General features: G+C 51.2%; 3 protein-coding genes across 7 annotated transcripts; 1 reads left to right on the plus strand and 2 right to left on the minus strand.

Moving 5' to 3' along the window:
• Positions 1-18,736: 18,736 nt before the first annotated feature.
• Positions 18,737-25,733, minus strand: Ubxn10 (UBX domain protein 10). 2 transcript variants are annotated; one of them, XM_015999332.3, is made up of 2 exons: positions 25,594-25,733; positions 18,737-21,603 (listed from the first exon to the last, which is right to left on the minus strand). In XM_015999332.3, exon 2 carries the CDS (start codon positions 21,586-21,588, stop codon positions 20,746-20,748), a length of 843 nt encoding a protein of 280 aa, XP_015854818.1. In that variant the 5' UTR covers positions 21,589-21,603; positions 25,594-25,733; the 3' UTR covers positions 18,737-20,745. The 2 variants fall into 2 exon arrangements, with proteins under 2 accessions (XP_015854818.1, XP_042128098.1); XM_042272164.2 differs by having other exon boundaries at positions 25,580-25,659.
• On the plus strand, positions 25,700-45,540 carry Pla2g2c (phospholipase A2 group IIC). 4 transcript variants are annotated; one of them, XM_076565519.1, is made up of 7 exons: positions 25,700-25,810; positions 26,239-26,323; positions 29,609-29,709; positions 32,147-32,291; positions 33,938-34,041; positions 44,604-44,974; positions 45,305-45,540. In XM_076565519.1, exons 3-6 carry the CDS (start codon positions 29,670-29,672, stop codon positions 44,765-44,767), a joined length of 453 nt encoding a protein of 150 aa, XP_076421634.1. In that variant the 5' UTR covers positions 25,700-25,810; positions 26,239-26,323; positions 29,609-29,669; the 3' UTR covers positions 44,768-44,974; positions 45,305-45,540. The 4 variants fall into 4 exon arrangements, with proteins under 4 accessions (XP_076421634.1, XP_076421633.1, XP_076421635.1 ...); XM_076565518.1 differs by having other exon boundaries at positions 25,772-25,911; XM_076565520.1 differs by having other exon boundaries at positions 25,772-25,911; positions 45,332-45,540.
• A 5,427-nt stretch (positions 45,541-50,967) lies between these two features.
• Positions 50,968-58,655, minus strand: Pla2g2f (phospholipase A2 group IIF). Its single transcript, XM_006980897.3, has 5 exons — positions 58,388-58,655; positions 57,757-57,809; positions 54,583-54,727; positions 53,647-53,756; positions 50,968-52,876 (listed from the first exon to the last, which is right to left on the minus strand). The coding sequence occupies exons 1-5, from the start codon at positions 58,501-58,503 to the stop codon at positions 52,665-52,667; spliced, it is 636 nt and encodes a 211-aa protein (XP_006980959.1). The 5' UTR covers positions 58,504-58,655; the 3' UTR covers positions 50,968-52,664.
• Positions 58,656-69,836: the final 11,181 nt, after the last annotated feature.

The raw sequence follows: 69,836 nt of genomic DNA on the forward strand, positions 1-69,836 counted from the left end.
GTGCAATGGTTCAGAGCACTGGCTACTCTTCCAGGGGACCCGGGTTCAATTCCACACGGCAGCTCACAACTGTCTGTGACTCCAGTTCCAGGGAATTCCACATACTCACACAGACATGCATGCAGGCAAAACACCAATGCACATAAAATAAATCAATCATTTAAAAAAAATAGCTCAGTAAAGTATCTTGGCTTGGGCAATGGGTGCAGGGTCTGGGCTAGTTCAGTTATCTGTATATTTCTGCCAGTTCCACTTGGCCTGAGACTCAGCCACTTGAGGGACATACGAGGAGCTAGAAGGTGATCAAATGCCACGGTGGGCTCCTTGTGCCTGAGGGCAAGAAAGGAGTCCAGCATCCCTCTTGTGCCTACAGGTTACCTCCAGCCTCTGCTCTCCCATTTAGAATCTCTTGCAGCTGTGGGGTCCTGGTTCCCAAGTGCACAGATGTTGAGGTCCCCGGCAAGGGGTAGAGACAGCACCTTTTCTTTCTGCTCTCTGAGAACCTGCAGAGCACTGGGGCTTTTCAGCCAGTCTCTGACCATAAGGCATGCCCACTGAGCAGAGTATCACCTCAGGCGGCGGGGTGGGGGGGGTGGGGGGGCATGGAGGAAGGCTGATGTTGAGCTTTATTCCTCTGAAGGAAAATTCCAAAATGTTGATTGAAATATAGGTCATGCTTTGGGATAGCATAGCCTAGTGTCCAGATTCTTTGCCTCCTGAAGGCAGCAAATGCTTTCTTGTCTGTATTCTCCTAAAGTGGCTGAGTTTCCCGGGACATTTGGACCATCATCCCAACAAGGATGGGTGACTCCGTCTTGCCTGAAGCTGATGGTTCACAGACTGTGCAGGCCAGATTGTGAGTACAACGGGAGCCATGAGCCATTCATTTTTCCTTCCTTCCTTCCTTCCTTCCTTCCTTCCTTCCTTCCTTCCTTCCTTCCTTCCTTCCTTCCTTCCTTCCCTCCCTCCCTCCCTCCCCCCTCCCTCCCTCCCTCCCTCCCTCCTTCCCTTCCTCCCTCCCTCCCTCCCTCCCTCCTTCCCTCCTTTCCTCCCTCCCTCCCTCCCTCCCTCCCTCCCTCCTTCCTTCCTTGTTCCAAGCTAATTTGAGTTTAGGGAACTTTTCATGCTCTTTGATTTTTTTTTCTATCTCAAAGAATCTGACTCTGAGACCTTTGCTGCCTGGAATGTCCTGAACTGGCCAAGACTAGACAAAACTTTTAATGCCAAGAGCCCCGGCTGAGTCACTGTGTGGCATCTCACAGCCTGGCTTGCCCTGAGTAGAACATTCTCTAAGTTCTCCAGATAGCTGAACCTGCTGCCAGGTGACCCCCAAATGAAAGCCTTCCCCAGCTGGGCTCTGTCCCACCTACTTCTACACCTACCCGTGTGCCATCTTCCTACCCAACGAACATGTCCTGGCAAAGCAGTTACAAAGAGAGCCTAGTCACATTGCAGATCATACCTCCCCGTGGGAACGCTGTTATAATTGGGATGTGCATCCAGCCAGAAGCTGGATACCAAATGTGTCACGGCCATCTCCAGTGGCGAGTCATAAAAGCCAACATGTTCCCAAATCCTTGTGACTGCGCGTCGGAAGAACTCCCTGCCTCCCTCTGCTCCTGGTTCCAGCAAGGCCTTGGGCTCATTATTCAGTGTGCTGAGTTGAGCTGCTCCTCACCGGCCACCTCCACCAGAGCCCCTCCTGCCGTCTCCTGGCCTTCATCTTGGACCTCTTAGCCTTGTAATGGCCTTTCTCCTGCCCACACCAAATGTGTTACAATCCCGTTTCCTACGCTCCCCTGCAAACCCCGTGTCCCTGTGTTGACATAATCCACATTATCATGAATGGGCTCCCCTTCCCCCCAGCATTATACAGTATCCTTTCCTACCCTGGAAAACCCTGTTTGGTGAGCACACAAAGAGAACCCTACAGAACACTCACAGGCCAGAACCCTAAAACCATCCCACTCTACCCCAACTCCACATAAGCGGAAAGGGGAGTTTAAACCGGGCAGTATCATTTCTTGATGAGTTAGTTATGGAGATCTTGCCCACTCTGGAGGAAGCCATTAGTGGTCCTAAGCAATGAGTAGAGCCGCCATGGGCAGGGAGGGGGCTCAGACGTCTGAGGAGCCTGTTAGATCCTTTCGCTAACCATCCAGTTACTGCTACCTCTCTGATCCAGTCTGCCCATCTGGAGAATGAAATAAAGAAAACAAAATGGACTTGGTCACAGGGAAGGACTCTCAGCTGCCAAGTGCTCACACTCTACACTCTGGCTTCTTGGCCCCAAGCACAGAACCCCTGCCTCGCCTTGAGTGAAAACTCAAAGCCGGCTTCCCTTTCTGCCCTCAACATTCTCTGCTGCTTTGATTGCTTTGGATCTTGAGGGAGAAGGAAGAGATTCTCCATCAAGCAGCGTGCCTGCCTCCCCTCTCATTCCCTTCGTTGGCCACCCTTCTCTGTTTCCCGGTGTTCGCAACCGTTCTTCCAGAACAAACGGCTCTTTTTCTTCAGGTGGTTTCGTGAAGGCAATACCTCCTTGGGGTCGCTCTGAGGTCCTTGAGGGTCATCTGTTCTCTTGAGCGTGCTCAGGGAAGCAGTGGCAGGTCACGGGGAGGGCTTCGGCACAGTTGGGGCAACAGAACCACTGGAAACCAATTAACAGGCTGAAACACCAGAAAAAGGATGCTGGCCAGAGAGCAGGCGCCCCGTGGTAGACAATTACCAGTGTGGGCAGGGACGGCAATGTAGGTCAGCTCTCAGCCAGGAAATAGTTTTACAAGTGCAAAATGTGACTCCCTTCTGGAAGCAAAATCTGGGGAAAGGTTTTCTTTCTATATTTGGGCTCTTGACCACCACCAGGTCACTCTGCCACCCCCCCCCACCCCCCACCCTCACCCCTGTTTTCTGAGGCATCTGGTCTTGGCCTCTTCTGTTGTTCCAAAAGAAAATAGCCCAGGGCCCTTCTAACTCTGACCTTCTGGTTGATGGCCATGAGAGAAGGCCAGTTCCCGCTGCAGGGGCTTGAGCTGGAGTCTGGGGAGTGTGCGGTATTGCACTCTCACATTTTGAGGACGTTTTGATAATTTTTGGCACAAGTATACAACGTCCTTTTTTTTTTTAAAAAAAAAAAGTTTGACTGGGTTCTCTTATTTTTAAAAGATGTTGTTTTTCTTGTTAATTATGGGGCCAGGGGTGCATGTGAGTGCAGTACCTACAGAGGCCAAATGCCCTGGAGCTGGAGTTGCAGGTGGTTGTAAGCTGCCCGATATAGGTGCTGGGAACTGAACTGGAGTCCTCTGGAAGAACAGCTAGCTCTTTTAAATGCCAAGTCATCTCTGTAGCCTGTTTGGCTGGTTTTTGACAGCACATCTGTCAGCATCTATAAGACATGTGAAGATTTTTTACCTATTTTAGACAGGTATCTGGGACCATGAAATTAAGGTACACTTCTAGGCTTTCGGGACTATTCTGGCAGGGTGTTGGTCCAGAAGAATCAGGAGACCTTCAAGTTCAGATCTGGGTGGTTTTGAAATGCATCCCATAAGCCTCTTAACGCTCATGTTGAGGACGCAGGTCAGCTAGAGTCATGGTGACCTTGAGACTCCATTTGGCACAGGGCAGGTATGCGATTCCTCGTGTATTCTCTCTCAGTGCTTCTTGGAACAGTTCGGGCAGCTGGGCAGGCGGGTGCTGATCTTTGCTTTGAGCATAGGAAAGTTGAGGCTAAGAGTCTGTAATCTCCGAGTTTGTACATACCAGTGAAGAATGAAGTGAAGGTTTCCGGCATTGGGGCTGGAGGTCCTCACCTCTGCCATGGTGGATCTGCACTGCTTTCTCTCAGAGCCTTGGCCAGACAGGGCAGTATCCTTATGAAAGCATGTTTCTGGTGTCTAATTTAACCTCATTCTGGAGCATGATAGTAACTCCCAGGAGTCCCAGTGCCCTACCAGGCAGATGCATTGTCCTTCTGGGTGCCACCTCCCCCTGAAAGGATGGAGCACAGGACCATGATGTGAATTTTTCTATGTAGTTCTTATCTAACCACCTATGACTCCCCAGGAAAGCCTTCCCAGGGCCTCTGCTCACTGGTCCCCACTTGGGTGCCCAGACCAAAGATGGTTTTCGTTGTTCCACACTTTGGCCACTGGATTTTACTGGCATGTGGGCTGAGCCTCGAGAGCATTATCCCAAGCACATGGCCCTAAGAGCCATGACAACTTTCTGCTGGACTTTTTGTAAAGGAACAAAGATCTGTCATCTTCAACTTAGCAAGATGGACCTCCGTCCATAAGAAACACCTGCTCCTGGCTAATCAGTGTTTCTTAAAACAGTCCATGAGGACATTTGCCGGTGTGATTTTTAGGGTTCTTCTGGTCTAGACTGACTTTGTGGCTGCTGAGCCTTCCTAGGTGAAGAGCAGAGAACCCAGCTCTGACTCACATTTTTATTGTTCGAACAAGCTGTAGCACCCCTCAACACTCCCCCTCCGAAACGCTGTTCTATGTTCGTCAAGAAACAGCTTCCAAGGCATTCTCTCAGCCTCATTACAGAAGGGTAAATGCTAGGGGTGAAGGGACTCATTGTGTGCCCGTGGGAGTCTAACGGCTTTTTTAAACCAGGGACTGAGAAGTGTGACTAATGAGCACCCTGTAAAAGCCACAGACCACCTCATTAAATATGAGAGCCATTCCCAAGGCTAGGTAGAAATGAAAACCCTCCAAGAAAGGCCACCTCATCGATTAATGAGGAACTTTAAAAAACACCAACTACCTGGCTTTTTTATGCACTTGGGTGGGACGGGCGAAGTAACGGGGAAAGGGTTTTGTACACAGTGTACCCTGGGAGTGGAGAGCAGCTGGCTAGTGATGCCAGGGCCCCGGTAGTTCTCAGCTGCCTTTTCCGTTGCCTGCAAGGACCTCTGTCCTGACGTGTTTTTCTTATTCTTCTAGCACCCGTTAGGAGCTCACAGGCGGGTTTAGGGGATTCATTGTCCTGTGTGCTATACAGCACCACTGCTGGGACTGAGGCCTCTTATTTATAAGTAGGGATGTAGACGCAGGGGCCAGGGAGGGCTGCTGCCCTTGGCCACTGTAGAAGGCCTCATTTACTCTAGAGCTTCACTGGCCACTTCACTGGCCAACCTGACTTGAATGACGATGTTGGAGGAAACCCAAGCTGCGTGAGGGTGGCCCATGGGTCAAAGACTGAGAAGCCTGTCCCTGACAGATACAGCCATACCTTCCCATATGCGCTGGTGATCTGGGCCGTGCTAAGTCACCAGGGTTCAGAATACAGAAGCTCAGGTTGTCCTAAGAATTTTAGGATCGCCTGTAGACTCTGACCAGGCTATATTGGTAGCCCAGCAGCCTTATCATCCGCGTTTGTATGGTTATTTCCTCCAGGCTGGATATGGCCATTCCCGTCGTAAGTCAGGGAAGCTGTGGTCACCCACACAAGAGCTTCATGAGACTGGGGCCTGGTGATGCTCTCTCATGGAAGCTGGTAGGTGCTGATATCCCCTCGTGGACGTGATGATACTCTGACACGCATTCCCTCAGTGGTGCAACCTCTCCTGAGTCACCCCTGCTCTGGGTGGGCCTCCGAAGTGAAACCGCTGAGAGGAAGCTTCCCAAAGGGATTCCTAGTGCTCTAGCGGCTTCGCGTCACTCATGCTCCTGGAAGTAATTCCAGTAACCTCTGTGCTTCACCAAGATGGATTGGGACAGAATCCTCCTTTGGTTGTCGGTGTCTTTTCTATCTTGGGTGAACACATGTGTCTTTACACCCCCCCCCCCCAGGAAAGGTTATGTAATAGCCCTCCAAATCTGTCTTCCTGTCAAGACTGTCTCACCCTCATTGACCCTCCACAGAGCTCTGGGAGATGCCTTTCTCAGAGCAGCTTCTGGTTTGGACTGTGATGCATCGGTCTTCAAAACCCACGCTGGCTCCCCTCTCCTCCAGGGTCAAGTTCACATACCTTAATGTGGCGTTCAGGGTCCTGTGCCATCACACCTACCTCAACAGGAAGGGCGTGCTCCTGCTACTCTGAACTCATTGGTCCCTGGAGGGGCAGGCCAGACCTCTCCTGCCTCAAGCTCATCTCATGCTCCTCCCTCCCTTGAAGGTCCCTTCTCAGCCTTCATCGGCAGGAGTCAGCTTACGACAGCCTACTGTGTTGAAACCTGTTAGAGCGCCCTTCACACACTCAAGCAAGCTCTCCCTCTCCTGGCGAGGTCCCCAGAATCAAGCACATAGAGCTAGCTGAGTGTATCTCCATATGTAAGCCTATCCTTCGCAACTTTGTTGGTTTGCTTGTTTTGAGACAGGGTCTCACTGTGTAGCTCTGGCTGTCCTGGAACTTACTATCTACACCAGGCTCGCCTTGAACTCACAGAGATCCACCTGCCTCTGCCTTCCAAGTGCTGGGATTAAAGACGTGCGCCACTACACCCAGGTTACCACATTTCTAAAGGTCACACTTGATGGTGAACATGAAGGCTGGAGTTGGGTTTTGTTTTATTATTTTTTTTTTCTATTTTGCCTATAGCATGAGAAATAAAACCTAGTCTGGTGAGTGAGAAGTAGGCCAGAGGTCTCTTTTCCCCATCATATGTGGTCTCTGTAGCCACAACACGCCCAGCCCTGAGGGGACCCAGAGCCTGTCACCTTTAAGCTTTTGTCTCTGCCTCCATCTTCACAGACTCCTGATAGTGGCTGGTGAAAGGTTGTCCTGGCCCTGTCAGTCAGGAGCTAGCCCCTACTCCCTGGGCCACCACTTAAGTCAGGTGCCACTGAGACCCATAGCTTGGCTAGCTCGGTGGCAGAAAACATGTCTTGAGGTTTGTCCTCTACTGTCTGCTCCAGCCCATCCTCCAAGACTCGGTGTGAATACTCACACCAGAAATCGTCCTTGACATGAAAATTGCATAATTGATGATTAGGAGGCGGTAAACACCATTAAATTGTCTCATTATTTCTGTAATAACCAAATGGATGCACATTAGGACTTAGAATTGAAGTGTCCAATGATCTCTTTAGCACGGCTCCCAGCTCGAGGTGGGAGCCAGGGATTTCTGAGCCACCTGCAGGAGCTTCCTCACACAGACTGGTGGCTGTTACTGCTGGCTCTCTTGCCCTTTGCCACCTCAGGAATACTGGGCCACTGATCAGGACTTGGCACTAGGCATTGGGTGCACACCCCAGCTCGCTGCTACTGGCCACGTGACCTTGGATAACCACTTCTCCCCTCTGAACCTCCATTTCCTCATCTGTAAAAGGGAAATGAGATGATTGCCTCCGGGGACTGCCCTGAAAATTAAATAAGATTCTCTTTACAGAATTCCTGTTAGATGTCCAAACTCATCAGTTTTATTCATCCTGGCCCTTCACCAATCCAGCGAGGGATCTACCCCAGGTTCTGAGCCATTCCCAAGCCTGGCCACTAGGTCTGTGAGGATCTTGTTACAATGCAGGGTCAGGGCAGTAGCCTTAAGCCAAACAGCCTCCCTCTCTCCTGCTTCCACTCTTTGTCCAAAGCCTGAGCCACAGACGACATACGGTGAGGGGTTCGAAGGCTGCACTTCCTGTCTGAGGGTCAGTGGCTGTTTACAGAGGTGGGGCCTTTGGGGCACCGTGTCCAGCTGTTTAACACACACTTCTACCATTTAATCCTGGTGTGTAGATGGGCCAGTGAGTGGTGGCATAGCGCATCCAGAGACAACACCAGGTGGCGCTCTAGAGGAAGGAAGGAGGGACCAAGAAGGGTACCAAAAGCAGACGGGGCTATGCTGGTCCTTCCTCGGTGGCTCACCCGGCCCAGGAGTGCCCTCTTATGCCAAGATTGCCTTTCCTCACCTCTTAAGCACACATTTATTTTTTTTTAATGAGACTAAAAGCCTCCCTTGCAGAACTGTTGAGAAGTCAAGTGACCATGATGCTCAGTAGGTATCCCTGACTTTCTGTAGCTCCATGTATTTATCCACTTAGCTCCCACAGCCCTGGGAGGAGGTAGCATCCTCATTTTAAACACTGAGAGACAAAAGGGTGAAGTAACTTGTCTCAAAAGGCTCAGGCAATAGATAGGGAACCTGGGACGGAGCCTTGGGGGTCTGGACCCAGAGCATTGCACACCCCACCTTCATACCACACAAAGAACAAGTTGGTGAATGACTGCGGCTCAGGCTATCATCCTGCAGGTCAAGTCTACAGCACTAACTCGAAAGAGGGCACTTCCGGGACCCGGGGGCTCTCACCTGCTCTTCAGAAGTGCGTCTTTTAGGTTACCTTTTCCCAGTATCAAAAACCAGAGTTGGGCTGGGGAGTTGGCTCGGGGGGTAAAGCACTTGCAGCACAGGTTTGAGGACCTGAGTTTGAATCCCCAGAGCCCATGTAAAGCTGGAGGCCGTACTGTCCATGTGTGTAATCCTGGCACTCCAGGGCAAAATGGAAGATGAAGACAGGAGAATCCCTGGAAGATCTCAGGTCAACTACCAGGGCCTACACAGTGGTGAACAACAAGAGAACTTGGGTCAAACAAGGTGGAAGTCAAGGACTGACAGCCAAGGCTGTCCTCCAGCCTCCATGTGCACAGCAGCATGTATGCACCTGTATCCATACACACGTGCATGTACATACAGAGAGAGAGAGAGAGAGAGAGAGAGAGAGAGAGAGAGAGAGAGAGAGAGAGAGAGAGAGAGAGAGAAGGAAAAAACCACAATGCATTTGGGGTGTGCTTGAGTCCCTGGAGTTGACACGTGTAAATAGGATCTCTTAAGGTGATAATCAAATAATAATCTAAGTCGGGGGCTGGAGAGATGGCTCAGTGGTTAAGAGCACTGACTGCTCTTCCAGAGGACCACAGGGTCAATTCCCAGCACCTACATGGCAGCTCACAACTGTCTGTATCTCCAAGATCTGACAGCCTCACACAGGCACACATGCAGGCAAAACACCAATGCAAATAAAATAAAGGTAAATTATTTTTAAAAAAAGAAACCCAAGTCAAGGTTAGTGGGATAACGATGGAAGTACTAGTCAAGGTTAGTGGGATAACGATGGACGTACTAGTCAAGGTTAGTGGGACAGGGATGGAAGCAGTAGAGATGTGGGGACAGGGTGGGGTTGAGATGGGGGTTGGAGGGTGGGGTGGGGTGGGATGGGGGTGGAGGGTGGGGTGGGGTTGGGATGGGGGTACAGAGTGGAAGGTGGGGTGGGGTGGGATGGGGTGGAGGGTGGAGGGTGGGGTGGGGTTGGGATGGGGGTGGAGAGTGGAGGGTGGGGTGGGGTTGGGATGGGGGTGGAGAGTGGAGGATGGACGGTGGAGGTTGGGGGTGGAGAGTGGGGCTGGAGGGTGGGGGTTGGGGGGAAGCCACCGCAGGAATCAGATCACTTGGTATGAATTTTCAGCTAAACAGTTCCGGAATCTGTGCTCTCCTCCAGGCAGAGAAAATGTCACTTGACTTGCACCCTTCCTCCCCATCCTGACAAGCCATCATTTTGAGTGTAGGCAAAGCGTTCAGTGAGGGGAGACATGTTCTCCAAATGCCAGCAGCGCTCCTGAAGCTTGATTAGGCTGGCCACAAGCCTTGCTGGCATCCCAGTACAGATCCCTAGATCTAGGCAGACTGAGAAGCGGGCCATGTCGCAGGACTCTACCACGATGGTGGAAGGTCAGAGCTGGGCTTTGCACAGTGAAACCCATTCATGCTCACAGCTTCGCAGAGGCACCTACCTTTGCCAAAATCTCCAGCTGCAGGCAATGAAGACTCAGTCCCTGGTGGGCTATGACATCACAGGATGGAAAGGGTACCACAAGGTTGACAGACTCTGTCTTCATCCCAGCCACAAGGCTCTATTTCTCTTCTTGGGTAGATTCATGGACAGGGCCTCCAGAAGGACCCCCACCCTACACTCACTCATGTCTGCTGGGTAGATTCATGGACAGGGCCTCCAGGACCTCCACCCCGCACTCATTAGTGTCTGCTGGGTTAACACTCTGCCCCAGTCCTAGTCCCTGAACCCGGATCTCAGTGTTTTCATTCAGAGATGTGGTCCTTGAAAGGACCCCAACCAAGGGCCATTGACTCCTTGTGTATTACTGACCCCGTCTCACCTGTGTGCTGGGTTCTGTTCTTATTCAATATGGCTATCTGGAGGAGAAGCGCCTGCCGGCCCGGCTTCTTCCTGCAAAGGCCCTGTTGTCTTTATTAGGGTAATGAGAGGCCTGTTCTGAAACACGCAGATGAGGATCACGGCAGATGGTCTGAGTTACGTGTGTGTGCCAGCTCTCCACAGGAAGCTCTGCAATCGTGCCAAGCTCTTTGGGGATGGCAGGCAGCATCGTGAATCGCGTCACTGCGCACTGGCTGAAGACCTTGGCTGACCCAAATAACCCGTCAGCTTGATGCCAGTGATTCTGAGCTGGTTTTTCATATAAAGTTCTGGGCTCTTTTGATGGTTTCCTTTGGGGGAGGTGGGCATCAGCCATGTGCAGAGACAGGACAAGGCACCAGAAAGATGTAATAATGCCGTGTCACAAGCTGGCGTTCAAAGGTCTTGCAGCCTTGGGGAAGAGGCCAGCTGGTCACTGATTCTCAGACTTCACTGTTTCCCTGGCTGGTTCGCTCCATGCCCTCTAAAGCTCAGCTCCCATGTTATACTGCAAACCTCCCCTACCCCCATCCTTGAGCCTATGAGTTCATGTACCCTTCAATGCATTCACTCATCCCACGGATACCACTGGGCACCTGCTGTGTGCCTGGCACTGTTTGCTATTGGACATGCATCAGTAAGGAAATGAGATGGTTGATCTATTCCATGGTGGAGATGGCAGCTTCTGCTCCGCTCTACCCTCCCCGAGTGGGCAGGGTGGTCCTAGAGGCCCATGAGCCCGGCTTCATTTCTGGGCCAGTTCTTGGCTCATTTAGTGCGTGGGAAACAGGTGAGGAAGAAATGACAGCAATGTAAGACGGTTACTAAAATAAAAATTAGCATTTGTACGTGTTTTTTACAGGTGTCAAAACATCCTCCATATAAATGACTTCATGAGATTCCTCACAAAGCCCCGTGTGAAGCAGTGGCTTCCATTTGAGGAGGAAAATGCTGAGGCCAAGGGAAATGTTGACCCACCCACATGTAGAGCATTCGACTTTGGGGTCTCAACTCCACATACATTCTGCACCACACAAGGGTGTTTCCTCAAAAAAAAAAAAAAGACAAAGAATATTTTATGGGGCTGGGCGGTGGTGGCGCACGCCTTTAATCCCAGCACTTGGGAGGCAGAGGCAGGCGGATCTCTGTGAGTTCGAGGCCAGCCTGGGCTACCAAGTGAGTTCCAGGAAAGGCGCAAAGCTACATAGAGAAACCCTGTCTCGAAAAACCAAAAAAAAAAAAAAAAAAAAAAAAAGAATATTTTATGCACATGAGTGTTTTGACTGCTTGTATACAAGTGGACCGTGTGCACGCAGTATTCACAGAAGCCATAGAAGGTGTTAGGTTCCCTGGAATTGGAGTTACAGATGGTTTTTATCGGCTGTGTGGGTGCTGGGGATCAAACTCAGGTCTTCTACAAGAACAGCGTGTATTTTTTTTTTAAAGAGTAAACATGTGCATTGTTTTTTTGTTTTTGTTTTTGTTTTTTTGGTTTTTTTTTTTTTTTTTTTTTTGGTTTTTCGAGACAGGGTTTCTCTGTGTAGCTTTGCGCCTTTCCTGGAACTCACTTGGTAGCCCAGGCTGGCCTCGAACTCACAGAGATCCGCCTGCCTCTGCCTCCTGAGTGCTGGAATTAAAGGCGTGCACCACCACCGCCCAGCTCAGCATGTATTTTTAACTATTGATCCATCTCTCCAGCACCAGGAGTAGGGTTTTGGGTTTGTTTTGTTTTGTTTTGTTTTGTTTTGTTTTGTTTTGTTTTGTTTTGTTTTTTAATCCAAGAGCTAATGAACTAGGGGCAACAGGAAAGGGAGAGGGCACCGGGGAGGCTGAACCACCCGATGGCCTCCTTACTTTCTCTCTGCAGTGATAGAATGTGCTGACAAAAGCATAAGTAAAGAAAACATTTGGACTTTCAGAGAGAAGCCGCGTATCACGGCTGGGAAGGGCAGCACAAGGGAGGAATGAATGTGGGTGGAGCCGGAGGCTGGGTGGTCACATCACATCCGCATTCAGGAAGCAGAAAGTGAACCAGAAGAGGGTGGCCTATAAAGCCTCAGCACTCACCCCTGGTGACCCACTTCCCCCATAAAGTTCTTCCACAACCTTCCCAAAAGGTGGAGGACCAAGTGTTCAAACATGCAAACCTAGGAAGGAGATTTCACAGCCAAACCACAGCAGTGACCTCCTGACAGGAGAATGCCACAGATGACCTGAGAGAGGAAGCCCTGGGTGCGTCTGGAGGCAGGCCACCATCTGACCTGGTGAGTTGGAGTCATAGGTCATGACACAGACTTGAAATGGTTCAGACTGGCCCAGGTGTTCTTGACCTGGCTTTGACCTTTGTCCTTGCTGCGTCTTACCTCAGAGACTTAGTTGGCATTTTTAGAAAGGCCCAGGACATCTCCTTGGTAGCTCCCTTGCTGTGTAAGTAGCATTGAAAAGCAAACACTCTCTCTAGGAAGGGCTGACTTCCAGGATCCCATGTTGGCCTTTGCCTCAATCTGCTTCTCCCCTTCCCTCTCCGCATTTGAAAAATGTGGAGTGAAAGGCATTGGACGCCAATGGATTGGTAGCCTGCCTCTCAGCCCGGGTGTTGATGGAGTTGTCCTGTCCTCTGTGAAGGAGAGCATTTGGACTCCTTCTGGAGCTGTGACGGATGCACAGGAATATTTTCTGCCACTCTGTGCTTAGTTGGTTCCTGACTCTCACCAAATGAGTCGGAGGATGCTCGGCATGGGTGCCAGTATCTCTTTCACACGGGTTTTCCCACTCGATTGGGAATTCCTGGAGAACAGAGGCAGTCTGATTCATCGCCGTGTTCTGTGCCTGGTGTGGTGTGTACTTGTTCATCTTGTTGGCGCAGTGAAAACACAACATTTGACTCATTAGAGTCAAAGCCCAAAGCCCAGCGTGGTGGCACACGCCAGCAATCCCAGTGCTGGAGAGGTTAACTTGGGAGTGGAGTTCAGGAATTCAAGACCAAGCAACATGGCCCTGTCTTAACAATTATTAATCAGTTAAACAAGATCCACTGTTCGTATAGTTCATATCATATATATTTCACAAAGTATAATGTATTACACAAATATGAATAAAAAGAACACAACAATTCCTTTCTCAACAAATGTTCCTATTTTCCTTATAAAATCCATTTCAGCTTTTTGTTATTGTTGTTGTTGTTGTTGTTTGTTGGTTTGTTTTGGCAGGGAATCTCACTATGTAGCCCTGGCTGTCTTGGAACTCACTATGTAGACCAGGCTGGCTTTGAACTCATAGATCCATTTGCCTCTGCCTCCCAAGTGCTGGGATAAAAGGTGTGCATCACACACCGAGCAAAATTCGAGTTTTATTTTATGTGTACGGGTGTTTGGCTTGCAGGTATGTAGGTGTATATGTGTGTGAACACCATTACAGGCCAGAGGAGGCTTTGAATTCCCTGGAACTGGGTATGGACAGTTAGGAGCAGCCACATAGGTTCTGGGCACGAAACCCAGGTCCTCCATAAACAACAAGTACTCTTTTTTTTTTAGTTAAATTTTATTTATATTTGTGTTTGTGGTGCTTTGCCTGTATGTGTGTCTGGGCACCACATACATGCCTGGTGCTTGCAGGGGCCAAAGATCCCCTGGAACTGGAGTTACAGACAGTCCCGTGTATTCTGGGAATCAAACCCCGCCTCTAGAATAGCAGCAAGTGCTCCTGACCAGTAAGCCATCCCTCCAGCCCCCAGAGCTGCAGTGCTCTTAACTGCCTGACTGTCTCTTGCACCCTCCTTTTAGTTTTAAAAAGTGCATTGTGGGAGACGGCCTTGCAGGGAGAAGTGTTTGCTGCATCAGGAGCATGACTTGTAGCACAGGATGATTTGGGTTCAGTCTTGGGACTAACCCTGGAAGGACAGAATCCACTCCCCAAAGTTGCTCTCTGACCTCCACATGCTGTTCACGATGGTACACACACACACACACACACACACACACACACACACACACACACACACACCAAATAATTTTAGAAGTGTCTTGAAAGACACACAAAAAATGTTAATAATTAGTAGTAAGAATGCTATCCAAAATTAAGAAAATATTTAGTTTCTATTTTCAACTTAAAAATGATGGGAAATTATAAAAAGCAATAGCCTAAGCTCCTGTTTGCTTTGCTGTGTAGCCATTTAAAAAGCAAAGCAAAGTCACTGGGCATGGAGCCTGGGCTCTTTAACCCTAACTTCTCCCAGTCTGAGGCAGGAAGCTGACAAGCTCAAAGCCTTTTGGGGCCATGGGGTTACAGAGAGAAACCAAAATAAAACCCTTGACTGTCTTTCTGGTTATTTGTCCTAAAGAAATAATGTAAGAGACTAAAAACAAAAGCTACATAAATAAAGACTTTTAACTTTGACTTCGTGGTTACAAACAAAACAAAACAAAAAACTGGGAGCATGCATAAAAAGGAGAAAGCTAAACCAGGCAGTGGTAACACACACTTTTGATCCCAGCACTTGGCAGGTAGATCTCTGAGTTCAAGGTCAGCCTGGTCTACAGAGTGAGTTCCAGGACAGCCAAGGACATTCAGAGAGACCCTGTCTCAAAAAAAAAAAAAACATGTTGATGGAGGTTTCTGTCCTGTCAACAGCTCTCAAATAACTGACACAGAAACTCAATATTAATTACAAATGATTGGTCAATAGCTCAGGCTTATTAACCCATATTTCTTACCTATGTTTTGCCATGTGGCTCATTTACCTCATCTATGAACTTCATGTTGCTTCTTCTGCATCTGCTCTCAAGACCTATGACTCTACCCTTCTTCTTCCCAGAATTCTCCTAGTCTGGTTCTTCCGCCCAATCTCTTCCTGCCCAACTATAGGCCAGTCAGCTCTTTTTATTAACCAATGAGAGTAACACACATCTACAGTGCACAAAGATTGTTCCACAGCAAAACAAAAACCAACCAAACAGCAACAACAAAAGGAGACAGTTCAATGATGATAACTCATCAACACATTGAGGTATTACTCAATCTTAAAATAATCATGAGCCCATAGAAACTTGGAATGAGAACACGCAAGCTTTTGCTAAGAACATAAACGTTAAAAATATGCATTTGTGTCTATTGGCAAGAAAGCAATGTGCAACATAAACTTAATCTCTAAGGATAAAAAAATCCATGCTGAGATATTAACAATGGCAATTTTTGACTGGAAAGGTTGTAGATGGCTTTCTTTCCCCTGCCAATCTTCTCTCTACTTCCCAGTTTTCACATCACCAAAACAACTTACGTTTTATTTGAGGGGCAGACTAAAACTGACTCCATTGAATGAATCCTTAACTCTTTTTTTTCCTGGGGAAATAATGTATGATAAAGATGATGCATACTATAGGTCAGCACTGACTTTAATAATATTATTATAATAAAACTATTATTTTCGGGGCTACTGGAAATAACATGACGTCCTGCAAAAAAAATAAGGGGGGGTGGGGGCTGGGAGAAGAAAGAACAGAAGTAAGGAAGATAAATTGACTGGAGTCCCAGAAGCTGGCTACTTCCTCTGAGTTGTGTAGCCACCCACCTGGTCCTTGGTTTGGATGCTACTGGTAGCCATTTCTCGTCTTCTGTTTTTTCCTTCTACCATTCTGTATCTTCCTGCATTATGGCTTTCTCTTACTTCCTCTACCACATGTAACTTCCTTAAAGATCGAGATTAGGGCCTGCTCTGTTCCCTGATGGGTCTTATAGGCTTGGCATGTAGGTGCCTAATATATATTTGTGGAGTTAATGTGCTATAGATTGAATACAGTGGAGGCCTTCTGGGAACTCTGTCAAGAGGAAAAGAGCAAGCAGAGGCCGAGGCCTGGATGCAGGAAATCCCTAGAGAGCATCGAAATCCAGGACCAGGGTCTGGGGGTCATGGTATGTTTGAGTCTGGTCAGAGTGGACATCACAGCACCCCATGATTGGATTTAGGGGTGGGGTGAGAGTAGCAGTTTCCAGACCTTACTTTTCTGTTGGGAGGTGGGAGTTGCCGCCATTTCCATGGGTTTCTCCTCAGATGTTAGATCATTCTTAACAGGAGGCTAGAGTTCAAACAGACCCAAACTATCTGCTGGAGGTACTCATGAGCCAACGCAGACACATCTCTTGTCACAAGGGACAGATATCAGAAAGGGGAGTTTTCAGCTGATCACCTAAGGACCAAGACTCAAAGCCCTGGAACCCTCAGTGTCAAGAGGCAGGCACGGAAAATGTAAGGTTCATTAAGTGGGTCAGTAGACCCTCTTGAGAAGACATGTGTTCCACACCAGTTTCAGGATTTAGATAAATGGGAGGAGAGGAAGCAAGAAAGGGAGGAACGGAAGAACCAGGGAGCCTATATGGTACTTCCTTGGAACAGGTGTCTTCCGAAGCAACCTCGGTCAGGGATCACAATCCTGGATGGAGGTGGCAATCGATGGTAACTTAGACTGAACGTTGAAGGAGTCAGGGACCTTTGAGGGTTCGTCTCTCTTCAGTGATTGCAGTTAATAGCCTTGCTTCTTTCCACACATTTCATCCATAAACTTTTGTGTCTCCCCTTCATACGAACACCACTGCTGCTCAGGGTGACTGCCCTGCTGTGGGTTTTAGTGCTTTCAAGTTTGTCTTTTCAAGAACCTCACACTGAAGATATTGATTGGGCCTGCTCAAGGAAATCTCAACCTGTCAACTACACTCCTTTTTCTTCACAGATGAAGAGATCGTCTATCCTGAATCTAACCACTTCCAAGGAGACTAGGCTATACCTCTCCCACCTCTTGCCTAGTTATTATCTGCCTCTAGAAATTGATCTTCCATCTTCTGCCCTGACCCCTCCAGTCTACTCAGCCAGGAGTCAGCCTCTCCAGCCAGCACAGGCTGAATAAGCCTGGCTGAATTTCACCCACCAGTGTTTGTCACGACGGCTGTTCATCCCTTTAGGAAAGAATTTAACTGTCCAGAAATACCTTGGTTTGTTCATCTGTGTTGACTATTCGGGAGAGCAAATGCTTCCTGAATGTCTGAACATACAGGAAGACAGAGGGATGTCAGAGTGGGCTGAGAGGAACATCCTTAACCAGGAAAGGAGGTGGCACGTCACTAGTGTGGACGAAAAGGAAGACATCTGACTTAATTTTATAATGGGCACTACTGACTTGCATGTTGGTAACTGACTCACCAGAAGTCTATTCTGCTTCCATTGCCCTGGCCTCCGGAATGGGTCTAACCCACCACAGTGTGGCTTGTGGCTTGGCTCTTTCTCATGTAGTGATTAAGTAGGGCTCTAGGCTTAACTGCCACCACACCATTGCCATGGGTGGTTGTGGATGGAGAACAGACAGCCCTATTTGATAAAAGACTTCCAAGCTGATGTCGAACCAGAAGCCTGTCCAGGGAGTCCACTTAGAAGGCAGAGAAATGAAGCTCACCACATGAAAGGTTCATCCAAATGATACGTGGAACACCAAGAAACCGAGCGCTCTTTCATCCCAGCTTACAGTGAAGAGGAGAACAAAAGTCAAGAGAGACTTCTTGGGACAGAGTGGTTTTGACATGGAAACCCACGTAAGATGGCGTTAAGACATGCAAGGTTAGTTTCCCTGTGTCTGTTTGTATGAGGCTAGGGTCTGCCCTCCTTCAGGTCACTGGGAACGGCCCACAGTCCTGTTCCCAGGCTGTCTCTCTGACAGGACCGCCCTGGTGTGGCTGTTGGCTGCATCCTAGGGACAGCCAGGCTAAGGGCTGTGTCAGGGCCCCCTGGCAGCTGTTAATGCAAATTGTTTAGGATTCTGGGTGATGACTCACTTACCTCTGCTGTTCTTGCTGCTGTCGAGACTAATGTACCTATTGAGCTTTTCTGGAAAATACGCTGGAATCGCTTGCCATGCAGCTCTGTCCTCTGCAAAGCCCATGTCCATGATAAGACACCTTCCCAGTACCCCTGGAGAGGGGGGAGATGATGTGTTTGGAAGTGGTGGGAGGAAGACATGGTGGGGCAGAGTGTGGCCCCTTCCCCAACGCTGGGCCTGCCACAGATACAGCTGAGCCACTGACCGACCTCAGTAGGGTTGTGTTCTCTTGTTAACAGTCTCTTGGGGGTTACTCATGCCAAACACTAAACTGTCCCAGGGAAGATCCCTCAGTTGGCGGTTGACTAAACAAACGACTAAGGTCTGTGACTGCACACCAGGTGAGGATGGCCTATCAAGGGCCACCAAGATGAGTGTGCTGACCAGCAGGACCCCTTAGACCACAGAATCCCTGATGCCACAGGAGCAGTTAGAAGTCAGGAGAGATGGAGGGGACTCTCTACCCAAGCTACATGCTAGGTCAGAAGCTGAGGCAGTGTGGCGGGGCTTCCATGGTGAGCGTGTGTGTGTGTGTGTGTGTGTGTGTGTGTGTGTGTGTGTGTGTGTGTGTGTGTGTGTTGGGGGGTGGGGATTGGTTATGACGGCAGGATAGGTGATTTCACAGACAGACACCTGACGCTGAGAGTCACACCACTCTGCACACTACTGTCTGGCAGCTCAATTCTTAGGCTAAAACATAAGATGTGTTTCTCTACACAGTGTTTCACACAAATCAGCTTTTATTGTTCGTATCATTATCTTTTGTCCAAAGAGAGAAAAAGAGAGTTTATTATGATGGCTCACATCTAGCTTTAATCACGTCTCCTAAAAGATCCTAAAATATTCCTATGCTTCATGCTCCCCTTTTTCCCCACCACCCCAAAATTCTAAGCCAAATGGCAGCAGCAAAACCCTGTGTCCAGGAGTCTCTCATTCCATCAAGCATGTTACAATTCTCACTGGAACATTCTAAAGCTTGGAATCACCAAGCTGCAGGTGGGTGGGATTTTATTCTTACCATAGAGTAGGTGTGATTTTTATAGGCTCCTAGATCAGAGGCAGAATTGTGCACTTGGGGGGAAGTGAAAGACCTGTACTGGGGGAGTCCAAGAGCCAGCCACCAGTCCCTTCTGCCATGGTCATCAAGTAGATGAGGTGACCAGCTTCACGGGTGTGCCTGCATCGATGCCGGTCCCTGCTGACCTCTCCCATCAAAGGAGCCGATAACCTAGGCAGGATGGGAAATCTTGCACATGTTCAGGAATATCCTAGTCTAGAGTGATCTGTGTGGTGTGGGAGGTGTAGGATGAGCCAGTCTGTTCAGAGTAACCATCGCTATTACCAAGGGGCAGTGCACTAGAAGGAACGTCTCTAAGTGCTGGTGTTGTCCACGCACAAGATGCCCCTGTTCTGAGGTGCCAACTCCAAGATGCTCCAAGAACACCTGAACCCTGCCTCGTCTGTGTACTGAGGGTGTGGGGGGCAGGTACCAATACCCAGGGCCATGTGCTGACTGTGCTCTAAGGGGGACAAGGTGCCCAGAAGGTCTCTGTGTTCCTGACTCCAACTGGGGATTTGGCCATAAAGGGATGCAGACGGGCTGTGGGTGTCTGGCTGAACCTGCAATACAAGAGAACGTTGGCAAATAATGTGTTTTCCACAGGAAAACCAAGACTCTAGGGTGCTTGTGACAGCTCTGGCTAAGGGGAACTCCGTGTCGGTCGGCCAGCTGCGTAGTGTGGTCTCAACAGGAGCACAGAAAAGAAGTCACCTTCTTTCTCCTAGGGAGGGCCTGACATCAGACTCCGGGATGTGCTGATGTTGCGCAAAAGCCCTTCCATGTTTGAAGTGGATGAGACACTGAGACCAGGGGATCCAACAATTTACCTGTGTCGAGGTAGGCCAGGGCATGTCAGCACAAACCTGTATGGACTTGTAGTTGTGTGGGTCTTAAAAACAACAGAGGACTTTCCATTTTACTTCCATTTTAGAAGAAGTCTGTAGACAGGCGCTACCAAGGAGCGCCAACCTCGTCAGTCCATTCAAAAGTAGCCTTGGCTAGCCCATGACTACAGAGGCAATTTATTCGGGCTAGCTCTAGGACATTTGAGGACTGTATGTGTGTTGGGGGTTTGGGACAGCAGAAGACGGTTCTTCCCTTTGCTGCTGCCTCATACCCCACAGGGATCCCCGGGGATCTCCACCCCTGCAGCTCAGGAGGGAGGCTGCTTCCAAACACAGGACCCACAGCCTGTTTCTTACCGTACTGCAAGAAACACCATGTCAGTCCCATGGCCCCTAAACCCTGGTTATTTACTAGACTAGACTCCTCTCTGGGAAGTGGTTAATCTCGTGTCAGATACAGAGAAGCAAAATGTTGGCTGCAAGAGAGACCCGGAGTTCACTGCCCGGGCAGCAGGTGCTCCAGAAGGAACCAGTTCTGGGAGGAGAAGTCCTGGCCACAGCCATTTCTGGGAATAGCCATAGGACTCCCCTGTGGCTGCAGTGGTGGGATGTGGGGCTAGAAGGGAGTTTCCCAGGGGGCTCAGCCCACGTGCAGATGTGTCCCTGCCTCCACAGATGATGCTCAACAGACGAGGCCCTGGGGTCTGAGCTTCACTGGGCTCATGTGGCGCTTGAAACCAGGCTGTGTGGGAGGGAGGCTGCAGCCTGCCCAACCTTCTCTTTGCTCAAAGACCTGGGGCCCCAGCCTGGTGCTGTGGGCTCAGGGTCACCCCTCCCCCTCCTCCTGGGAGATGCCCAGCACGGACTTATGGAGGATGCCGCACTCCTGCAGGGACTTGGTGAGGTCGGAGAAACGTCTCCTGGGCACCTCCATCGTTTCAATGCTGCAGTGTTGGTAGGTGGCTTTGTTTTTCTGCTCGGCCACGGCGAGGACCGTCTGTAGGTTGTCACTGGGCCTGAAGTAGCGCACGAACCTTTGGCCTGAGGGTGACCTGATGGCCAGCAGCAGCCTCGGCTCTTGGTCTGTCGGCTCCTCCATGTTGGAGGACCCCGAGGAACTCTGTCTCTTGGTTCGGAGGATGAACTTCTTCTCTAAGGCGCAGACCTGGGCTCGGGAATCCTCTTGGCTTGTCTTTACAGCGGCGCAGGCCTCCTCCTGGTAAAGGGCCTGCACACTGCTCAGCTGCAGAGAACTGGCCTTCCTGGCCACCGTGTCCACAGCCCCATCTTCCAGGCTCCTCCTATTGATGGAAGGGAGGACCGGGTACTTGTTGAGGGAGGAGGTGGCTCCCACGAGCACCTGTGGCAGCAGCTCGGGCGTCTCATCAGGGGCCCCCGGAGACGGAGAGACGGGTGCGCAGGCTCCTGCTTTCTGGCTGCCCGAGGACCCGGAGGAGCGTGGTGGAGGCGAAGCGGACAGCACACTGGGAGAACCGTCACCCACGCCTTGAGGTCTGTGCAGGTTCGGCCGCTTCCGGCCCTTGGCGGACTTGGGCCTGATGACGTGCATCCTGAGGGGGCTGGGCTGCCAGGTGAAGCTGTCAGCTGAGGTACCGACCACGGTGCTGCGTTCAGGTGGTGCTAGGTTCACAGGGGCTTCTGTGGCCATTGCTTCTCAGGACCCCTAAGGAAGCGGGAGGAAACAGAGAAAGCCATGGGTTAAGCTCCCGAGACACTGAGACTCGATCTTCTGCCATTCACTGCCCACTGGGGTTGGGGGCGCAGGGGGTGGGGGGTAAGCATCAATGGGCCAGAGCATGGGACCATTTTCTGGGTTTCTGACATCTGAAGACGGGGAGCAGCTGTGACTCACTCATTCATTACAGGTTCTTGGAACAGATCAGCGAACCAAAATCCTTGGAACGTAAATTATTAAAGTGAGGAGAGCAATGGGTGAAATCCACAGTCTGTAGATATTTTCAAGGAGTGATAAGAAAAGAAGACATGACCCAGAATGACTGAGGCAAGGGGCTAATTCTCACTCTCATGGAGAAGGGCCAGTGAGCAGAAAGACCGCCCCGAGAGAAGCCACGTGACGAACCAGAGTCCGGGTCAGACGACTTTTTCCATAAATGTTTGCAACGACTGAGTTCTGTCTGTGGTGCAGGCACAAGCCCAGCGTGACAACACACTCAGTGAGGGGCGCTGTGTTCCGGTGAAGTTTAACTGGGCCCCAATGCAGCAAAGTGCCCGGGGGGGGGGGGACAAAAGGGCCCTGGTGACTTCCTAGAGCAACCAGAGTGTACCAAGCTTCCAAGTCCTGGCTGGCTCTCAGGGCGGGAAGCTCCCTTAGGGAGTGGCCGGCACAGACCTCAGATGCAGAGGCTGGATGTTAGGGGCGGCTGCCTTTGCTCAGAGAGGGAAGGGAACCCTGTTAGGACACTCAACAGCAAATCACTTCTCTCTACCAGGGACGCTGTCTGCCCTGACATCCCCAGTGGACAGGACACCCTCTGGAATCCCCAGTCTCCCTCTGCTGCAGGCCTCCCTCACCTCTCCCTCCCTCTCAGTCCATAGTTAGCCTTTACTTTGTTTTCTTCCTCACCTTGCCTTCCTCACTTGTGTTCCACCCACGTCACGTGGAACATGGCTCCCCAGCTTGGCTGGGTGGCCGGGAGGACAGGGGCTGCCCTGATCACTTGCTCGAGCTCACAGGGGACGCTCAGACTCTGGACAAGGGGTTGGCTAGCTTCCACATGAAGACCCAGTGCGCGTCTATTTTGACTTCTCAGCCTGTGGCCACCAGGCAGCTCTGCCTCCGCAGGACAGTCCTGCGCAGGGCAGCACCAGATGGACGGGTGTGGCTTTGCTTTGGCTGTAGGCCTGTCTTGTGCTTCTTTCTGTTACTCTAGAGAGAAGCTGTCCCTGTTTCTCTTCGACAGGAATGTTCAACTTTTGAGGCTGCAATATGACATTATCGGGCCACATTCACAACTACCCTTGGACACGTGGCTTCACATGCGGCTTGAGCGCATACCCCGATGGTATTATTGGTAATGGCTGCTCCCCTACTCAGTGCTAACCAGTGGGAGACCCCAGCCCCCAAACCTACCCTCTCCACTCCTCCTCTGCAGCTGCCTCAAAACTAGAAAACATTTCCTGAGTCGATCGTTTCCCTCCGACGGCACCCTTTCCCTTAGCTCAGACTTACTTCCTCCAAGCTCCTCCCATAACCGGTCCTCAACAGTACTGTGCCAAGTCCTGGGGCTACGATGTGACCCTGGCTGCTCTATGCCAGTTCTCTACCAGACCACACAGAACCAAAAACATGCTACCTCTAAATATTCCTGGCAGCCTGCTGTTCAGAATCTCAGGCTAGGTTCCCTTCCCTTTCATATTTTAATTGTCTTTTTCCATTTGCCATATGTGTATGTGTGTGTTGCATATCTGTGCACACATGTGTCTGAGGGTACACATGCATTCATGGAGGCCCAGGGTTGACGTCAGTGAAAAGCATCCTCCATTGCTCTTATACCTTGTTCACTGAGGAGGGATCTCTCAGTCAAACCCAAAGCTCACCCATATGGTCAGGCTTGCTAGATTGCTCCGGGGACCCTGTCTCAGCCTTCCAGGGCTGGGATTATAAGTGAGCTGCCACACCCATCAGGCATGTACATGGGGAGATCCAAATTCTGGTCCTCGGGGAGGTGCTTTAACCACTGAGCCATCCTCTCAGCCCCCTTTCACAGTTTAAACGGCTCTGTGGTTGTCCCATTCTATTCACAACCCAAACCTTCCTCCGGTCCCCTTCTCCATCCTCCATGCCCAATCTGGCAGCAGGCAGTCCAGAGACTTCTGCCTGAGCAAAAAGTTTTGGCATTAGAAATACATCCCCATCTCCTTGTCCATTTCATTTATTTTCTGATCAACTATGAAGAACATTTTTCCCTATGAGTTTCTTGCTCAGAGTGGCAGGAGGAAGCTGTAGCTATCCAGCTGAGCCGACGAAGGTAAGCTCCTCACTTGGGCTCGGCTATTAATTTGCCACAGCTTCTACAGAATTATCACAGGCTTGGCTTCCAACACCCACACATGCCTGGGGAAGGTTTGACTGTCAGGAAGTTTGGTAACTTAGAAACCTCTCCCTAACAACTTTGATGAGGAGAGTCATGTGTTCTCACAGGCGCTCTGCTGGGTTATTTTTAACAGTCAAACTTGAGTGTGTGCGCGAAGTTGCTATACCTTTTGGTACTCTATATAATTAGCCATGTTCAGGGGGTGTCATAGTCAAGACACCCTGGCCATAAGATAACATGACTGCAAGCTATCTCAAGAGGAAAAAAAAAACCTCAATTATGACTAATTCTCATAAGCCCACTCATGGTTATTTAGAGAGTAACACCTCCTTCAGGTAAAACGGTTCCATCCAACCTGCTTTTATAACCCACTGCCTCCTCCCCAGCGCAGAGACCATCTGTTACATGGAGGGAACACCAGCTCCCACCCCCACCCAGTCCAAGGGCAGGATGCTGCGGGGAAACAGGTGTTTGGAGAACTGCATCCATGGAGCCCTTACAGTCAAACCCCGGGTCTCCAACTCTGCCTGTGCCCTTCAGTCCAGGCTTCTACGACAGCATAATCCCGGCTTGGCTCATTTCGCCACCTCTAGGTCTGGCAGACACTCAACCACAAAATGATTTGACAAGATCTAGGCGTAGGCATCCATCCATCAGGCTGCCAGCGGGAGAGGCAAGTGGCCTGTTTACTTAAACGCAATAGCTAGGAGGCAGAGGTCTGCTAGGAGGCAGGAAACAAAACACTAGGCACCACTTCCAAGACGTTGCCAGGAGGGCAGGTGCCCATTCCTTAGGATTATCACCACACAAACAGGAAGGAAGGGGCACTGGCTAGAAAATAAACCAAGATTCCTGTTGTTTTCCAATGGTGCCCACAAGCCACCAAGGGGTCAGATCACACTACTTCACAGCCCAAATCTAAACCTACAGCGAAAGCAGCAAAATATAACCACCTACAAACCATCTGCTGCCATATACCAGGACACATACATGTGCATTGGTCTTTTAAAATTGTTTATCAGTTACTACCGCCCCCCTGCCGCCACCCCCTAGTCCCCAGCCTGGCTTACAAAATTAAACTATGTAAAGGAACCACCCCGGGGATGGAGAGAGCCAAGATTGACACCATTCCCAGTCCTACTCCAAACCAGAGATTAGGATGCAGGAAACCACAAGCCACCAAGTGAGGGAAGCTTTGTGAAGGGAACTAGGGTTGACTCCAGGATAGAAGGGCGGGCGAGGGGGTGGAGCAGAGGTTTCTATTACTTCCATGGTCGGTCAGGCCTAGAAGCAACGTTTAAAGTGCAGAAGCGGAGTGTCAGGGAATGGCAGGAAGGGCTGGAGCATGAGGGCAGACTTGGGGGAAAGAGCATGGAACTGTGGGAGGCTCCCTCCAGCTCCGGCCTCTGCACATGACCCGGATCCCCTTGTCTGTCTCTGGATCTGCGTCCAGGGACTGACTGGCTTGTATATGCCCCTCCCAGGGGGCCCCTTGGCTGCTGCAGACTCAGGCTCCGGCCAGGTTGGCTCTGCCTCTGGGGAAGTCCTTTCAAAAGGCCTGGCTCTCAGTTTCTGGGGACCCACCGTGGGTCTCTCACCTCGCAGCTCAGCTCCATCCGCCTCCTGTGCCTGGCTGCGACCAGCTGGTAAACAGCCCCGTCTCCGTGGCAACCGCCGAGGGGTGGGGCGCCACGTGCTTCCGGTGGGATCCGGAACCTGCCTGGCCTGGGCCGGCCTGCGTAAACTAAGTTGGACAAGCCAGGGCACGGAGAGCCCGAGGGCCTGCAGTCCCTGGTTCAAGGATTCCAGACGCAGGTCCTTGGTGTGGCCCTGCCCCATGGAGGCCACAGGGCCCTGGGCCTGGGCCTCTGACACCTTCTCTCCTCTTCCTGACCTGGCCTGACTCTCTGGGGAGAGTGCGTTCATGGGAAAGGGAACCTTGCCCTGGGGTGGGGGTGGGGTGGAGACCAGCATCAAATCCCGGTCTATCGCTGGCCTGAACCTGTCGGTGTCCTATTTTAAAACAGGAGTGTGGGACTCATTCCTGAGCCCCTTAGAGTCCGAGTGTGGCCTTTTTCCTTTTCCTTTTCTTTTCTTAGGGTATATCATCATGGGGGAGTAAGAGACTACCCACTCCCACTCTGGGGACACTCTGAGTTTTGTGATCACGCCCCCCCCCATCTCCTTTAAGGGTCTAACTACACAGTCAGCAACTCCAGCCACTTTACCTTGTTTTCCAACAGCCTTGAGATTCGGAGTCCCGCAGCCTGGCTTCTTCCCCTCCACCCTGCTCAGAAGCTATGGTCCACTACCTCAGCCATTCTGTTGGTAAGAGTTCCCCTTACCCCACTGTCCTTCCACCCCATCCATGTGATGGAGCCTTAGCGGGAATCTGTCCACCCACACCAAGCACTAAAGGTATCATGGCAAGTCACCCAGATGGATGCCAGGGCACTGGTGTGGTCTCCAACATCAGTCAGACGCCCAGCCCTCCCTAGCCAGCCTTCTGTCTGCTCTCCTCGGTCTTCTGCCCTCTCCAATGGCTATTCCAAATCTTGTCTTTCCTCCAAACACTCCCTGCTTTCCGCCTTCCCTCCTCCCTCTGGGATGATACTCTCCCGCCCTCTGTCGAGAAAAACAGAAATCATCGAATGGAGGCCTTCTTAGCTGCCTGCTGTCAGAGCTGCAAGCCCCCTGCCTCGGCATCCTTGCTCTCTTGCCTCTGGCCTGTTGGAGTGGAAAGGGGCTGACTTCTGACCCTGTCCCCTCTTGACTGCCTCTGTGGTGCTCCGCTGGTTCCCGACCATGGCCACGCGTACACGAGACCTCCCTAGGCTCAACACCCTTGCTTCTGTTGAACCCTTGGCTTGAAGATTCTTCCCCAGCCTGTCCTGTCCCTTCATTTGCCCAATTCCTCCCTGTCTTTGTTCCAATCTAATGAAGTCTTCCTTCCAAGCTGATTTCAAAGGGAGTCCCAAGCGGACTGCGCTCCAGACCCTCAGAGTAATTTAGGGCCCAAACTGCTAGAAGTTACTAGTAGACAGTCAAGAACCACAGATTCATGACTTAACATTATGGCCACATATTTGTTACCTGCTTTGTCCTGCATGTATAGGGATGGGATTTTGATAGGAGTACAACTCCAAACCCTTGTCAGCACATTCACAGTTGGGTCAGAAAGACACATTGTTCGCTGATAGTTATACTACTACTACTCTCAGTATAGTTTGAGCCAAGGGTAGGAGAGCAGACATGGGCTGGATGGGATTACATATGATGAGATTGGTACCAATGGCACATTTTTTTTTAGGAGCTGGCAGGCAGGGGTTCATTTCAGCGATGGGCTGTTAGCCCATCGCAGAGAGGACGCTGCTGACCTTGGTAGAGCACTTAGCCTAGGATGAGGGCCTGGGCCAGGCTGGCCTCCTTTCCGGGAATTCTGTCTCTGGATATCCAGGAGGCATCATGGCCCCAGAGAGGTGCCGCTGGCAGTTTTAGAAGCCGGTGGTTTCGCATGGCGGTGTCGCTGGCTTACATCTCGTTAATGATCCTGTCAGAAGTCTCCAGGCGATGCTCTTCAGCCCTTCGGCGCCCACTCAGAAGAGATTAAAGTAGATCCTTCGCCAGCTATTTTAATATCACCTAAGAATTATGCAACCCTTTGGGAGTGGCATCGGTTTCCGTCCGTGGCTCCCCCACTGTGTGCGAGCGAGGTGCGTGTGCTCTTGCTGGAGCATGGTGAGATGCTGGCTACGCCTGGGGTCCATTTTCGTGTCCAGCAGCACATGAGTCTTTGTTCTCTGGCATGGTGTGATGCAGCCCTGTGGGAAAGAGACAGCCAGCTAGTCCCTCTCTTTATCTCCTGACCCGCACCAGAGAGCATCTTCAAAGAACATCCCTCTGATGCCTGGGCTGAACATGCACACGCATCCACTAGATTCTCAGGAAAATGGCTGGAGGCCATTCTCCCATCTGCTAAAGCGAGGGCCCGTCTTCCTTTGTACCATGCCTCCACTCCCCAGCTCTCTCCTGGACTCTAGCCAGCTTGTCCCCCAAATGGGCCCTTGGCATTCTCATCTCTTGTGTCCTGGTTCGCATCCGCCCTACCTTCTCCCTCTTCAAAGTGAATCCAAACTGCTTGATACTTCAAGGCCCGTCTTAAAAGTCGCCTGTTCTATGAAGTCCTTTCCTGACCATGCCCACCCCTCAATGCAGTATTTTCGTTCCTTCTGGTCTGTGATAACATGCCCAATTATAATCTGGTAACAAGGCAAACAGGCTGCACAGCTCCTTAGAAATCAGCCTCCTGAGAGACCGTCACCAGAGAAGTTTCTGGATAGTAAAATGGAGCTACTGATGTACTGCACTGTTTGATTGCTTCCTGCATCTCAGTGGAACATGTCCAAGTGTGTATTGACACTGCTTGTCTTGTTGGAATATATGGAACTGCCACTCACCTTGGCCCCATGTTGACCAAATGGTTTCACACCAAGAGCGTCTAGATCTTGCTGGCGCCGCAGAAGACAAAGGTCATTGACTCCACAGACGGGAAGCTCAGGGTCCTGGGGCTTGGATTTGCTGACAGGAAATACTGGGACAGCTCCAACTCTCTTTGGCATGGACCCAGAGTTCACGGTCCTCCACTGTTGCTGCCTCTTGTGCCAAAGTCAGCAGCGGTGCTGGGCTGCCATCCAGTTGATGAAGTCAAGGCCCATATGGGCTCTTGGTCTATGTCTAGTCTCTCTTTACCTGTAGTCAGCTGGCAGCCTCCTTTGGACCTCCCTTGGATCTTCTCATTAGCTAAGTACACAGTTGGTACTTCAACTGGATTTCATTCCAGACACACACCTCAGGCCCCTTTGTATCTGAAGTCTCATCACCTGCTGCTTCAAAAGATGTGAGTCCTCTCTTTGTAGCTCCAACCTGGGCCTGGTTTTGTCAGGTTCCCATGGAGACAGAACCTAATTAGAAAAACTTGTACAGCTGTTGAAATGATGATTGGCCAGGACCAGCCTGGTCAGGGTCCAGCCTCTCAGCAGCCACCAGTTGTACCAAAGAAGGCCAAGTAGCTAGGACACCAGGTGGGCTCTCACAGTGCTCTTGTGGTAGGACTGACATTTTGAAGTCTTCCTGGGAAAGTTCACCACTGCATAAAACTTACCTGAGGCTTTGGACCTGCCAAATTCTCTCAAAGCTCTGCTGAGCTATTGTTTCCTCTCCAAGACTCATCACAGTCTGATGTAGCCTGATGTCTCTTGGGGCTGGTGGAGAATACTTGAACTGAAAGGAAGCTGATCGTGGAGCCACTCCATGAAGGGACAGGCACCCACACACATTCTCCCCCACTGCCCTGTGGGCTGCTGACTCCTCCAAAAATAAAAAACAACCAGAGTGATAGTGTTGCCAAAGAAAGAAAGACACCATCAGTGTTCACCTTTTCCAAACAGTTGAGCCGTTCTTACATTTTACATCTGGGTCAAAGTGCCAGGACGGGTGTCATAGTCAGACGTCACTAGGTCTGGCAAAGATCCCTGGGAGCCCTGTGCTGAGGGTATCCAAAGGCCTTGGCTGTATTGGTGGTTTGTACTTTTCCTTTACTTCCTCCCCCAAAAGGAGCTGAACTGGCAGATGAAGGTGGAACCCTGGCACCCTGGACCTCCTGGTCTCTTTGGGAATGAAGGTCATTGCTGTATTCATTGTCTTTATCTTCTGCTGTAAGTATAAGCCATCTGAGTGAGTGCCGGGAGGCCATCTTTCTGACTGTGACCTAGGTGGCATTGAGGGAAGGTAGGGTACAAGGCCCTCAGGAGAGACCCAGGCTCCCCCCAAAGTTCTCCTACCTCTGGTTCTGCTGTCTGATGGGCTGGTCACGGTGTTGGCCTCACAGAATATTTTGGAATCCAAGGACATTGACCACATACTGGAAAAAGGATGTTTGGCTGTGGGGTCAGCACTCCTGGTCTGGGAGGCTCTCTTCCTTCCCATTCTGGTTACCTTTATTTAAAGCTATGTGTACTGCCGTACAAAACGGTGGGCATGATTCCAGCCAGCTGGAGTAATTCTTCTGGTGAAGGCATCCTGATAATGTCTAGTGACTACTTAGTCAAACTGAGTCACTGCTGCTGGGGCTTCGGATTGTGTACCTCTGCAAAGTGAAGTATGCAATCTGAAGGGTTTCCTGGGGCCCGTCAGAGGTCTGTTAAAAAAACAAACAAAAAACAAAACAAAACAAAACAACAACAAAAACCCCAGTCTTTTGCTGATAGTCTGTGTTAGCTGTTTGTCCAAAACCAGTTTCCTGCTGTTTTCAGCCACGCCGCAGTGACTCTGGGGTTCTGTAAGTCAGTCATATCAAAATTAGGTCTCCCTCTTTCTCCAAGTTGCTAATGAGCTTTGCAGTTTTCAAAATCATGCCAAATGTGTAATCTCAGTGCTTGGGAAGTGGAGGCAGGAGGATTGAGAAATCAGGTCAAGGCATCTAACTCAGCACTGAGGTGGGAGGGAGCCTGAGAAAACCCTCCGTCACTGACTGTTTTCCTTCTTTGGGTTCGTGCTTTTGCTGGGTTTTTAGCACAGACCACGTATATGCTTGTAATTTAAAAATCAAATGCAGGCCTAGGCACGTAGCTCAGTGGCTAGAGCACTTGCCTACCATACACAAAAACCTGGATTCAATCCCCAACGCTGTATAAAACCAGGCAGGATGGCACAAGCCTGTAATCAGAGGTGGAGGCAGGAGAGTTGGAAGTTCAAGGTCATCCTTGACTGCATATGAGTTTAAGGCCAGATTGGGCCATATAAGTTTTCATTTGGTCATAAAACAAAACCATAAAATATATAGTAACAAAGGTACAGCCTTCTTGGGGACTAGTACTTTTCTGCACCTAGATGCAACTGCTCTGGAGACTCTAGAGGACATTACACTAAGCCCACCCTCCGGGGCGCTCCACACACACACACATGCATGCACTCAAAATACTGTAACAAAATAATACCTGTGTCTTAATCACTGTTCTGTTGCTGTGAAGAGACACCATACCAAGGCAACTCTTGTAAAGGGAAGCATTTAACTAGGGGCTTGTTTACAACTTCAGAGGCTTAGTCCATCATCATCATGGCAGGGAGCATGGCGGCATGCAGGCAGGCAGACACAGTGCTGGAGAAATGGTGGAGAGCTACATCCTGATCTGCAGGCAGAGAAAGAGGGGCCAGGCCTGGTGTGGGCTTTTGAAACCTCAGAGCTCATCCTCGGTTTCACACTTCATCCAGCAAGGCCACCTAATCCTTCTCTAACAGCTCCACTCCCTGGTGACCATGCATTCAAGCATATGAGCCTATGGGGCCATTCTTAATCAAACCACCCCAATGTGCTTGTAAAAAAGGTACATGGAAGTGTGCTAAGTGAATGTGGCCTGATTCTTTCTCCATCTGCCTCCATCTCACTGTCCGGAGTTGAGCTATTAAAAGTGGTACATTCCTAGGATATATGCTTTGATGACCGTCCTCGTGAGGTACACGCGGTACTTTCCAGTGCTCTGCTGTTGCAGACCACACTGTCAGCCATCACCCTTCTGTATGCATTTCTGTGTGTGTCTGTAAGCATTTTATAGAAGTAAAAAGGTCTACTGTTGAACTCCTGTAATTCCAGCACCTCGAAGGCAGAGAGGAGAGGATCTCCCCAGGTTCAAGGCCAGCCTGGTCTCTACAGGGACTCCAGGCCAGCCAGGGTTATGTAGTAAGAGAAGACTCTGCCTATTAAAAATAACAAGAATTTATGGGTCTGTGTGTTTGTGCCATTTTACAGACTGGATCAAAGGTGTTTTTCTGATTTCCTAGCCCTGGGCTTTGCTTCTCCTGGGAGACGATAAATTCCTGGTGCTGCCTAGAGGAAGGGCTGACTTTGAGCTTTCCCAGTTAATGTTGATCAGACATGGACGGTGGTGGAGCACCCCGACAGCTGGGGAGCCTGGGCCGCCTCCTGGTTATCGAGACACTTTCTGGGTGATGGGGTAACACTGATCCTGTTTTTCTACCCTGTGAGGGAGGCAGACGCCTTGTACAAGGGCTCTGCGCTGCCCACCTCACTGCAAGCACTCCAGCGAGGCCCGTGGGGCCTCAGGCTGCTCACCTTTGTTGTTTTCTCCTTGGCAGGGACAACCTCCACCCTCAGCAGCTTCTGGCAATTCCAGAGGATGGTCAAACACATCACAGGGCGCAGCGCCTTCTTCTCCTATTACGGATACGGCTGCTACTGTGGGCTTGGGGGCAGAGGAGTCCCTGTGGATGCCACAGACAGGTGATGCGCAGGTTCTGGGCTAGCCCCTTACTGCATTTGTGTTAAAGTCCAGGCTTCTGGCCGGGAGGGGGTGGGGTTAGGAATCCTGAAGAAACGATCCCAAGGCAGCATGAGACTGAAAAGGGGTTGCAGGGTGAGTCTTGAGGAAGCCAGAACTGAGTCACCTTTCCCTGTTGGGCCCCTCATGCCTAAGGTCCTGGGTATGGCTTGTGTGCTGACCACCTTGAGACAGGGTCTTAGCTCCTAGCTCATGCTAGCCTCGAACTTACTCCATAGTCCAGGTTGGATTTGAACTCTGGATCCTCCTGCCTTCGCCTCCCAAGTGTTCAGATTCTAGGCATGTGTCACCATGTGCTACTGAAACCCAGAATCCCATCCCTGCTGGACAGCCATACCACCAAGATACACCCCAGGCCCATCCTGATATTCTCAATCAAGGGCCCTAACCTTACACAGTACAACCCGAGATCCGGAAGCCTTTCCCATTCACCTGGCAAAGGTACTCTTTGTTCCCATGCTCCCCTATTTTTTTTTATTTTTATTTTTTTTTTTTTTTTGGATTACGGGCCCAGTAAGACTGCCCTGCCAGCTCCCAGACCTAATTCCATATTTTAGAAGAGAAGCCAAGTGGCCCAGTTCGGAAAAGTTGTCCATCTGGAGGCGTCACACGGTACAAAGTTGGCTTCCAGGACAGCTCTAAGGATTTGGGGGTGGGTGGTGTGGGCTTCTATAAAAAAGGGACGTTACTGTAATCTGGAGGGGGCACAGTGGGGAGACTGGATAGTGTGTGTCTGTTCCCATTTGAAGAAATAAGAAGGGAAATATCCCTGGGCATGTCCTTACAGCAGGGTCTAATATATGGAACTTGAGCCCCAGGCTTAGCTGTGGAGACATGGAAGGCCACTGGCCCCTGTGAGGTGCACAGTATGTGCCCAACACCGAACAGGTGATCGACACATGAGCCTCAACCCTCACAGTAAATATCGGAGGAGTATCCCCACTGTAACCCACCTTAGAGCTGAGGTGGATTCACAGAGAGGATCCCAGACTAAGAGTTGCTCAGCCTTAGCGGGGCATTGGTGGCTCACACCTTCAATCTTAGCACTCAGAAGACAGAGGCAGATGGATCACTGTGAGTTCCAGGACAGCCTGGTCTACAAAGGAGGTTCCGGGACAGCCAAGGCTACACAGAGAAACCCCGTCTCGAAAAACTAGATAGATAGATAGATAGATAGATAGATAGATAGATAGATAGATAGATAGATAGATAGATAGATAAGAGTTGCTCAGCCACCATCACCCCCAGGCAAAGCGGCAGAGCCTGGCCTTGAACACAGATCCCCTCATTTCTGAATCCACCTCCTGTCTCCACCCACCTGTGTTTCACCTGATGGAGTCCAAAGTTAGATCCCAAACCGCACACCATTAGCCCAGGGCCACAGAGGGCCAAGAGCCCATGTAGACATGGAAACGTCCAGGAAAGGACAAGTGTATCAGTACCTCACCTCCCCAGCTCCAGTGCCTTCGGGCCCAGGGAAGCCAGGGAAGCTGGAAGTCCCTTCCAGCTCGCAGCCAGGGCCCTCTCACTGACCCCCTGGGGACAGCCACACACAGGTCCCTCCTCACCTTCCTCTCCCCACCCCCAGGTGCTGCTGGGCTCATGACTGCTGTTACCACAGTCTGAAGGAGGATGGCTGCCAGCCAATCTTGAATGGCTACCAGTTCAGCATTGTCAACGGGACTGTGGCCTGTGAGTAGCCAGCTTTCCCTGTAGGGAGACGGTGGGACCTGGGCCGAGTCACTTCCTCATTAACCCACTGATCGTTTTAGGGAAGGAGACTTTCCCAAGTGCTTTGAGACCAAGGAAGGGGGCAGGTCTGAGAGTCAGAGCTTCTTGGAGAGAGTCTTTGCACAGTTTCGCCTGCTCTCTTCCGCCCGCCACTGAATCTCAGCTGTAACCGGGGAGCCAGAGCCCGCCCTACATTATGGGCCAGTAACGAGTTGTTGGCTGTGGAGTCCATTGACTTTGCGGTTTCCCTAGGCAGCGCTGGCTGTTGAGAGCATTCCTCCCTACCCCGCCCCCCGCCCCCCAGTTTTCAGATGTGTGTGCTATGCATGTGTGTATGTTTTTGTACATGTGTAGGTACACTTGGAGGTGGGCACATGCAGGTGGAGGTTTGAGGTTGATGTTAGGGACCGTCCTCTGTCGCTCTTGTACCTTATTCATTGAGGCAGAGTGTCTCAGGCAAACCCTCAGCTGGCTGATGTGGCTGTCTTACTGTGGGGATCCTGTCTCTGCCTCCAGGGGCTGGGGTCACAGGCAGGCCACCAGACCCACCCAGCATTTGGTTTCTGGGTGTCCGAGCTCTGGTCCTCCCAAGTGCATTAACCACTGAATTATCACTCCAGCCCCCACCCCTTTTTTGTCACGTGTTAACAAGGCTTTTGGGCCGTCATTCCGTTGAACAAATATTTGCTAAGGGCGACTGCGTGTTGTGCATTGTGACCACGGTGGATAGGGACAGAAGGGTGCCTGGGAGTGGGACACTGTGCAGAAGGGAAGAGGGAGAGATTGGGTGGGGAAGTGCACAGAATGTCCGCTCAAAAGGAGTGTGTCCTGGAGCTAAGGGTGTGGGCATGTGGAGCGCATGTCTAGCCTATGGGGCGTGAGGGCTGTGGGCATGAGCCTTTGCCCAGCCCTGTAATTCCAGCCCAGTGGGTGGTTTCTTGCTCCTCACATGCCATAGCTGAACTCCTGCCAAGCCTTAGGGCATCGTGAGCCACTTCCTCCCAGGTATATCACAGCTGTGTTTCTGGCAGCCACCTGCCGCCTCCAAGGTCAGAGAACTATCAGTTGCCCCCGACTCGTCTCCCAGGATGGAGGACTTATGGCTCCACACCGGGAGTCATGTACCACAGCACTCCACCCAGAGCTGTGGCACAAGACACAGGAAACCCTGGAGTCCGGACTGAGTTTTCGCCCTGGCATCCACTGTGAGATTGGAAATGGGGTGGGCTGGGGGCTCAGCCCCCCCCCCCCCCCCCCCCGCAGTAGAAGATTGCCTTCAGTTCAGTCTGCTACTGTACAGCCCTGCACGGATGGTCTGAGTTTTCTCCCTGGCATCCACTGTGAGATTGGAAATGGGGTGGGCTGGGGGCTCAGACCCCCCCCCCCCCCCCCGCAGTAGAAGATTGCCTTCAGTTCAGTCTGCTACTGTACAGCCCTGCACGGATGGTAGAGGGGCCTCGCACATCAGGAGAACATTTGCCACTGAGGCCTGGGCCAACCCTCTGTTCTTCCTTCATTCACTGGTTGCCCAGAAGAGCGAGGATAGGCCTGGAAACTGTACCTCCTGACCCAGAACTCCAGGAGACAGGAAGAGTGCAGGAAGGTATCTTGAGACAGGCTAAGGCCGTAGAAGATGATATGTCCTCTGATCGGCACTTGTTAGCCTGGGGCAGGAGACAGAGGCAGGACCTGGGAGCTGGTGTCCATGGAGGAGCTTCCCCACATGCAGCCATGAGCTCTGGAGGAAGAGGAGACTTCCATAACTACCCTGGGGCATCAGTGTCACCCTCCAAGGAGCCCAGAACTTACGGCCTGGGCTCTGGTGTGGAGCCTGCTGCTGCTGTGGGCCAACACACAGACACATCCACCCATGCACCCTTTATTAGCTGAGCACTCGCTGTCACTGTGGTCCCAAAGCCAGACCTGGAGTGAGGCTGGCCCAGCGCCTGCTCTCCAAAGATCAGTAGCTTAGGAGATCTCCAGAGCAGAAAACACTTTGGAGACTATCCCAGCCAACCCCTCACTGAAGCTCTGGGAAGGTTGAGGCCCACAGAGGGGAGGGGCTTGATCCAGGTGAGTGACAGGTAAAACCGAGACTTGCATGCTGAGCCTTTCCAGGAAGTCCACTCCAGAACTTCCTGCCCAGCTTGAGCTGTCTGGGCCTCGGTCGTCTCACTCATCTAGCCAGAGCAGCAGCTACAGCGGTTTACAGCCAACTGTGGCTGCTCTGCACACCTCACCTTGGCTCGCCAGGGTAGACCTCTGCGGTAGACACTTTTCTCCCCATTATTGCTTAGTACATCAAGGCTCAGAGAGGTCAAGTGGATGTCCAATGTCACACAGCCAGGGACTAAGAGGAAGGCATCTACTTGAGGGGAGGGTTATTCCCCAAATGCAAGTCTCATGACCTCTAACAACTGACGAGATGCTCTGCCCTGGCTGGAGGAGCATAGTGAATGGACCTTGGTCTAACCCAAGATCTTTTCATTTGCTCCTGGCAAGGGGCCTCACCGCCCCAGCCCAGCTTCAGTCTCCCCATCCGTGGAAAGGGTGGAATCACTCACACTGCACAAGGTTGCTGGGTGATGGACAAGAGTGACCCCTCTTGTGACTCCCTGGAGGGGCTGGCCCCACTGCAGGTGTTAGTTAGTGTCCGCCTTTTGGATGTGGGAATTTCTGGTTTGGCCCAGCTTGGCTTTTTACTTTGTCGGGGAACACCAGGACTGTTTTTGTAATTCTTTAATTTTTGTGTGTAAGTGTTTTGGCTGCATGTATGTCTGTGCACCATGTGCATGCAGTGCCAGAAGAAGCCAGAAGAGGGCGTCAGGTGCCCTGAAACTGGAGTTACAGACAGTTGTGAGTACTGGGAATTGAACCCAGGTCCTCTGGAAGAGCAGCAGGTACTCATAACCACCAAGCCATCTCTCCAGCCCATTCTCCCCTCATCTTAATTATAGTTCCTTTGCAGTCTGCGCTGTATTGCCCCCTCTGGGGCCAACGTCATTACTGTGACCCTTATGGAATTAAGCCTCTTCTGTGCCCGGGCCACACTGCGCTGGAAGAGTTAATGCCTCCAGCGGTTCTAAAATCCGGTCCCCGTCTGGTCCCAGGTTGCCTAGCAACCAGTGTGGGACAGACTTTGGGGGGGGGGTGGAGCTTGGTATCCACAGCTTGAAATGCTGCCCAGATACCAGTTCTCAACAAAGTCTGAAGGAGCTCAAGGGCCAGTTTTCTGGAAGGGTACAGCTGCCCTAGCATGGTTGACCAGGTGGTTGCCCCTCCTCTGAGGAGGTTTATACAAGCGGTCGGCATTCACAAGGGATTTGAAGATCGCAGTGACACCCCCGTCTGCCACACAGGCATAGGGTGAAGCCTGCCTGTGGGGGAGAGACTGGTTCCAGCCACTGTACCATGTCACCTGTTGTCACCTGCGGCTGCAGGCCTGTGACTCCTCCCTCCCCACTGGAGATGGGGCCGCAGAAGTGGTAACTTCTGGAAGTTTAGTTTGCAAGGACCTTCCTCATTACCGGAGTGTTCCTCACACCAGCTTCTCCTGCCTGCTCCACACCCCTTTCCTCTGCCAGCGTTCATCGCACCCTGACATTTCCTGTACCTTCTTTGTCTGCTTGTGCAGTGGCCCCCACCTCCCAGCTAGAGGGTAAGTTCCCTGAGAGCTGTGAGTGTGTCCACTGCTTTACCGATGCTCTTGACAAAATACCCAATGTCGCCGACTTAAAGGAAGAAAGGTTTAACTGGACTCCCAGGTTCTGGGAGTCCAGCTGTTGTTGGCCACGTGCCTCTGAGCAGAAGTGATGGCGGAGTACTGTGGTGTGTGGCAGAGGAGGTTCTTAACCTCCTGACAGACAACAGGAGACATACAGAGGACAACCCACAGGCCCCAAAGACTTGCTGACAGTGGCCTCTTTCCTTCAACCAGAACCCCTCCCTGCCACCGCCAGCTGAAACTTCCATCACTTTCCAAAATGGTACTGTCAGCCAAGGACCCAAACCTTCAACGCACAGGCCTATATATATATATATACTCAGTCCATAGCACTGTGCCTTTGCCCCCAAGCCTCATGGTCATCTTACGTTGCAAAATGCATTTAGCTCGTCTCCAAGATTCCTCAAGCTTGTTTTCTGTATTAATCAGGTTTTTCCATTGGTGTGACCTGAGAGAACAATTTAAAAGTCAGCAAGGATTGATTTTTGCTCAATTTCCCAGATCTGAGTCCATTGTCCTTGGTTTTGTGGACCAGGGAGGTGGATCACGATGGTGGTGAGAACATGTAGTAGAGACTACTCATCTTAGGGCAGGTAGGACGCCATGAAGAAAGGCCAGGACCAAATGCAGCCTTCAGAATCACCCTCCAATGACCTACCTCCTCCAGCGAAGCCCCACTTCCTAAAGTTTCCACGATTTCCCCCAAATAATGCCACCTTCTGGGGACCAGTATTTAATGCACAAGTCTGTGGGGAATACCTCACATTCAAACATAACAAGGCGTAAGCCTGTCTTGTTACGGGGAACTCATTCTCGGGCCCCTTGGAATAGTACTCTTGGAACAGTGCAGTCTGGAGGTGTGCTTGCTAATGTCTTTACCCCAGTTTCTAGACAAAGGCAAGTCATGTGCTGGGATTTTAATATCTGTTTGTTTAAAGAGTGGATGAGTGAAAAATCTCATTAAATAGGCAATTCTGGCATATTGATCTCATTTAAAAGCCGAGGAGATGGGCTTTGGGTGGGGAAGCAGCTTGCCTAAGATAACGTGTGTTAGTTACAGACTTGGGTCTAGACCTTGGCTTCCAGGGTCCCAGGACGGGCACCTTTCTGTGGTCCACCTAAGTGCGGTTGCTAGAGGCTCCAGCCAATGGTGATGGAGCTTTGACCAACACTAGGGCTGGAGATCAACCGAGAGCAAGACACAGGCTCTGACTTGAAGGAGCTCACAATCCAGTAAGGGAGAGCCCATGATAGTGACAGATAGAGCCACAAGTAGTGACAGATGTAGTCAGGTAGGAATAAGTCCTTTGCAGCTGCTCAAACAGGCTAGGGGATGCTGGGGCCCAAGGAGGGAAAGTAACTACTTTAGGCAGTTGTGGAAGGACAGCCTTGCAAAGGAGGTCCAAGACCTCAGCCAGCGTAGAAGGAGCATGGAGCCTGGGCAAGGAGTAGATACATGCTTGGGTGTCTGCCCAGGCTGTGCAGGAGGTTCTCCTGCTACATTAGCACGTGACCTGGAGCATGGCCAGAGGGACGAGGAGTGCACTGCTGTTAGAGACGGAGGAGGAAGGAGGCTCGCTCTTTAGAAGGCTGATTCTGGAGCCCTTGGGGAAATAACCATCACTTGAGCCGGGATGGCGGCAGAAGGGATGAGAAGTGTCGGGGGCTGAGTTGGCTTTGGATGTTGAGGTGCCAGGACCTACAGGTGGATCAGATGAGTTGAAGGAGAGGGAGGCTGAATGAGCAGCTCCTGGCCTCAGCAGCCATAGGTCATGGCGCCAAGCACTGAGCTGTGAAAATGGAAGTACAGTGGACCATGAAGACACAGCAGCGGGTTGATAGGAATTGTGTGGAGTGTAAGATGTGCTGTAGTTCAGGTATGTTTTAAGTGTGTTCCCAAAGGGTTTGTATCTGGGAAGATGGCTTACCCAGGTAGTAATGTTAATAAGTAGGGGGCCAGGACTGGGGAGATGGCTCATGTGATGACTCCCCTGCTGTGCAGAGCTGAGTTCTAATCTCCAGCAGCCGTGTGGAATCTGGAGCGTGGCGCACACATGTGTAACCCCAGCACTGGGCACAAGGGAGTGGAGACAATCAGGCCCCTGAAGCCCAATCCAGCCATCCCGGCTCATTGGGCAGTTCTAGGTTCAGTGGGAGATCCAGTCTCAAAAATAAGGTGATGGGTTGGGGAGGTGACTCAGTAGTTAAAAGATCCCATCATGCAAATGTGAGGGCCCAAGTTTGGATCCTAAGAACCCACAGATGGGGGATTCACAGAGCAAGCTGACTAACAAAACTAAAATTAATCTATATTGCTGTCTTCGTTAGGATTTCTATTGCTGTGAAGAGACACCATGACCACGGCAACTCTTAGAAAGGAAAAGCATTTCATTGAGGTGGCAGTTTACATTTTCAGAGGTTCAGTCCATTATCATCGTGGTGAGACATGGTGGCATGCAGGAAGACATGGTGCTGGAGAAGGAGCTGAGAGTGCTACATCTTGACTTACAGACAACAGGAAATGGTCTCACTTACTGGGTGTGGCTTTAGGATATATGAGACCTCAAAGCCCACCTCCACAGTGACACACTTCCTTTAACAAGGCCACACCTCCTAATAGTGCCGCTTCATTTTGGGTGCCATTTTCTTTCAAACCACCACAATTGGTGAGCACTGGGTCCAGCGGTGCACACTGAGTGAGAGACCCTGCCTCCATGAATAAGGTGGAAAATGACTGAGGAAGACTCTCACCATCAATCTTGATTCTCTGTACACATGCACATGCAGCTATACATGTTCATGTGCTCACTCATATATAAATACATACATGTATGCACACCACATACACATATACACAAACAATAAATTAAAAGAATAAGGTTGAGAGGAATCAAGGAAGATACCCAGTATGGGTCTCTGGCCTCCACATGCATGCACACACACACATACCCATGAATCAGTATGCACGTGTACACATACCACCCACAAACACAGGTAGACACCATACACATGAACACACAAGTCGTAATGGGGCCTTTAAGAGGTGGGGTCTGGAGGTTGTTAGAACACTGGGTGCTACCCTCAGAAGAGGTTAATGTAGTTCTCCTGGGACACTGGTTAATTTCCACTGGAGGAACTTGTTCTATAACAGAAAGACTGGCCCTTCCCCAGTCTCTCTGGCTTCCTGTTGTCCCATGTGACCCCTCCCTCTCACATGCACACTCACCATGATGCTGTATGTCATGCTGTGATGTGCCTATGGGAGCCCTGCCAGCACCAGCACCATGCTGTCTGGACTTGAAGCTCCCCAAATTGTGAGCGAAATAAGCCACTTTATTTGCAAATTACACAACTATGTATTTCAACAGAAAATGGACTAACACAAGATATGTAGTGCAAACAGATACCTGTGTTGCAGTCTGGAGCTCAAGAGAGAGATCTGGGCTGGAGCTGGGAACCCAAGAGTCCTGAGACTGAGCAAGAGCTCTGTGAAGCTATGTGGTGGTGCATGCCTTTGATCCCATCACTGGGAGGCAGAGTCAAGTGGATCTCTGTGAGTTTGAGGCCAGCCTGGTCTACAGAGATCTAAAAACTACACAGAGAAACCCTGTCTTGGGGGGTAAAAAAAAAAAAAAGATCTCTGTGAAGATAATCTAGAATAAAGCTGGAGCCAGACAGAGGCCATGTAAGGCCACAGGTTAGCCACAAGGCAGAAGTTAATGCCTGTCACCTTGTCTCATTTGTGGAGATGACATTCTCAGGATGAGAAAGGACTTTTAGAAGCTGTCATTTCCTCTCCTCGTGCCTCAGTTTCTCTTTTGGCATACTGGAAGATGAAATATCTGTAGTCCAGTGTTTTGAAATGGTGATTTGCAAAGGTGGCATTTTTTTGGCTTAGGGCTACATTTTCTTCCAGATCATGGCAAACCCAATCTTAATCTTTGGCCTGCATTTTTCTTCCAGGTCATGGCAAACCCAGCCCCTAACTGAGGGATGCTGCCCAAATGACCATCCTTGGTAGAAAATGACTGTCCAAGACCAGTGCTGAAGGTCTAGGGACTGGGAGAGCCGTGAGAAGTGGATTTACACTTCAGGGAAAGGATTTCAGCCACAGTAGAGAGGATTCAAAGAGAGCTGGGGGTGTAGCTCACTTGGGAGAGTCTTGCCTAGCATGCATGAAGCCCTGGGTTCAGTCCCATCACTCGTAGCATCATGGTCCATGACTGTCATCTCAGCACCTGGAAGATGGACCCAGGAGGATTAGGAGTCCAGTGTCATCTTTGAGTGACCTCAGGAGTGACTGAAGGCCAGGCTGGGCTCCACGAGTCCATGTCTCAAGAAAGAACACATAAAAGTGGTTGGAGAGATGGCTCAGTGGTTAAGAACACTTGCTGCTCTGGTAGAGGACCTGAGGTCAGTTCCCCCACAACCACATGGCAGCTATAACCACCAGTAACTCTAGTTCCAGGAGAGCTGATGTCCTCTTCAAACCACTGTGGGCATCACGCATGCACATGGTACACATACATATATGTAGACAAAAACACTCGTACACAGTCCGAGAAAAAGGAAGAGTCTAGAAAATCGAGTAGTGAGGAAAAAGAGGAGCAAGACATAAACAGGAGAAGGGAGAAAGAAGGGGGGAGGGGAGAGGGAGGAGGACAGAGGGGATAATGGGTCAGATTTCCTGGGAGGCGATCCACTAGGGCAGGGCCTGCATTCAGGCAGTGAGTGAGCACACACACACACACACACACACACACACACACACACACCATAGCCTTGGCATAGCTGCTATTTTGGAGCCACAGAGACTTGCTGTGGACAGGGAGGAAGAGGCGCATGCATGGGGGTGAGATGGGGAAGAGCCCCAAGAGGGCTGGGACCTGATGGCTCTGGGCAGACCTTCGCAGATGGAGAAGGGGGTGTGAGAAGGCCGAAGGGTGCAGGTGTGAGGAAGAGTGGGGGGTGGCATGAATGCCCTTGGCACCCTCCTGAGGGTGTGTGGTGATGGGCAGCTGAGGTGTGGGGTGGCGGTGTCTGCCCTGAGAAATCAAGTCTCCAGACGGGCATGGGTGGACAGCTCCAGTGGGAATGTGGCCTTCGGAGGGGGAAGGCAGCAGAGAAACAGCCTGCACTGGTTCAGCACTGGGCTGGCTTCATTGTGTTTGTAGAGCCAAGGGTGCCCCTGCCGGAGCAGTAGACCCCAGGATGCCCCTGCCAGAGCAGTAGACCCCAGGATGCCCCTGCCGGAGCAGTAGACCCAAGCACACCTTCCGTTACCAGCATTTCAGCCGGGGGGCCTTACTGTGCTGCTCGTCTTTGGCTGTGGTCAGCATCATTTTGTCCAGGGAGACATTCAGATTAACCAGCTGCAGAACACAAGCCCCAGGGTCTGGCAGCCTCCTTCCTCATGCAGAGAGCAGCCCTGGGTGGAGTTCTGTAGAAACTGGGGTGCTTTTGATGGCCCAGGATGCACTCATGCATGCTCATGTGTATGCACGCACACAAAGCATTAGGCCAGGGACTGCTCAACAAAAGGCCCCCATCTACTTGCCCTTCAGCTCGAGGGAGCGTAGACACCGCATCCCAAAGTCCTCTGGGGTTCATTTGCTATTCGGCAGCAGCATCCTGAGGAGTTCCCATAGACTGGCCTCTGCTCTGCAGTGGGAGACTCTGTGACACACCAGAGTCCCAGCCTCATGGAGCCTCACTCTGTGGGGCAGAGGAGGGCACAGCAAGTCAGTATGCAAATGAAAACAGCAAGGGGACCTGGGAGGGAGTGGCTGGGGAGAGCTTTAGACCAGGGGCCTTGGGTAAGCCTGTCTGAAGAACTTGGATTCCATCAAGACCCAAATGGCCTATGAGAGCTGACCACTGGAAGAGACCGGAGAACAGCATGTGCAAAGGTCCTGGGACAGGCAGAATGTGATACCTGAACTCACAGAGGCCTCTGTGTCTGGAGCAGACTGGGGGAGGGAGGGTGGCAGTTCCATGAGCAAAGGGAGGCTGGGGTAGTCAAGCTGTGGCAGGGGCTGGGGACTGCCACAAGGTCACCTCTTCCACAGAGCCTGGGAAAGCACAGTGTAGCTTTAAATGGGAGGGGGTGTGATCCAGGTGACATTTCGAGACTACCTGTTTGTTTCCTCTCACTAAGTGACATGGTGTGGAGAGGGACAGGGATGTGGGTAGTGGCAGGGAGGATGGACGAAAGAGGACAGAGCGTGAAGGTTTAAACACGGGGACATCCGTGGGACGTACCAGCATGGGAACAGGAAGTGAAAGGAGGGAGGCTTCTGAGAGCTGCTGGGGTCAGATGTGTCATCCTAAGAGTGGAGAGGTGACAGGCTCAGTGGCCATGGCACATACATATGTGTAGGGTAGCTTTGAACATCTGCAGTTGGAGATGTTCCAGACAGCACCTGGGATGTCAAGCCGGTGTTTGGAACAGAAGATGGGCCTGGGCCCCAGGGTGGGGGTGGGGGTGTGGGGGGGGGGGATGAGTTCTGCCTGTTGCCTTGGCCCAAGTGCTCCCAGGGTGCAGTAACTCACCCCTCCCCCAACATGCAGGCCGTCCTCCGCGCTCCATTTACCTCCTTCTAGGCATCTGTGTGCTGTGCTGTGGCAGGATGTGTGAGTGTGACTGGGGAATGGCAGTGAACAGAGAGAAAGCATTCCCACTTCTTGCCCTCTGCCCTGGACACCTGCAGCTCCTCCTATACCCCCAGCCTCCCCCCCACTTCAGAACCCAGCTTTGGAGTGGGCAGGGAGCCCCCAGTGACTCTGCGTGTTTCCACAGGTGGATGCTCCCTGGCTGGCAGCTGCCTCTGTGGGCAGAAGGCCTGCGAGTGTGACAAGCAGTCTGTGTACTGCTTCAGGGAGAACCTGGGCACCTACGAGAAGGCCTTCAAGCAGATCTTCCTCGGCAGGCCCCAGTGTGGCAGACACAAACTCAGGTGCTAGAGAGGCGCCATCCCTCTGTCACGTGGTGACCCCTCCGGAAAGCTATCTCCGACCACGTCTGACAACCCCCAGGCTCCTGCAGCTCGCCATTGCAGTCTAAGGAGTGTCTTCTCACTCAGCGCCGGGGACTGGAAGTAAGAAATGGAGAATTCCTGCTCTGGAACAGACCGTGGGTGTCTGGCAATTCAGAGGCACATTCCAACCCAAGTAAGTGCTAGGAATCAAGAAACAAGGGTCGGGGTGGGAGGCTGCCTCCAATTCCAGCATTTGGGAGGTGGAGGCAGGACAGGCAGGGCAGCCTCCACTACATGGTAAGTTTAAGGCTAACCTGGGCTACCTGAGACCCAAACCCTTTTCCCAGGAAGGGGGAAAAACCCAAGATCTAATCTAAACTCTCCTATACCCCCAACCTAAGTCAGGACATGAGTCTGACTGGGGAACCGAGTCCTCCACCCAGATCTGGCTGGGAACAAAGCAGGTCTCCTAGAAAATACAGCCCCACGAGCCTCACCTGGAGTCTGGTCCTTGTTTATCCAGGTCTGCCATCTGTAAACCCTCTGGCAGGACGCAGGCTGGTCTGGTGACTCATAAAACCGGGTGCTGTTACAAAGATGCTGTTCATTACTGCCACAAGGATGCCATGCAAAGATGACATGAAGAAATGGAGAGATGATGGGGGACAGTGGATCCAAGGCACCCTAAATCTCCACCCCCACTTAGAAGCCTCTGGTCCTGTAAGTCTTAAATCTAGTAAACAGGGAAGGTCTAATTGAGGTGGAGTCAGTTTTGTGGTGCCAGATTGGAATAGTGGGTCTCAGACACAGCTGTGACCAGGCACGCCTCTCTGCTTGGTGGCACTTGCTTCTTGTGCCCTGGCATTCAGCACATCTGCCAAGGGCAGAGTCTCCTTTTCATCCCTTAAATCTGGGACTCTGCTTGGTAATGCAGACAAAACAAAGGTCTTAAGGGCAGACTTCGGCCTCTGGGGTCCAGGGCGGGTCTACTGTGAAGACACCTGTACCCACCAGGAGGAAGCCCGGGCTCAGCCTCCTCGATGATGAGAGCTTGCTGGGTCAGCATCAGCAGCAGCAAATCTGGGCTCAGCAGAGACTTCACAAGCATTGAGGAACACAGCCAAACCCAGGCTGAACTCATACACAGAACCATGAATCTCATACAGGAAGCTATATTGTCATGCTGCTTCAGCGTGGCTGGTTCCACAGCACTGCCTAGCTGATGGTGCTGGTCTTTATTCACCAGTATTGCCAGGTTCTCAGCCCTTGGGCCAGACTTGGGGGCCATGGGAATGTAGTTGTCCCCATACCCTCCCCAGTGGGTATTGGGGAGATGACTGGATTTGGGTAGTGATAACACACAGGGCTGCCTCTGCTTAGTAGGTCACCCAACATGTGTGCATTGAGCCCATACTGTGTGCCATGTGCAGGTGATGAGCAGCAGGGATTTAAAGAAGCACACACAGACTCAGTCTAAGAATTTTGAATGCCAAGGGGAATGCTGAGAATTGTAGCAGCTTCTTCCAGTGCCAGGGGTTAGAACCTGGATTGAGAAAGCAGAGCACATGAAGATAGAAGGCTCCGTGGAGAGCCAGGGCCCCAGAAGACTTCCTGGTTCAACCTACAGTCACCTTTCTTCCCCCAACCTGCCATGTACAGAAAGCAGACGTGTGTGGGCCAGGGGGGCAGGAATCTTTGGCCCGGGAGCGTTGGGGATGGGCTCAGGCATGACACCAGTGTGGCTAGGCTAAGCCAGTAGCACGCCACCTTCTGGGAGGTCCTGTCATATCAGAGACTGGTTCTCACCTGGGAAGATGTCTGAACGAAGGCTGAGGTGGAAGAAGGGCCAGGATGATGTTCAGCATGCCTCCATGACTAGGTTGCTATGTGAGATCCAGGTCTCCTTTGCCTCTGGGGCCAGCTTCGGTACGGAAGTGGATGGGATAAGTTATGGATGGTGCATGAGTCCTAGTCAGTGCCCAGAATCAAAGCAGGGAGTGTTGTAGTTGTAAAAGGATGCTGTTGGTGCTTGCGGGAAGTGCCGCTCTCCTGGAGGGCAGTCATTCATCGGCATTGGGGACTGACTTTACCCCAGGCCCGTGATGAAGGTTGAGAAGTAGAAATTCTACTCCAAGGAGCTGTCAGACTGGGGAGGAAGGACACAAGGACCAGACAGCTTGAGAGGTGCTGAGATCAGTGTCTGCTTGGGAGCAATGACCACTGTCTGGGAAGAAAGCTTCAAGGAACCAGGCTTGGGGTGGGCTCACATCTTGTCCGAGACCCTAAAGAAGAGAGCTGAGATGGCCAAGTGTGGTGTGTGGACTCTGCCCCCCACCAACAAGTGTGGTGTGTGGACTCCCCCCCTCCCCCCACCCCGCAGACAGACTGAGGATAATGTAGGCATCAGATTCTTCTGAAATCCCACATCCCACCTTCAAGCTGCTGGCATGGCCTGGCCAGCACACCTCGATTCTGTATTTATAAAATAATTTGTTGAAATGATTACATGCAAATAAAATACAAGAGGAAGACTCTAGACTCAGCTTCCTGCTTTGTGCAGAAGTGGCCGTGCCTGCTCCTTGGGGTCATCTTTGCATCTTCTAGCATAGCAAGTTGTCAATAGGCCACCCTCCCCTCACCCTTCCAGCGGTTCCCCTTCAGCCCATGTCTGTAACATGCTCCCTACCTCCACTGCTAGTCCCCCTCTGTCACCCGATGCACCTGCCAACCCTTTTTATAGTCTTTGCTCCCTCTCTGTTCGAGAGCAACGATCTGGTTTCCTCTGCTGTCACTGAAATTGGGTGGACGGAGAAGAGTGTGTGGAAAAGATGGAGAGAGGGTGTGGCAGCTAAGAGCACTTGCTGCATGTTTTTCGTGCATGGTCTTATTGATCATCGGAGAGATCCCAGGAATCATTTACTCACCCCCATGACTGGTGAAAATGAAGGACTGTGACTACAGAGCACTGGGAGGCAAGCCTTGTCTTCTGATTTGAAAGCCAACACATACTATGGATGTGAAGAGGGAGCCTCAGCTGAGAAATTACCTCCTGTGATGTTTACCTCTTTATCAACTATCTGGATTTGGAACCACCTAGGAGATACACCTCTGGGTGCTCCTATGAGGTTGTTTCTGGGGGTTGTTTAACTGAGGAGATTAAGACCAGCCCTAAATATGAGGGACACAGTTTCACAGCTAGGGACCCGGATTGAATAAAAAATGGACACTAGCATTCCTCCCTCTCCCTCCTCCCTTCTCCCTAACTGTGGGCACAATATAACCAGCTACCATGGGCTCTGGCTCCCATGCCTTCTCTGTCGTCATGATAGACCATCCCCTCAAACTGAGAGCCAAATAACCCCTTCCTTCCTTAAGTGGCTTTGCCAGGGACTTGGTCACAGCAAAATTAACTAAGGCATAGCTCATCCCCTTTCTAGGAGAGAGATATTGAACCAGAACCTTTCTGAGGCTGTGGCTCAGTGGTGTCAGGAGTCAGCTCTTGGGTGACAATATATAACTTACGGGCTTTCGCTTCCTCATTTTATAAAGGAAAGGGTGAAGAGTTCCCAGCTCAGGCAGCTGCCAGGCACAGTGTGCATACAGTAGGCGCTCAGTTAATCTTGGCTGGCACCCTGGAATTGTAGACCCCTGCTCCAGCAGGCTGTTCTTGCACGTGGCCCTTACAGAGAGATCTGGTTTGGTTTCCCTCCAGGATCCTGCCTCCTGATGCTAGGAAGCCTTGGTGTTTCTCTCCAGAACCTTGCTTGTCACAGTTGGTGGCATCAGCTGCTTGTTAGGAAGCCGCAGCTGTGGAGGCTGGTAGCTGGTGTTGCTTTGCCAGTCCCTGGAGAGGAAGGGCCGTGTTCAGTCAATGACCGGCCTGAGAGAATGGCAGGCGCCAGCCCAGCCCAGCTCAGCCCAGGGGCAGACGTGACATGGGGAAGGGACTTGTGGCTGCCTCCCCTTCCCCCCCCTCCTTCAGCTCCCTCCAATTCTCCCAACCCCCTTTGTGCAGGGACTGGACTGGCTCATGAAGCCACAGCTTTGGCTCTGCCAGGTTTCTGTTTGCCAAGCTGACTTGGGGACCATGTGGTCAACACCCTAGCCAGGGCACCCATCCCCGGCTTTGACTCTTCCTGTCCTCCATGCCAGGCTGTACTAGGGCAAGCGTGTTCTTGACCTCAATCACTCCCCCACCCCGAGACCTCTGCTGTGCACTCACCAGCCACAGAGTGCAAAGAGGTGAGACTCGGGGTCATGTGACTTGCCCAGGGCCATGTGGCCAGCCAGTGGCTGAGCTGTGCAGCACTTGGTCCAGTCTTGGCCTGAAGCCTGGATGTCGGTGAGAGGTAGCAATTGGTGGCCCTGACAAGGCGGTTGGGGAGATGTGTCCTCTTGCTCCAGGGGGACATTGGCTGCCTGGGGTAAGATCTGTGGATAGGGTCGGGATCCCACAGCAGTTCCACAGCAGAGGAGCCCGGAGATGTGGTGAGCAGCATCGGATGTGAGCCATAGTGTCCACCAGGTGTCACCCAAGTTCTAGAAAACGGTCATTAAAAAAACAAAGGGTCCCAAAGCTGTGACTAGGGGAAGGGGGAATGACAGGCTCTTCAGAACTCAGAAGAAGGACTGGTCAGTGAGGGAGCAAGGACAGCGCCCTCCTCAGGCCTCGGGGTAGACCTCACAGCTCGGGAAGATGGACCAGGAGACACAAGGAGAGTACTGTGGGAACAAAGACCCCCCCTCTTCCTGCTCTTCCTCTCCCCTAGCCCTACCCTATGGCCTCTGGGGTACACCTGTGGCTGCCACAGACTTGAAATAATCTTCATCTGTCCTGGCATGCCACAGGGTACCATGCACAAAGGTCCCACATGCCTTCCCCCCCCACCTAGACCTGGGTGAGCTCTTGGGGAACAGGGCCACCCCTGGGAACACAGGAAACCGTCAATACAGTCTCTGTCTTCTTCCAAGGTCTCATAAAGAGCTGGTTCTGCGAAGCAGAAAGGATGCTTCACTAAGGACTGAGGCAGGGGACAGAGCCCATATGTGGCAGCCTCACCTCCCCTGAGAACTTCCTCCCCCATCCCCTCAGGAACACTGGGTAGGTTAGTTTTTGTCCACTTTACACACACTACAGTTGGGAAGACGAGCCTCCACTGAGAAATTGCCTCCATCAGATTGGCATGTGGTCATATCTATGGGGCATTTTCTTGATTAATGATTGATATGGGAGGGTCCAGTCCACTATGGGTGATGCCATTCCCTAGGCAGAGGTAGGATGCATAAGAAAGCAAGCTGAGCAAGCCATGGGGAACTGTAAGGAGCTTTCTTCTGCTCTGCCTCTGGTCCTGCTTGAGTTCCTGCCCTGACTTCCCTCAGTGATCAACAGTGAAAGGCATGTTTAAGGCAAATGAACCCCATTCTCCCCAAGTTGCTTTTGGTTATGTGTTTATCTCAGCAATAGAAATCAAGGTAGGGCAATCACCTGTGGCTCTGGACACTGGGCACAAATTCGTGGAGGAACCTGAGTGGGAGAAAGGTGGGATGTGGATGGGTTGCTCCATCTATAGCTGCTCCACTTCCTCTGAGGCATCTGACCTCAGAGCTAGTAACCAGGAGGACCCAGATCTCCTGCCTCTCTCACCCCACCCCCTCCAGCTCACTAAGACAGCTGCTCTTTCCCTGGCTGTCCTATCAAGTTGTGACCTTCAGGCCAGAGGTTCCATCACAGAAGGGACACCAGAGACAACACTGGAAGAGGATAGTATTGTCCTCAGCCAATCCTCCTTGCTGCACATCAGTGTGGACCCAAAGAGGGGTGGCTGAATGTCCTTCTCAGGATTCAGAGCACAACTGTGGCTTTGGAGACTTTGGGACAGCTGCTGTTCCCTCTCTGGGCCTCAGCTCATCATCACAAAAGGGCAAGCATCCTGAGTTCACACTGGCTGCCATCATTGCGTGGAGGGTCCCTTTGCCCTTGCCCATGGCCCAGGCATTACTTTCCTGTCTTCTCAGGCTGTGCCTTTAGCTGCACAGGGCCACATCTCCCCACAAGCAGGGGGTGAGGGGAAGGATGAGGTCATGCCAGCTGTGGAATGTCAAGGAACCTGTCTTCTCCAGAACTAGAGACCTAGGAATATGTCCCTGTGCCCACCCTGACCCTAAGAAGGACCCAGCAGTGGCAGTCAAGACTGGGGGGCTTTTATTAGTCTGAGGAGGGAATGTCGTATTCTGTGGAGACTGGGAAAGAGGGGAGTGGGGGGCTGAGGTATAGGGGGCCGGATCCTACAGCAGTAGAGTCTCATTGGTCCAGCCTTCTCTATAGGTGTGTGCCCATGAAGGAGTGTACAGGCCTGGGGTCAAAACTCAGCAGGAAGCTCTCTGGGCACCCTTCCAGCTCTACCCTTGGCTTGGGGTGGGGCTGGTGAGGCAGGGAAGAGGAGGGAGGGAGGCTTCTTGGCTGAGTTCCCGACAGGGCAGATGCAGAAGGTCACAAGGCCGGGCCAAGCTGGATCCGCGCACACAGGTAACCACCATGTCACACCACAACCAGCGTGAGGCGAGCTTCAGGGGGGTCCCTCTTGCACACAGTGACCACCCCAGTCCCAACGCTGCCATTCCAGACACTGCCATCTGCATAAGCATCTTTTCCTGCCTCCACCGCCACCTGCTTGGCTCTCTCTCCCCAGTGACAATGTCCCACGCGGCCACACAAGCTGAGCTTCCCGGTGAATGTTCTCAGTGTCCAGATGGGGCTGGCATCCTTGGGTCCTCGGGGTTAACATCGGACGAAGGCAGAAGACAGGAATGAGGCGGGGCTAGACACTGCTACCCTGAGATGGGAGGTGAGGCAGGGGACCGGGGTAGACACCTGAAGAAACACAAGGCTGGGGACAGTGGGGAAGGTGACCTGCCAGCAGGAGCCTTCAGGATCCCCCAGACCCACGGGGCCACGCCCTCAGCTTCACTGGCCTGCCCCCAGCCCTTCTCTTACTATGCCCATCTGCATGTCTGGCAGCCAGTCTGGCCCTCGTTACATCTTGCTCCCACCTCCCCACCGCCCCTTCTTCACCAGCCCACCCCGCCTCTACCCACGTTTTCCTCCTGTCTCCTGCCCTGATCCTCCCTTCCACCTTTCAGCCTGCACCTCAGTGTTTTCCCCAGAGACAGTCTGGCTCGGCCTCTCCCTGTATATGGAGCAAGAGCTCCGGGTACCCCTAGCTTGCCACCCGGGATTTGGGTGGGGCATAGTGGGGTACACACCACTTCTGTGCAGGAGTCAGAGGGGCAGGAGGAACTGTGGATATGTGACCACCCCCTGCCAGTCCCTGTAAATGCAGCTGTTGTGTACATGGGGTCCCTGTGCCCTTGGAGCCCGCCCAACGGCACTCTGAGTAAGAGAGGTCAGGCTTTGGGCCTAGACACATCCTGTTGGCTGAGGGCAGAGTGGGCCCACCCACTCTGTGAGGGGGACTCTAGAGAGTCACAAGTCTTCCTCAAAGGAGAGATGACTCCTTAAGTCATCTTGGGGGACTCCAGGGACCCCCCAGAACACAGGCCTAAACTAGTGCTCTGCCTGCCTGAGTGTAGTTCCAGGCCTGTGCTGGACTCTAAGGCCTTGGGAGTTGAGTTGGGCCACATCCATTCCTTCCATATTCAGGAGGGACCCAAGCGAGCATGTGTTTCCTGCTAAGACCTGACCCAGCTGCTGAGTGTGAGGCTAATAGTGATGGCCACAGACAAGCTCTGGCATTTCTGGTAGTGAGCTCACTACAGGACTGGGAGGGAGCCACGAGACAGCTCTGGGCCTTATCGGGCCCCACTCATCAGATGTAGACCCCAGCCTGACTGTCCACCCTCTTTTCTCTCAGACCTCAGGCGGGCTAGGTTGAGGCAGGAGTTGCTGGGAAGCCATGTCCACAGGTGACTTCCTCTGGGTACGGGTCGTAGATGCTGCAGTTGGGAGTGGGGCCCTGGCAGTAGACATTGAGGTAGCCTCGGTACTTGTCTCTGTACGGCTGGTCCTTGAGGCACAGCGTCAAGTTTTTATCACACTCGCACGTCTGCTTGTCACACTCTGTCTCGTTGAGTTCACCTGCCGTGGAAAGGACACGAGAGGAAGGGACTCTGAGACAGTGGCCTCTGGGATGTGACTTCGAGTCAGGAGGTCTTGTGCCTCCTTGGCCTTTAGGGTACCCTGCTCTGGGCTGGTGCCCCATAGCACAGGGTAAAACTGGGGAACCTCTGAACATTTGGGACAACCGAGGCTGAGAAATAGGGATGGGGGAACTGGAGAGATGGCTCAGCAGTTAAGAGCAGAGGACCCAGGTTCGGTTCTCAGCGCCCACATCAGGTGGCTCACAACGCCTGTGACTTTAGTTCCAGGGAACCTGACACCCTCTTCTGACCTCTACGGGCACATGCACACACATGGGACACATATAGACAAGCAGGCACACACACACATACACATAAGCAAAAATGCAACAAAATTAAGAAGGAAAGAGGGGCAGCTTTACCCACCCCTACTGGCTACGCCATGTTTTCCCAGACTCCTCCCTTAGTGGAAGAGCCAGACAAACCCCCACTTTCCTAGGGAGTGATTGGTAAGGGCCAAGTAATGAAAGGTAGTTCTTACTCAAAGTCAAGGTCATTCTAATTCTTCATTTTATGCTAGTACTAATTTGAAAGCAACAGTTAACTTTTAGTGCCATTGTGTCTCATTTGGGACATCCTTATCCCCAAAATGGTTTTCATTGCTTGCCTAAAATCCAGATTTAGTGGGGTATCCTGGGTTTGTCTTTGGGTCCCCATCCTCACCCCCAAGGTCCCATTCCTAGCCAGGGAGTCAGGGGAGGGACTCACTGCAGACAATCACAGTGTCATTCTCTATCCTGTGGTCATAGTGGTCCACATAAGGGCGGCAGCCCTGGTCGAAGAGCTTCTGATAGCAGCAGTCATGGGCGTGACAGCACCTGGGCGGGGGACAGAGATGAGCAGACAGGTGCAGGCGGCCAACGCCCCCACCCCGCAGCACCTCCACCCCACCTCCAGCCCAGCAGAGACCTCCGATCATCTGTTTCAGTCCCTCATGGCCAGCCCTTCAGACTGCAGTCCAGAGAGGGATAGTTACATGCCCAAGGTCACACAGTAAAGCAGAACTGGTGCAGGCACCCTGTATTCATGTCCTGGATCCTACCTCTTTGTCAGGGCTCCCAGCTCCCTCCCTGCCGTGGAGCCCAGAGTGGAGCTGCAAGGGGAGTCCAGGTATCCCCGCAGCCCAGTCAGGGAGGGAGCCATGGCTTTAAAACCAACACGAAGTAACTCAGACTCAATGCAGAGGCCCCGCCTCATTGTGCTGGATGGCCAGGGCGGAGACAGGGCCTGGGGTGGGTCTTCGGGCATTGGGGGTGTGTGTGCAGGATGGGGAACAAATGGAGAGTAGTCATCCCCTCCTCTTCTAAAAGAGTGAAGCCAACTGCCAGCTCCCTGTGGGGCCAGCTTTGGTGCTGGCTGCTGCCGGGGAAGTGAGAGCAGAAGCCATCCATGGCTTCCCAGATCTCTTAGTCTGCAGGAGGAAGCTCGGACTAATGGTGTCCATCATGTCCCTTTGCCATTGTGGAGTATCAGCCACGAGACTGGCACCTCCTCCTCGTCTGTTTGTGGGAGGGCAGGAAATGCTACTCTAATATGAACACCAGAAAGCATTTATGAAGTTAAAGATGGGGATCCTGGCCCTTCCTCCTCAGTCTGTCCATCAGCTGCCCCCATGTCTTCCCATGAGAGGCCTCCAGAACCTACCAGTCTACCTCATCCATGGGCTTGCCGCGCCCCCCCAGCCCGCAGTAGCAGCCGTAGCCCACAAAGTACAGGATGGCGTTCTTGTGTGTGATGGCCTCCACCATGAACTTGAGGTTCAGCAGGCTGCTGTGCGCAGTGGACACAACTGCAAGAGAGCTGGGCATGTGAGTCTGGCCTGGTGACTCCCCAGAGCCCAGACCCAGGGAGCCAGACCCAGGGAGCAGAGATGGGAAAGAGGGGAGGAGGGAGAGGGGAGTGGGGGAGGAGGAAGGAGAGGGGAGTAGGGGAGGAAACATACAAATCCTGAGGGCTGGGGTGTTTCCCACTCCCTGCCTTGAGCCTTACAGCCTGGAGGATAGAATATGGTTCGTTTAGCTGCAGGCCCCACAGCGAGGCATCCTAAACCCTTACATTTGTTAACTCATTGGGTATTCACTGCAACTCCTGACGTTGTTATCACATTTTTACAGATGAGCAAATTGAGGCTGGAACCCTGAGTAACTTGCCTGGGGTCACACTGTCACATGATGCTGGAGAACCCAGAGCCAGGCAGGGAGGGGACCTCAGCCACACCCTCGGCCTCAGGTGCTTGGCTTCTGATGGAGCCACATCCTGATAAACTCATACTATAGTGAAAACACTAAAAGTCAGCGTTACATTTCAGCCACATTTGGTGGTACACACTCCAGCTGCTCAGGAAATAGTCTGAGGCAGGAGGATTGAACATGCAAGGCCAGCCTGGGCAACTTAACGAGATCAGAGACCACTCCCCAAAGAGGTCATCCTGGGTGTCTGGTTCACTAGAGAGTGCTTCACAAATGCCACGTACTGTCCCCAGTTACGGGAATTTGATTCTGGGTCTTTCCACTCCTTTCCTGACCTCTGTCTGGTGTCTCTGCAACTGAAAGGGAGCCGGGGTCCCCCCCAGCATCCTGGAGTCAGTGTCTCAGTACATATGCAGAACAAGCACTTCTGTCCCAGCAAAAATCAGCTTCCTGGCCCCAGCCAGGCCCTCGAGCTGTTCATCCTTCTTCCTCTCTCAACTGCTTCCTTCTCTTGTCTCCTGCAGGGTGTGGGGTTCTCTGAGCCATCTAGACTGAGTCAGTGCCAGGAGCTCCGGGCCTGCAGTCCCTACCTGGGTGAAGCCACTCATTCACCAGCAGGAGGGAGGTTTTATCCCCATTCGCAGGGTGAGAAGACAAAGGCTCAGAAGGTGAAAGGCTTGCCCAGGTAGCCCAGGTTAGGAATAGCAGAGTTCAGGCAGGAGCCTTGTCTGTTCCTTAGCTGGACGCTAAGCCACATGCAACATGGAGCCTGTGTACATATAACCTCCACTCTGGCCTGCTCCAGTGCATCTGGAGTTAGGCATCCCCTCCCCCATTCTCTAGCCTCCCCCCTCTATGGACAAGGAAATGTTCTGAGAGACAGGAAGCCCAGGATTGGAAAGCTGGAGGCTGGATGGACCCTAAAGGGCCTGGAGGTACCCAGCTGCCACTGTGAGGTCCTGGCTACCTCCTCCCCTGACAGGGAAGCCCCATCTCCTCATCTAGATGCAGGCACTTTACCCTGGGGGTAGGGTATATATGGCACCCTGGGGGTAGGGTATATGCAGTACCCTGGGGTAGGGTATATGCAGTACTCTGGGGTAGGGTGTATGCAGCACCCTGGGGTAGGGTGTATGCAGTACCCTGGGGTAGGGTGTATGCAGTACCCTGGGGTAGGGTGTATGCAGTACCCTGGGGTAGGGTGTATGCAGTACCCTGGGGTAGGGTATATGCAGTACCCTGGGGTAGGGTGCATGAAGTACCCTGGGGTAGGGTATGTGCAGTACCCTGGGGTAGGGTGTATGCAGTACCCTGGGGTAGGGTGTATGCAGTACCCTGGGGTAGGGTATATGCAGTACCCTGGGGTAGGGTGTATGCAGTACCCTGGGGTAGGGTGTATGCAGTACCCTGGGGTAGGGTATATGCAGTACCCTGGGGTAGGGTGTATGCAGTACCCTGGGGTAGGGTATGTGCAGCACCCTGGGGTAGGGTGTATGCAGCACCAGGCTCCCGGCCGCCAACTGTCAGCTCTCACAGGGTGAAAGTAAGAAACATACATGACTATGCTTCAGATAGACACACACTCCCTTACACTCCCCACTACACACACACACACACACACACACACACACACACACACACACACACATTCACTTGCTTTACCTCACAAAACTATCACACATGGCACTCAAAGAATCAGTAGCCAGAGCTAAGGCCACACCCACAGGCAGAAATAGCTCACATTCAGTCTCCCCGGACCAGTGGTTTGGGAGAGACATGAGAGGTTGTTTTCTAAATGATAGGCCATTTTGTCTGAATGCATCAGCCCTTTTGCGTGTCTGGCCAAATGAACCCTGTCTTTGGGGGTGCAAGGTGGGGTCAAGCTTGTGTCAGGAGCTCCACTCAATCATGATGAGAGTAACTGCTCATATCCATGAAGTATCAGTATCATATCCATGGGTATCAGGCCTGGGAAAGAAGTTTACAGGCAATCACACATTTATTCTCTTTCCCTCTCTCTTCCTGCCTCTCTCCCTCCCTCTCTCTCAGCAGAGCTATACATTCTATGATCTCTCTCTCTCTCTCTCTCTCTCTCTCTCTCTCTCTCTCTCTCTCTCTCTCACACACACACACACACACACACACACACACACACACACACACACACACACACACACACATCACAATGAACACAGATGTACACCCAGGTGCCAGTCAGGAGCCGTATTTTACTGAAGTGTGGGGCATACAGACGTCGTGTGTTCTCAGACACACCTACACTCATGCACAGACACGCATCTAGCTACACACAAACTCATTAACTCCTGCCAGCACGGAAAGTCACTAATACATATGCTCAGGTCCACAATGATGGCAAACACTACCAGTTTACGAGGCTTGCTCAGCTCCCTGCACCTGCTCAGCGTAGCTCATAAAAGAAGGCCCCTGGCTTGTTTACAGGTGTCCAGAACTAAACAGCCCCAGAGGAGAGGTTGGAGCCTGACAGGGAAGTGGAGGCAGAGAGAGGAAGGAACAGCCCGCCAGTAGAATAACACAGAGCCCGCATTTCTAGGGAAAGGCTGGGGGTGGGGGTGGGGGGTCAGAAAGGTCTCCGGGGAGCCATGCTCACCACTGCCGGCCAGGACTGCGATGGCAAAGAATTTCTTCATACCCAGGCTGGACCTGAAGAGAGATCAAAGCCAGCCTGAATCCCTCCTCTCCAGCTAACCGTAGCCGGGTCTCATTCAAGACACCACCCATGCTTTCTCTTGCCTTAATTGCTGTCACCCAGCCCTGTGACCAACTCCTCCCCACCTGGCCTGCATCTCCCGGGAGGAACACACCCCAGGGTGGCAGAGCCACCAGAACCAATTTCCCCCGACTCTCAGCTCCAAGACAGGAAGCCATTGTCCCACACCAGATTCAGCTCTCAGGACCATACTCCAAGGAATGCTAGGACCCGAGTCATGGGACCTCAGCTGGCAGCTGGATCATAAAACCTAAAACCAAGAGACTCCGGTCACTGGGTTCTAGATTCAGCTCTGCAGATCTCTTAGCCTCTCTGGGCTTCAAGAACAGAATTAGATTGACTAAATGTCCCGGAGATCCTTCTGGCACCAGAATGCAGTTGGCCCACCTCTGCTCAACATGCACACACTCAGAGCTCTCCTTCCTGAAGAACTGACTCTAGGAGTTTATCCCCTCCCCATCTCCCTGCCCTTCTCCCTGGAATGTTCTGTTCCAGGGCAGCAAGCACCTACCTGGAGGTTCTGGAAGGAGAAGAGGCCCCGAGGCCTGGACTCTTCCATCTAGCAGGGTGTTTAACCAGCACCTTCTTCCTGAACCCTTTGGGGTTGGCCTGCGCCCCATCTGCCATGTCTTGGGTTTGGGGAGGCCAGCGACATAGGGCTTGAAAGGTCCTTAATGTGCCCAGAAGTCTCTGAGGAGCAGGCCCCAGCTTCACGCTGCCTCCAACACTAGCAGGGGAGTGATGGGGCAATGCCCCTGGGCAGAAGGCAGGTGACAGATGGCCTAGAAAAGGCTGGCTCCACCTCTTCCCTCCCACTGCCACAGCCCTTCCCACACCAGCCTGGTAAAATCCCCACCCCCCATCAGCCTGCCCACCCCTGGGCTTGGGAGTGGGGTGCAACCACCGAGAATCAGCCCCACCCCCTGTACCTGAAGCAAGGTTGAAGTTCTCTCCATCCCCAGCTGGAAGATGCCAAGGAACATGTTACCCAACAATACTTGTTGAAGAAAAGCCAGAGGCCCTTTCTTCAAGGGACCTTCCTGTAGGGACCACTCTGCTAGGGCCTTGCAGTGAGCAAGTGGTGGCACATGCCTGGAATCCTGGCTCTTGGGAGATGGAGGCAGGAGGAAGGAGCAGGAGTTCAAGTCCACCCTCAGCTACATAGCAAGTTTTAGGCTAGCCTGGGCAACATAAAACCCTGTCAGAGAGAGAGAGAGAGAGAGAGAGAGAGGAGAGAGAGAGAGAGAGAGAGAGAGAGAGAGAGAGAGAGAGAGAGAGAGAGAAAGAGAAGGAGGAGGAGGAGGAGGAGGAGGAGGAGGAGGAGGAGGAGGAGGAGGAGGAAAAAGAGGAGGAGGGGAGAGAGAGAAAGGGCCAGAGAGTTGCCTCAGTAGTTAAGAGCACTTGATGCTCTTACAGAGGACCTGGGTTCCGTTCCCAGCACTTAACTCACAGCTCACAACTGCCCATAACTCCAGTTTCATGGGGTCTGGCACCTTATTCTGCTTCTTCAGGTACCAGGCATGAGAGTGGTACAGGCACATACATGCAGGCAAAGCATTCATACACATAAAATAAAAATAAACTGAGGCTAGAGAGATGGCACTTACCACCCTTGCAGAGGACCCAGGTTCAATTCCCAGCACCCACATGGTGGCTCACAACCATGTGTAACTCCAGGTCCTGGGGATCCAGTGCCTCTTCTGACCTTTGCATGTAGTAGACATACATGCACTCGGGTACATACATACAAAATAAAAGAATAAGATATTTTAAAAATTAAAAAATATTTTCGAAGAAGTTTTTTTTAAAACACTTCGAAGAGTGTTTTACGCACTCGTAAAACAAGGCAAAGACAAGTGTGAGTGAATACAAAATCAAGAGGACCCAGCAGGGGCAGAGTGGACAACTTTTTCCAAAACTGTGGGGTGACCAGGCATTACCCCAGGGAGATGTCGGAGAGGGACGACAGAGATCCCAGCTGAACCTTTGTAACAAGACTGTAGCTAAAAGTGGACCCTGCAGAGACCCACAAAGAATCCCAAACATCAAAGCCCACTTGAGGAGAGAGTTGTGAGGAGCCAGCCCAGTGAAGAAGGCTCTTGCTGGTGAGGGGGCTTTGTGTGGACACACACCTGTCCGCTGTCCAGATGAACAGAATCCCCCTCACCATAAGCATGTTGGTGGCCACCTCCCCCAGACTGAGAGCTAGGGTGGGGGAGGGGCTCAAGCACAGGCCTCTGACCGACCGCCCCCCCCCCCCACCTCACCTGCGGTGTCAAGACCAAGGCCTCTCAGGGTTCTTTTTAACCTGTCCTTGTGGGCAGAGACCACACTCAGTGCAGCCATCTAATACACCCCAGGCCCCAGCAACAGCTCTCTTACCTCACTCCTAAATAGTTACATTCCCCCCCAAAAAATGTCTTTGAAAATCACCATTGGTGCCCCGAGTGAGCGGTACCAGGGTGGTGGTGAGTCTGGGTGGTGGCATCAGTTGCCTGGTTTTAGGGAGTGGGGTGTGCGTGGCTGGCCTTGTCATTACTGTCCCATTGTGTGGGGTCAGGAGAGAAGGAAGGGACTGAGCTCTGGACGCTGCCTGAGCAGACTGAGCAGCACCAACCTACCGTCTCCTGGCTGAGACCTTGGCAGTGGGCTTCCTTCCCTGCTCTGTGCCCCCTCAGCTGTGAAGTCAGGGTACCAAGGCCTCCTCCCAGGAATAAGGACTGTGACCACCAGTGTCAACTGCTTGTGCTACGAAGCACACACAGGGCCCGGTTTCAAAGATTGGACTGTGACACGTGCCTGGGGTGAATAGGGATGGGGTGTGGGGGTTGGGGTGAGGGAAAAGAGTCCTGTTGGACTCTGGAACTTCCAATTATTCCCTCATGCGTGTATCTCCTCCTCCAGTGTTTCCGGTCCTGTTGACAAGGGTCTGAAAGGGGTGTACCCCCCTCCCAATCCCTTTCTGTCCCCCCTCCTCCCCCCAGCTTCTCTTCCCCTCTTCTGGCTGTCCCCAGCCAATGGGCCTATCTCAGGTGTCATGCATTGTCCCTCAGCCATTTCCTCCCCCCACTTCTGCCCAGTTTCCTGTCTGGGTGCTCAGGAAGTTCCTCACAGCCTCCAGTCACAGGCCCACACACACGGGAAGGCTCTAATTTGCACTTGGATGTGCGTTCCCTTGTGGGTACATGTATGTTTTGGCTGGTGGATCTTGACACAGACTGGGGACCCTGGAGAGCAGGGGCCCTCATTTTCTCCATGAGCTCCAGGGTGTGACAAGAGCTTGCTCTCCAGTCTCAGACCGGCCCCGGCAAGGCTGCTGTTGCTCTGGATGTCTGCAGGGAGCTGGGTTCTAGTTCTGCCTACACATTTGCATCCACCTTTCGGGAAGATCACTGAACTACAAAAAAAAAAAAAAAGGTACAGCCTCCAGGCTGCAGGAGTTGGGGGGCACCTGCATTTAGGCTGAAGCCAAGACCTGGGACCCCAGGAAGCTACTTTGTCCCCTAAAATTCTAGTGGAGGTGCAAGTTAGGTAGGTGTTCAGACAGGCCGGATCCTCCCCGGGGAGGGGCGGGCTCCTCCACTCCCACTTTCTTCTTCCAAGCTCCAAGTGCTCAATAGTGAATAATAAACTGGTCCACCCAGAAATTCCACTTGTAGGAGAGCAACCCCAGATTCAAACCTAAGCTGTTCCCGAAGATGGATGCAAAGGGACACTGTGGGGGTGAATTTATGACGTTTGTGTTTATGGACAATCAAGTGGGTCCGGGGCCACTCACTTTAATTTAATCACCCCTTTAAAAGTACTCTTTGCAAATACAGATACATTCTGACACACTGGCCTAAAGTGCTCAAGAGGCTTTGCCATGTGAATTTTGAGGGAACACCATTCTGGCCAGAAGGAGGATGTACAGGAGTTCCTACATGACATTATGTGAGGAAATGCTGAATTTGTCCTCTGGAGTTATATCCATTCTGATACCAAAGCTGATAACAGCACTACAAAGGAAGAGTACAGACCAGTAACCTCCTGAACACAGACGGAGTCTCTAACAACATACCAACAAAAAAGTAAACCATAGCCAAGCGGGCTTCATCCGAGGAACGAAAGGTTGGTTTTTACACTAAGAATACACCCCATGTGTATTATACCACTTTAACAAATTTCAAAAGAAAAAGTGTAAGATATCTCAGATGCAATCAAGCCATCCAGGAGTCACCATGGGACAAAATTCAGCATTCATTCTTGGCAACAAAAATTTAAAAAGTCAGAGAACTGAGAACTAAGTTCAACTTGACCTATAAACCACAGCCAAAGTCACACCTGAGGCTGAAAAAAACTGAATGCCCCCTGCTGGGAAGGAAGGAAGGATGTCCACCCACTGGGTCTGCTCAGCATTGCACTGGGGTTGGGGGGGGAGGGGCAGCAGTGGGGGCATTTATTACAGTCAGGTAAAGAGGGCAAGGGAGGGAGAGGCAAAGAAATCAAGCACACTAAAGCTGCAAAGGATGCCTTCATCCCTGAACCTGATGACGTGTGTGCCTAATCCCAGCACTCAGGAGGCAGAAGCAGGCAGATCCCCCGAGAGTTTGAGGTCAGCCTGTGCTACAAGGAGAGACACTGCCTCAAAGAATAAACAGATAACCACCAATGACAACAACAAAAGAATGCTTCTATTAGCATCAGCGGAATCGTCCACCTGAGGATTCCTGCCTGACCATTGCCACCACCAGTCATGTGCCCATGGTCTTGCCCTGTCACAGTAGTGCCTTCACTTGGCTGAAGTTGACATCTGATGACAGGAAGGAGCAGGTTTATAAACTGGCTAAGAAGGGCCCCGACTCCCTCACCAATCACTGTGACCTGGAAAGACTCACTAGACATAGCACCGTATGCATTGTGGTACAGTCAGAGAGACCTGGGCCCAGCCAGGCATGACGGTGGTGTCTGCCTGTAGACCCAACATTCAGGAGGCAAAGACAGGAAGATCAAAAGTTCAAGGGCAGCCAGAGCTATGGAGTGAGACTGGGTCTCAAAAACAAAAGAAAGAGGCATGCCTGGGTTGGAGGAACTCCTACCATTAGGATGAGAGCATGAAGTCCAGAATAGTCCTGAATGATAAAGAGATGAACCCATCCATCCACCTAGTACCACTTGAGTCCTCCCCCATCCCAGGGAAGATGAATTACCTACAGCTTTGCCTCAGCTGTACAAACTCTTCTCTGTGCTCAAGCAATCGCTGTTTAACGTTTCAAAAGAAGAGGTGGCTTACACTGTGATCTCAGCGCTTAGGAGGGGGAAGCAGGAGGAAGGTTGAGTGTTCAGGGCCAGCCTGACGGGTGAGTTCCCCAACGGCCAGGGAATGTAAGACCCTGTCACAAAACAAACAGCAAAACCCTGTAGAATCTACACATGTTAAATTCATACATGAGTTTAGCCAGTTCGCAGAATAGAACATGGAAATTCAAAAATAACAACAGTTGTTACATCTACATGCTGGAAAGGAATGTTTAGAAACTGACAACCTAAAAATATTTATAAAAATACCAAAATTATCAAAATCTATGGATGAAACTGATAAAGAAATGGAAAATGTGCACACTGAAAACTAAAATAATGTCCAGCAGGCTCAAAGAAGACCAAAATAAACCCAAAATAAGCCATGGGCTAGTCCACGGCGGGGAGTCAGGAGTCCTCGGTGTCTCTGAGAAGCCAATTCCTCCTGGGCTCCATGCAATCGATGTCAGTGTGCTCGCAACCAAACCTTAGCAGACTTTTCTTACAGGGTTCAGCAAGCTCCTCCTAAAATTCAAACGGAAATTTCCAGGGGTACAGATATTCCTGTCAACTATAAAAAGGAAAATAAAGGAAAGAAAGAGTAAAAATAGAAGAAGAATTTTAAACCTTACGGTTCACCGTATACCAAATTTAAATAGATTTTAAGTAGGGGCTCGGGGTATGTAATTCAGTTGCTAGAGCACTTGCTGAGTAGGCACGAAGGCCTGGGGTTCATCCTCAGCACCACATAAACCTGGTATAGTGAGTGGTATATACCCAGAATCCCAGCACTGTGGAGGTATAAGATCAGAAGTTCAAGATCATCCTCAGCTACATCCTGAATTTCAGACAAGCCTGGGCTATATGAGACCTTGTCTCAAAAATAAAAATAAAAATAAAAATAAAAATAAACAGAATGGATCATACTTCAACCAGGGTACTAATACAATATGTAGAGAAAAAGCACTCTTTTCAACAAGTCTAGAGGAGCGAGCTGGATAGCTGCCATCAAAAGAATAAGGCCCAACCCCTTCCTCATGCCACCCACAAAACTTAGCTCACAATGGGGGCTGGGGAGATGGCTCAGCAGTAAAGAGCACCTGAGGCTCTTGTGAAGGGACCTAAGCTTGATTCCCATCACCCCAGTCTACTAAGTTAGTTAACTGGGGCTGGGGGGAGGGCTTTGTGGCAGAGTCAAGGAGGGAGTGGCCGCTGTTGGTGGAGTTTCGCTTAGGGATGTCCACAATTAGATGGTGAATTTTAAGAAATCGAAGCTGGGCTTGGTAGCAGGCACCTAACATCCCCAACACTTAGGAAGTAGAGGTAGGAAGATCTAGGGTTTGAAGCTCTGGGCTACGTGAGGCCCTGCTTAAAAAAAACAAAAAAGAAAAAGAAAACTGAGTTAAGGGCTGGAGACATAGTTCAGTTGGTAAAATATTTGCCTAGTATGCATGAAACCCTGAGTTCAGTTCACCACACAAACTGAGGATGATGGCAGGCATCTGCAATCTTGATACTTGGGAGCTTGTAGTATAACTCCAGGGCATCCGACGTCCTCTTCTGGCCTCTGAGGGCACTGCACTCATGTGTGCATACCCACACATTCACATAATGAAAAAATAAATCTTTTTTTTTTAAAAGGTTAACTCAAAACCAGGAACCTAAATGTAAAGTATAAAACCTTAGGAGACAGCCAGGTATGGTGGTGTGTGGTTGTGATCTCCACACTGGGGAACCAAAGACAGGAGGCCAGCCAGTGAGTGGAGGCTAGCCTGGGCTGCAGAGCAAGACCCTGCCTCAAACAAGCAAACAAAATCAGCAAAATCTCGTAGCGTGGGAATAAATCTCTGTGGTGTTGGAATAGGCAACCGTTTCCTAAATATTGTCGCAATAACACAGGAGACATTAAAACAAAAAACAAAAGATTGAATCTCATCCGCATTTGAAACTCTCTGCTGCAATCTATACCAACAAGAAAGTAAAAGGATACCCCACAGAGTGGGAGAAAATCATGTGAGAACCCTCACAGGCCAGCAGGGAAGCGACAACAACCCAGTTTCCAAATGACAAAGAACTCCAAATGACAAATGAACAGTTCTCCAGATAAGATAAACTGATGACCAATAAGCACATGGAAAGGTATTTAACATCATTAGTCACCAGAGAAATACAAATCAGGCCACCCAGAGGAAACACCTCACACCCACTAACACAACTGTGATGAAAAGGGGAGGTGAGAAGACTGTGACACCCCGGAGCCCTGCATGGCTTTGGAAATAGTCTGACCTTTCCTCAAAGTCTTAGGTGTGGAGTTTTCCATATAAATGAAGCAGAAGCTCTGTTCCGGGCATCTACACCCAAAAGAAACAGAAACAAGTGTCCGTGGGAACTGCGTACACTGTCCACAGTCACAGTGTGCAGGATAACCAAGAGTGAGGGAGAAATGCCCATCCACGGACTAGTGGCTGTATGAAATGTGGACCAGCTACCCTGGGACATATCATCTAATCACTGAGAGCACTGCAGAGGCTGCAGTCTACAGTTTGGCCGGTAGATGCTTTCCACACAACCATGAAGATCCAAGTCAGATCTAGGCACTCACAGAAAAGCCGGACACAGCAGTGTGTGCCTACAACTCCAGCACTGAGCAGTAGCCCATGACAGGAAGGCCCATGGGTCTTACTGGTCAGTGAGTGTGGCTAAGCTCTGGGTTCACTGAGAGACCTTCTTTTGAGAAATTAAGTGGAGAGGGAGTGAGGAGGACCCAATGCTGACCTCTAACACACACACACACACACACACACACACCCACACCCCTATATACATGCACACAAATGTATATACGTACATACGAACACACATACACGGACACACCAAACAAAAGAAGGAATCCAGTGTCAGTAAATGCCACAGTGTGGGTGAAACAAATGTCAGGTAGGAGAAGCAGCCACTGAAGGCAATAATGATTTATTCACATCCAGATCTGAAGCCGGCAACAGAGACAGAAACTGGAGCTGAGGGGAGGGAGCACGTGACAGAGCAGAGCAGGAGTGACTGCTGTTGGTGGGGTTTCATTTGGGGGGTGTCTAGAATTAGATCGTGGTCATGGTTACATAAATATGATGATAAAAAAATTGAAGCTGGCCACCTTAGCACGCATCTACAACCCCAAACTCTTGGGAAATAGAAGTCACAAGATCAAGGGTTTGAGGTCAGCCTGGGCTACATGAGACGCTGCTCAGAAAACAAAAAGAAAATTGAATTAAGGACTGGAGAGGTAGCTCAGTTGGTAGAGTGCCTAGCATCCGTAAAGCCCCGAGTTCAGTGCCCATAAACCAAGGATGGAGATGGCCTGCATCTTCAATATTGAGAAGTTCAAGGCCATCCTCTCCTGCATCTTGAGTTTGGGGTCAGTCTGGGCCACGTGAGAGCTTATCTCAAAAACAAAATTAATAAATTATATACATGAAAGAAAATTATATATACTCAACACGCTGCCTCTGAAGATGGATCGTTTTGTTTGGCCTCAAGGAAGGAAGTCTCAACACATCACACAATGTGAAAGAACCATAAGGATTAATCTCATAATGAAATACTTGAGCTGTCAATCATAGAGACAAACACTGTGGAGTCTTGCTTCCGGGAGTGTTCAAATTCACGGAAGCCGAAGAGGAGAGCAGTGCTTTCCAGGGCCCGGGAGGGGAGTGGGAACTCTCGCTCCTCACTGGGAGCAGAGTTTCAGTTTTGCAAGATGGAATTTCTGTGGGCGGATGGCGGCGACAGTTGAGCAACACCGTGAGTGTACTGATGGCCAGGACGTCGCACAGTTGAAACGGTTATGATGGGAGATTAGATGATGTATGCATTTTATATATGTTAAAGAAATAAACACTTCTGGAAATTTTGTTGTCAGCCTACATGTAAGATTTAGCTTGGGGAATTTCTAAAGGCAAACGGGCTGGGCGTGGTGAGGACCTCCTGTTATCTCACTACTTGGGAGCTGGAGGCTTAAGGATCAAGAACTCAAGGCCAGCCTGGGCTACATGATATCCTGTCTCAGAAAAAAAACAAAACCATGGACTAACAAATGTAAAAACCAGGGGCTGGAGAGATGGGTCAGTGGTTAAAAGGCACTTTTTGTTCTTTGCAGAGGACCTGGGTTCAATCCTCAGCACCCACATGGCAGTTCGCAACCTCTGTAACTCCAGTCCCAGGGCATCCGATGCCCTCACATGGCCACATGGGCACTGTGCAGACATGCTGCACACACAAGCGGACAAACACCATACACATAAAATAAGTGAAAATGGAAAAAAAGAAACACAGTTCATACAGAGACCCTGGGCGTGGGCCCCAAAACCCACATCAGATGACTCATAAGCACCTGTAACTCCAATTCCAGGGGATTTGATGACATGCGTGTGCGCACACAGACACACAATTGAAAATAAGAGAAATGCTTTGTTTTTTGAGACAGGGCTTCTCTGTGTAGCCTTGGTTATCCTGGAACTTGCTCTGTAGACCAGACTGGCCTCGAACTCACAGAGATCAGACCTTTAGGACAAATGCACACAGCAGAGGAAATCATTGTGATCTGGGGTTTGGTAGAACCCTTGATATAACATGGAAAGCACAACACATCAGAGAAAATATCCAGCACACTGGACTTCATGGGCCCTTGATTTCTCATCCTTTCCAAGATCCTCTCAAGAAAATGGGGGAACTTGGGGTGTAGCTGGATAGTAGAGCATTCTCACACTCTTGACACCCCAACTCAATCTGCAGCATGGAGAAAAAGAAGGGAAGAGGAGAGAGGGGGCAGGAGGTGGGGGAGAGAGGAGACTATTAAAAATGAACAAAAATTTGATTTCACCAAAAAAGATGTATCAATAGTAAGTTAGCATGTGGGGAAGGTGCTGAGAATTGTTTGGTCCTCTCCTCCTCCTCCTGTTTCTCCCCCTCCTCTTTCCCCTCTCCCTCCTCCTCCTCTTCCTCCCCCTCCTCCTCTCCCTCCCCCTCCTCCTCTCCCTCCTCCTCCTGTTCCTCCCCCTCCTCTTCCCCCTCCTCCTCCTCTCCCTCCTCCTCCTTCTCTCCCTCCTCCTCTCTTCCCTCTCTGTTCTGAGAGAGACTGCATACAGGCCACACACAACAAGGCACTTCTAAGTAACATCCTCCCTCAGTCCAGATATTTTCTTGAAATGATAATAACCCAGTCATTCCATTCCTAGATACTTTCCCAAGAGACATGAAACCATTTGTCCAAACAACCAAAAGTCTAGAGACTAGTAACTATTATCTAGTTATCTAGGAATTCCATATATCTGCACCAGGGAATATTACTCAGCACTGAAAAGTGGCATGCAGCAGTCAAGATAAGTCTCTGGATAATTATGCAGAGTAAAACCAGACAAGACATGTAAATACTGTGTTATTCCATTTCTGTGCAATTTCCCAGAAAATGGAAAATCATCTGTACTGATAAGCAGACGAGTGGTTGCCCGGAAGTCAAGTGGGGCAGTGAGGAGACTTTCAGGGTGATGGGAATGTTCACCGCCTTCATTGTGATGGTCATTTCACAGATGCTTGCAGGCATCACTTGGCAAATTGCACATTCTAAAAACAGTTTTCTTTCTAACTATGTGTGTCTGTGTGGGGTTTGTGTGCGTGAGTGCAGTGCTCACAGAGGCCATAAAAGAATCCCCCTGAGGTGGAGTTACAGGCTGTGGTTGCTGGGAACCCAACTCAGATCCTCTACAAGAGCCACAAGTACTCTAACCACTGAGCAATCTCTCCAGCCCTATGCTTTAAACTTAGCCAGGCCTTGCTACCCTTGGTAGGGGTGGAGATTGGGTCAGGACCCATTGCCAATACCCAAACCTGTAGATACTCAATTCTACTTTACTTACATAAAATGGCTTAGTGCTTGCATATAACCTGCACAACTCTGCCCATCTCCTTTAGATCACTTTAAATCAGCTCCAGAAGCTGGTCATGGCGGTACACATCTATAATCCTTGTCCTCAGGAGGCAGAGGCAGGAGAATCACAGCCAGTTCCAGTCCAGCCTTGGCTACATAGTGAGGCTCTGCCTCAAAAATCCAAAAATAAACAAATCCCTTAATAAATAACCTTTAGATCATGCATAATGTAAATATCTTTGTGTCTGTCTGTCTGTATATGTGTGTGTCTATCTGTCTTATATACATGTGTGTACAGATGTGCTTGCCTGCACATATAGAAGCCAGAGGTTGGCCAGAAATATATTTCTCTATCACACTCCATCTAAGACGTTTTGAGACCAAGTCTCTCACTGAACCGGAAGATTACTGTGTTGGCAAGCCTGGCTGGCAGTGAAGCTTCAGGATCTGCCTGTAGCACCCTCACCCACAGTACTGGGGCTACAGGCATGCACCACCATGCCTGGCTTTTATGTGAATGCCTGGGATCTGAGCTTGGGCTTTTAAGCCTGTTTAGCCAGCACCTTACCCCATGAGCTATATCTCCTGCCCCATACATAGTTATTTTAGGGACTAATAACAGGAAAAGAAAATCCATTGACCAGAGGTGTAGCTCAGAGGTAGAGTGCTCACCTAGCATGCATGACGCCCCAGGTTCAATCCCCAGCGCTGCCAAGAAAAAAAAGAAAAAAGAAAAAAAAAAGAAAGAAAAAGGAGAATATCTCTC

Source organism: Peromyscus maniculatus, chromosome 2, assembly GCF_049852395.1.
Source record: "Peromyscus maniculatus bairdii isolate BWxNUB_F1_BW_parent chromosome 2, HU_Pman_BW_mat_3.1, whole genome shotgun sequence".
Classification (NCBI taxonomy): Eukaryota; Metazoa; Chordata; class Mammalia; order Rodentia; family Cricetidae; genus Peromyscus; species Peromyscus maniculatus.

What these genes read in the sequence shown, in the direction of transcription:
- Ubxn10 (XM_015999332.3), bottom strand. Translation starts at nt 21,588, where the DNA reads ATGGCCACAGAAGCCCCTGTGAACCTAGCACCACCTGAACGCAGCACC.
- Pla2g2c (XM_076565519.1), top strand. Translation starts at nt 29,670, where the DNA reads ATGAAGGTCATTGCTGTATTCATTGTCTTTATCTTCTGCT. An exon ending in CATTGTCTTTATCTTCTGCT is followed by an intron (nt 29,710 to 32,146) that starts GTAAGTATAAGC and finishes TCTCCTTGGCAG; the next exon opens with GGACAACCTCCACCCTCAGC. An exon ending in TGTCAACGGGACTGTGGCCT is followed by an intron (nt 34,042 to 44,603) that starts GTGAGTAGCCAG and finishes GTGTTTCCACAG; the next exon opens with GTGGATGCTCCCTGGCTGGC.
- Pla2g2f (XM_006980897.3), bottom strand. Translation starts at nt 58,503, where the DNA reads ATGGCAGATGGGGCGCAGGCCAACCCCAAAGGGTTCAGGAAGAAGGTG. An exon ending in CCCATGGATGAGGTAGACTG is followed by an intron (nt 53,757 to 54,582) that starts GTAGGTTCTGGA and finishes TCCCCCGCCCAG; the next exon opens with GTGCTGTCACGCCCATGACT. An exon ending in TGACACTGTGATTGTCTGCA is followed by an intron (nt 52,877 to 53,646) that starts GTGAGTCCCTCC and finishes TTTCCACGGCAG; the next exon opens with GTGAACTCAACGAGACAGAG.